Source organism: Numida meleagris, chromosome 4 (genome assembly GCF_002078875.1).
Source record: "Numida meleagris isolate 19003 breed g44 Domestic line chromosome 4, NumMel1.0, whole genome shotgun sequence".
Classification (NCBI taxonomy): domain Eukaryota; kingdom Metazoa; phylum Chordata; class Aves; order Galliformes; family Numididae; genus Numida; species Numida meleagris.
In genome coordinates, this window is record NC_034412.1 from 74,945,674 (window position 1) to 75,009,588 (window position 63,915).

A 63,915-nucleotide genomic window follows, 5' to 3' on the forward strand; every position below is an offset into this window, starting at 1 on the left:
TCGAAAATAGAAAAAATCACAAAGAACAAAGACAAAATCCACAAACAGCACACAGTACAAATACCAAGGAGTAAGGAACAAGAAACAACAAAGAACTGTGTCTGGGATCAGTGAGAAACGCAATACGCAATGGGCAATTGTCGGTCTCTGACCTCTGACAAAAGACAAAAGTTAGAACCTGAAAACTGAAAAAGTAGAAAATAGAACAAAAAAAAAAAAAAAGGTTGATTATTAAATATCAAAAAGCAAAAAGAAAAGATATGGGACCTGAGACCAGATTTCAAAACTCCAAACATCTAACAACGACGAATGACGAGGGGGGAAGTGATCATTTATTAATTAATTATACAGTTTACTGCTTCTGGCAGCGCAGAGTGCAGAAGAGATCAAAAAGAGAAAAGACAAAATCAAATGGGAAAAAGTAAAAAGCAAAGAACTTCTTACGAATAAACAATAAAACAACACAGTACGCTGTAGAAAATAAAAAAACAGTGCACGTCAACCCACAAGTCAGAGCAGCTAGCAGCGGGCAGGAAACAAGAAAAAAGAAAAGAACAACGAAAAGCGAAACAGCATACAAAGCAGGAAGCGCGCTTCACTAATAATTAAGAAGCATGAACAATTCTCAGTTAAAATACAAAAAACTCAGAGAAAAATAAAAAAAAAATCAAAAAGCAGTGCGTAGAAAATAAAAAATAACATGTAACAAGGATCCAGACCGAATACCAAAGCCAAAACGAAGAACAAAAAAAAAAAACATGAAAGGGGAAAGCGCAGAGAAAAGAGAAATGTGCCTCCTAAATCCGAAAGGAAAACCCAACACCAAGAAAGAACACAGGAAGAACACAGAACATGCAGGGCACACCTAAAAACTACACATGTGACACGCCAACACCCAACAAAAACGAAAAACAAGGAAAAAGCATCTCTGATCCCATCCCTGCCTGGCTTTGTAATGTATCTGGGGACTAAAAATAAATTCCAATTCTGTTGAGATTTCTGCAGAAACTCATCTATCTAATAAGAAAAAAGTCCTAGTTGTAAGGAATTTGTATATGAAGTGTACATCCAAGTTTAAAAAAACAAACAAACAAACCTGTTCTGCCTCTTGGTCATAAAATGTAAAAGTTTCCTCCACTGTTTACACAAAGAGAGATTTTATTTGGGACATCAGCAGAGAACCAGTGGTAGAACAGATAAACTAATCTTTTCTCATGTTTTCACCATCAGAAGAAGGATTTGGCCAATTTGTATTGAAACAGAACATTTCTTATCTCTATTTTTTCTTGTTTGTTTGCTGCAAATATCAGCAAGAGAGCGTTGCTGCTTTTTCTGGATTACTTTTCTGGGAAACTGAAAAAATCATACTTTCTGTCATGAAACTCTTCTGGAAGATGTTGCTCATGAATGTTGTTAGCTAGCTGCATTTTTTATTCCAAGAGCCCATATAATAAAATTTAATTAGATTTGTTCTGAGAAGTAGTTTTAAAATTTTAAAATACTGTAGAAATGTATGTTTTCCTCTATATTGACCTTTCTGAAACCCATAACGATCCACCAGCCCTCATTTTGAATTGCATTTTACTTGTAGTAAAATAGGGATAGATTTTGCCTTGGAAGATGAAAAGGTTTTCTAATGACACCTGACCAGATGATTTTCTAAGCAATGCCATAATGAAAGATTGATGAAATAAAGCGATCTGCTGATGAAAGTTTAATCTGAGGATATGTCTGCTAACTCACTTCAGGCAGAAACACCTGCTGGAAGGCTGTAATAATTTCATCCGTACACTACACTGTTATCTTGACCTCTAGATTTACTTTTTTCTTTTTTTGTAACAGTTGTGTGATAAGCAAAAGCTCCATTGTTTTGTTGACCTAAGCTGTGTAGTGATTTTGTGTTTTGAAAGGTAGTGTCCCTTGTTTCCAATTAATCACTTAGTAAAGTATGTTTGACCTTAAGAGAGACCGGAGTGCCTTAGTAAAATTGTGAACAAAAGCATGTTTTAGCAAGAGAAGCTGGTGCTTATGCATAATGTGTGTGTAGACTCTAAGCTCCAGTGTTTCATATGCAATGTGGGCATTAAAGGAAAACAAATATACTTTATCTGAACATCCTTTTGGTAGACTCTCTGTCTTAGGTGATGTGATATTTTTTTAAGAGTAAAAGCTATTGTACTTCATTATCTTTACAGCCTGCCTCTCCTGTTCTATTTTTAAAAAGAACCATGACATTTCATTTAATATAAGTCATGAATAAGAGAAAAATCCTAGTACTTGCTTAAATAGTTTGATTTCAAGATCAGTGATGTCATTGTCTCATGAAGAATTTGTGGCACCGCAGGTGTATCAATGAATAATTGGCAGTGCTGCATTTTCTTCTTAACAAGCAGCCCTTGGCATGGATTTTTCTGGAAAAGCATCTTGGAGAATATCAGCCTCCTAAAGCTGCTGAAGGATTGTTCTTTTCAGTTGTGAGCCGCAGGAGTGTACATTTATCATGCCTCAGGTTGGGTTTTGTGTCCCCTTCTCAACTGCTGGCGCGTGCCTTCTGCATCTGAGCCGCTCACTAACAAGGAAGGGAGAAAAGGTAATGGCTCATCAATTCTGAACAAGAATTTCTGTTAGCATATTTCCCTGAATCCTCCTTTACCTTCATTGCTTTTCCACCAATCCAAAGCCCAGCTTAACTTTTGGAACTTTAATTGCCTGGTGGGAGAGCACAGTGCCTTCTCTGGTGGTGTCTTTGTACAAAAGTGTTTCGCTCCAGCTGTAAAATGGTGCCATTTGCTGGACAGGATTGCTGTCAGTGTGTTCAGGAGACAGCCATCACAGTCCTGAATGTGTGAATGGTGAGGGCACTTGGCACGTTGGATGAAACATGTGGCACATTTCTCTGTTCACCCATCAGCATTGTCATAGCATAACCCAAATCTGCTTTTCTGATATGGTATGTGTACTTCTCTGGAGGCTGAGAAGGGAGGGCAATTGCACTTGGTTCTTAAGTGATGGCTTGTGGTCTTAGGAACTATGGCTAGGCAGTGCAAAAGTGTTGTGCTCCCAACTCTGCCCTAAAAACACTGATTTTTGGCTGGTGGTGGTATTGAGGACATCTTCAGCTGTGTGGAAGTCCATTGCCCCGCTTCTTTGAACTGCTGCTGGTTTTCTGCTCCCTAGATATAGGATCATGGAATATCCCAAGTTAGAAGGGACCCAAAGGGAGCTTTGAGTCCAGCTCCCGGCTCCACACAGGCCCACTCAGAATTCAAAACCTATGCCTGAGAGTGTTGTCCAAATGCTCCTTGAACTCTGGCAGCTCAGGGCTGTGACCACTGTGCTAGGGAGCCTGTTCCATGCCCTCTGGTAAAGAATCTTTTCCAGCTCAGTGCTGTCCCTCTGCTCCCCTAGTGAGGAGCTGTAGGCTGCCATGAATCTGAGCTAAGAAAACTGTTGGAGTTATGTACTGAGAAAACAGGACAAGCCTGTGAAAAGATGAGGAGGAAATGGCCTAAAGTGATGATTCAGATTTCTCAAAATATGGGAATTAAAAATAATATCTTGCTTTTTCAACAGCTAAACAAAAACGGCCTGATATCAGAGGTGTTCAGCAGTTACACTGTCCACTGATGTCCGTGGAATTTGTGTGTATTAAATACCTTTGAAAATCAAGTGGCTAAATATAGGTCTGTGAATCTTTCTCTAGACATGCAGATTTGAAAGTTTTTGCTTGAACAGCATTTTAATTTTAATAGTGAGTATATATCAAGCTAAGAGGGATGGAGATGGGTTTGGGCAAGAACTGGTTTGTTTTCAGGACTGAAGGGAGTTGAATGGGAAATCTGCAGGCCGCACTGCAGCAAGTAAGGGTAGCTATCTCATGGGGTTATAATCCATATTTCCTGGCTGAGGCTACACATTTACGCAAACTACCTGAGCATCACTGCACATCACATCACATAGATGTGAGATTTTAGGAAGGATACCTGGCCTTAATGAGGGAATTTAAAACTTAATATAGACAATAAAGGTAAGGTTAGTGTGCTTGGAGTATCCTCATGTATCTGTAGTTTATCATTCTCCTTTTCAGAAAATATTTTGTGTGCAAGCAACACAATATCAGGCTTCAGTGATGTATTCAGTGATGTGGCTTATAAGAGCATTGTTCAGGGAGGTGCTGAAGGTTTGCTTTCCCTTTGAGGTGATGATTGGAACCTTAAATGTGCTCTGAGGTCAAGTCTTTCTCCAGTTCTTTGAGAGAAGCTTATCAAGTTGTACGAGATAACAAGTAATAAACTTTCTCTTCCACATTAAAGGGACATGGTCAAGAAAAGCTGAAAATAAATTAAAACTGAGATGGTGTATGCACCTGCTCTTCTGAAGAGATAACACCCTTCAAAGCATGTGTAATTCCAGCTGAACTCTTCAAACTCAGAGACACCACGAATCAATACTACCTATTCCCCTTGGTCCACGTAACCTTGGAATAAGGACAAAAAAATACAGTGAGGAATCATGTAATAGGGCATAGGTGAGGGATTATACAGGAAGAAAAGGATTGTACTGGCTTTTCTGACCCATATTCTTTGCTGAGTCCTGTAAGTAATCTTTTCCTTACTCCTCTTCCCTAAGTTAGTTGTATCTAAACATCCTTTTTCATACATTTTGATAACATTTTCCTCTCACTAAACAATAGTTCAGGTGATTACCTATCCAAAGCTTCAGTTAATGCCCATAAGGCCTGACATTACTATTTGCAAGTGCAGGACTTTGTAGGAAGGGGTGATAATACAACACAGCTGTGAAGGGGATGTAGTTAAGCAGGTGCAAAAAGCTGTATGTGTGCATTCTTACTTTGATAAATGAAAGTGGTTTATTTTAATTTCAGGATTTAACCTAACAGAATAGATTGAAGGTGAGTTAAAATACCGCCATACTAACTTGAAATAAGCACCTGTAGTTTTGCACTGATGTACAGTTTTGTATTAATGGTGGCTTAAGCTGTGTGTGGGCAGCATCCCTATATCCCTTCTGCCTAATTCACTAATGGGATGAGAAATGATTTTGCGTGACAGTAAGGGACTTTTTTAAGGATGAGTTGCTTATGACTGATGAATTCACCCTTTGATAACAGCTGAGAAAAAAGGATATGCTTAAGGAGAATCTTGGCTAGCGATAGATATTTGGTAACCTTTGAAAAACTTAAATGCAGAAACAGCAGCTCAGAAGCACAGCAGCAGTGGATTAACAAAAGTACAGTGAAGTGTCACAGAGCAAGGAAACTGGGATGGGTGCCAAAGAGGAGAATTGTGAGGATTGCTGTGGGAGGGGGCAGGAATGGAGAGAAGGGAATGGGGAGCTCAGGACAGTGCTGTGGCACTGCCTTGGGAGGTAGTGAGAAAAATGGCAGGAGGCTGCTCTTCTCATTAGGAAAAACAACCACTTAAAAAGTGTTGCTTGCTGCATTAGTGGCTGAGTGTGACCAGTAGTGCTTAGTCAACTTAAACAGAACCCTGCTTAAGTATCTTACTATAGCGTGTCTTTAGTGTTCTATGTTTATTTTCTAGAAATGGTGGGGAATACTGCATGTAATTTAGGAATTGTATGTGGTGTTTCTTCTGGGAGTCCCACTTGAAATGACACTGGGAACCATTAAACTGTTAATCTTTCTCATAGTTAAGTCAAATTATATATCTAAGCCAGGACTACAGATATCTGCAGTGATGCAACCAGGTTATCTCAATTAGTAAAAATAATGGTGCGCTGACTTAGACCCTGGTTTACTGTGTTTTTACAAATTTGTGCTAGAAAATCTCCACACACTTGCTACTTCCAGCTATTAAACTCAAAGGCTTTAGGACACAACCAGGGTAATCTGTGTGGGAGCCATTTAAGTTTGCATAGCCTGTGAAGCTACTGTCTGCCATTTTGATGTGGGAATCTGATGCTTTCTTCTGTTATTCTTTTCACTGTATGTTAATCAAGCAGATGCAGTGCCCAGGCTGGATTCCTGTATTTATCTGCTTTAACTCCATGGAAAAACACTGATGCAAGTGATTCAGACAGCGCCTGTTTTCCTGCTCCATAGCTGTGAGCAGAAAACGTCCCGCTCCCAGGCACTCTGCTTGCCCTTCTTGTTTTCAGCACCCAGCTAGAAGCTTGGGTCTTAAGTGATTTAAAATTAAGTTATTTACTTTGCCTTGTCATGCGTATGGGTGCATGTGCAATAATTTGCTTCTTCTCAGCAGAGACTGTGCTAACACAAAGTAGCATCCTCTTTCAGAAGCCAGTTGGAGTCGGGTAAGGTGCCTGCCTTTCACCTGCAGTGGCACTGAATTTACACTGTTAGTTGCGCTTTTCTGAGATGATATGCGAAGACCAGGACTGTGCATAGAAGGAATCACCTATGGAATAAATTTTCCTGGTTTTGATAGTCTTATGAAAGCCTGAGAATGTTTCCAATTTGATAATAAAAGCAAGACAAAACAAAAAACAAGAAGAACCTACAGCATTCTTTCTGTTCTCAAGAGTGTGTAAAGTCTGAGGTCTTGGTAGGAGATAAAAGAAGATTAATTTAGTGCACCAGTGACTTACGCTTTGCTAGTCTATTTTATGTTGAAGCTGCTCTGTTACTAAAAAGGTGGGCATATAAAAACCTTTTGAGGGGAAGAGGCACAGAGAGCTTGAGTCACTAAGAAACAAGCAGTGTTTTAAGAAAAAATCATGTTAGGAATACTTAAAAGCCCCGTGCTGACTGAAATGTTCAGTACAACTCTGTTACCTTGATTATAGCGTGTTTGCATGAGCAGTAACTGACTTTCTGTCTGTGGCTTACTTGAAAAGGTCAGTGTTTTGTAAGACCTATTTACTTCATCTGTTTTGTATTGTAGGCAAAAACTTGACTTCCTAAAATGATTACTGTATTGGGCAAGTCATTTCTGAAAAAGTAATTCAGATGAGAAAATTTCCTGTGCAGTGGAAAGGGTTTAATTTGATTATCTCTGTGTTACTCTACTTAATGAAACGTGGGACTTTCATGACTTGCTAATACAGCAAATTAAAGAGCCAAAATGTGGACAGAAAATGATCCACATCTAGTTTTAATTTCTGTAGAAACAGTTCACATACTGTACTGCAGAGTCATAGATGGGATGTTTCTGTATGTACCTTCACTGTGTAAATATTTATATCCACCTACATAAACACAGTTTTAAAACTTGCATCAGTGTTACACTCCAGATACCAAGGGAACCTGTGAAATACCTACATATTTTTAGACATTCAGTGGTCTTCTGAAATTTGGCATATGCTACAATAAATTAAGATTAAGATCTTGTCCTTTGTCTCTCTCGGAGCGTTGCCACAAACTTACCAGAGCTGCACTAGTATATTAATTTGGAACGTGCCTCTAAAATAGGAGAGAGTGTGCTTTCTGTCAGCTCACCACTTCAATTATTTAAATGTATCTGCCTCAGGACTCCTTTCCATGCTTGCTACTAGCTGACTGCGATTCAAATATTTATATGCAGTATGTCCCTATGTAAATCATAACATATACTGTCTTTCATGTATTTAGAAAGCATTTTCACTTTAGGTTTATAATTCTGAGAACGATATGCTGGCTTGTTTCCTAATACTAACTCCAGCAGAGAAAAGCGCCTTTGTTTGGCAGTGATGTTCAGCTCATTGCCCTCTGGCAGTGGAGATAGGTAGCCTGCTAAAGTCTCTTTAATACATGTGGATTGATTAGCAGAAACTTGCATACTAATTGGAGTAAACTAAAAGATTTTTTTCAATAGATAAGTGTCTTAAATATGTAAGGCTTTTCGTTTTACTGATTGGTTCATTTTTGTGCTTTGATAGTGTTACGTGAATGTGTTTTTGAAAGAAGAAAATTGTGCTTGATAACACTGAAAAGATCTGTGTGCATTGTATCTCATAATGTTTCACATAATTTCTGTTCATCTTAATTCAATGCAATGCCACAAAAATAAATTCAATTTATAATTTGAAGGATGTATTAAATACAGAACTCAATCATCTCTAAAATTTACTGCTTGAAGTTCCCCTTTCTCTACCTTGATAAATTTCAGAGCTGACTAGAAGTACGCTCTTGTGCCCTCTGAATTTGACCAAATTCCTATCATAAATAATGGAAAGTTTTTCATTAACTTCAACATGAGTTGGGTTAGTCCATAACATACAGGTGCAAGCTTGGGAAACCTGGATGTTGCTTAGCATGATCAGTGTAATGCCTCTGGGAGCAGCAGGATAGCTTAAGCGTCATTTCTTAGCAGGGCTAGGGTCATTCTTGTAGAAGAAAATAACAGGTGGAACATCGAGGAGCATATGATGAATCTTAGAAGAATAAAAATGAGTTTGAGGTCTGTAGGTCAGGCAGGGTGGCTGGTTTCAGTACTTGATTTGGTATCCTGCTGATCTTATGTTTAACAATGATAAAATGAGTGAATTCTTCTGCTTTAGCCAAGCACCTGTGAAAATTGAGCTTGCCTTTGTTCTGCAGTGCCTACACTGACATGTGTCCGTGTTTGGTGCAACGCTGTTTTTGTCGAGAAGATGCATAAAGAGGAACAGCAGATTACTAAGAGAACAATTTTTCAGTAGCTCCAGCTGGATGGTCTGTCTGAGCCCTGTGGCTTGCCCTCACGTTCGCAGACAATCTTTTAATAGTGAAGGTGCTTCTTTTGGCAAGCTGATAGTAAGTCTAGTTCAGTTTACTAAGGATATATTGAATTTGTAGTTGTGTATCATCAGTCCTTGTTGATTGAGAAGTTTATTTTCTACACCTTCCTTTTTGTGCTGTCTGAAGAATCTAATTTGCATGTCTCAGAAAAATGTAGATACACATTTAGTATAAATATCCAAAGCCACAAGAAAACAGATGCACTAAGAGAATGTTTTTGGCATTGTCTGTATTTTATTAGAAAAGTTGCCTTTAATCTCTGCTATTGCACGGTTACCGACAGGAACATAGTGAGATGAATTAGACAAAGCAAACCGAACAATTGCTCGTGCCCTCTATTCATTTCTGAAGTGCATACATAGCTTCAAGGGTCTCAGTGTAAAAAAACAAAGCAAGCCCCAATGGGATATTGCCAATCAAGGCGTTTGTAAATGGTATTCATTTTGTCACATTTGAGCCTTCAGGATTCAAGGTAGCATTTCCAACTTCCCTCATCCATCCCTGGATGTGGGAGGTGTGTTTTATAGTGTGTATGGAGATTCTTATATCCCTGTCTGAATCCAGGATTTAAGTGTTATGAAATGTTCCCTCACCGATCCCTCATATTCTCCCCCATCTTTTTTGAAAACAAAATGAAATGTCAGATAAATTAGAAGATTTGGCAGTGCTGTTGCTGCTTGATAATTTGTAGTTATGAACAATTTGTGAATGAAATTAGATAAGAGGATGTGTGAGAATAGGACTACAGCTCTGCTGTAATTTGGATGTGCAGCCTTGTGTTACAGCAACGTTCCATAAATCCATGCTTCTGACGATCTGCCAGCGCCTCTAGGGTGGGTCCAAGGATTTCAGCTGCTGGTAATGTTTGCCTTTCCTCAGTCCAGCCATAGCTCTGCTGGCATTAAAGGGCTATGTGTGATGGGATATGTAGTGTTTTGCTCTGAGATAAATCAGCTTTTGGCTGTCCAGTAGGGAACATCTGATTAACTGGGTCTCATTCCTGTGCCTGGAGCATATGCGAAGTTCCTTTACTTGGTCACCCTGCTGTTCACTGCCAGTGTAACTGGGGACCTGGGCACATCATCTCTGCCAAGTGTGTGGAGAGCCACTCACTTTCTTCATGGTGTTAAATATCTGTTCCGTGATTGTTAGCTTGGCTGAACCTCATCTCCAGTGAGGATCACAGCAGCCTGGAGATGTATAAGCTAGCTGGGGACCCAGGAGAGCAAGCGTGTAGCAGCTGGGAGAGGCTGGAATGACTCATGTTGTGTTTCCGTACCGGGCCTGCCCCAGAACATCCCTGCTGCCTTGAATTCAGCACATTTGGCAGTGCAAGAGTTGAATTTGTTGGGTGCTCATCAGCTGAAAGTTCTCTTGGGGAGTTTCTGCCTTGCCAGGGCTGATAATGGGAGCCATTACCTGCTGCAAGCTTGCTTTACCTGTTGTGTGGAGGTACAGTGCACTATCGACAGCCCTTCTGTTTCCCCCTAAGGGATTTGGGTGCAAGCTCCCTTACTTGGCTGGCAGTGGGGAATGAGACTCGGTGCAGAGTTAGTGCTAAAGCTTTTCCTGGTTTATGGTAGCTGTTGTTGATGGGGAAAGCCTGTCAGCCGAACGCAGTGCTGCTACTTCCATGACTTGTGTCAAAACTCGCGTAACCGATGAGTATTTTTAAAAACCCAGCTTGTGAATAAAACTTTTGTTTGAGCTACACCTTTTGTTTTCAGAATACGTATATGTGACCAAATGAACTCTAAGGAATCACCTTAGAGGGCCACCCCCCAAAGACTGTTTACAAAAATGTGAATTCGTATTCAGAGTCAGTCACTTCACAATTTGGGTGAGCCTGAGGATTGCCAAAGTTAGGTTTTGCCTGAGCTATGCGCATGAGGCTCAGCTGCAGCTCCTAAGCCAGTGAGGTGTGCACAAACTGGAAGGCACGAGCCTAAGTTGCTTTTTCATATTTAGGAACTGCATGTTCACCAAGCCTTGGGAAATTTTCCTGTTGCTGGTGGCAGAGGTAAATCCATTGCCCTTTCCGTAGACAGCAACTAGAAGGAGGAAACATAGAGGAGCAGACAGTGTGAGAAGAGGGGAAGGGAAGCTGATTCCAGGACTCAGTAATGAAGCCAGCATGTTCACACCTTGCCATACCTTTACTGAAAGTTGCATTGACTGCAAGTATCATGTACCAAAACATCAACACAGGATTAGAAATTAGTCCCGGGTTCATTTACTGGATAGCCAGCTTAAAACTTCAAGCCTGGGATGTAGTGTTAATTATCCTTGTTTTTACATATTTCCAAAGTTCTACTTGATCTCTTTTCTTGTACTGAAGGAAGGTTCAGGAGGTAGTGGTTCTCCCCCAAAAACTCCTTTAGCATATTAAAATAATGAAATTTGGCTTCCCTCTTTAGAAGCTTTTAAGTTGGTGTCTAACATTGTCTCACAAGTGCTGTCATTTGGCCAGCTGGAAAACTACCATATCCTGTAGTATTCTGGTTATTGACAAGGAAAGAGAGGAACAACAATAGAGAGGGTAGTTGTCAACAGCTATCAGATTATCTTCATTTTCAAGGTTAAAAAGCTATGTGGAATGCATAATGGGACGTATAGTATATAGTACATATATCTTACAGCAGTTAACCACTTTCAAGTGCTCTTTTGCTTGTTCATGAAAATGCCACTTTCCTTCCCCACAAATGAGGCTCTGTATTTAAGTCAAGCCTTTCAAGAATTTATTTAATTCAGTGCCAAAATTACTACATGGCCTTGAATTCTTGTGAGCACTGGGCATCCAGCACATCCAGGAAAGAAGGAGTTGGATCTGTTTCTTCTTAGACAGCATCAACAGATTTGTTTATTAAATTCCAGCCTGTTAGTCCCGTGGAAATCAATGGAAAGCTTTCAGGACAGCACAGGTTGCCACTTGAGCATAATTCATCCTGCCAAATCTTGTGCATGGCACACAGGAAGGAAGGAAGGAGTCTCACTGGACTCTCAGGGTATATTTAGGCTGTGAACAAACATCCTGCTCCAAGTGCATCTGCATGGCTGGAAGCAGCGCCTGCCAGCAAACTGTCCTTGACTACTTGTCACCCTCTCCTGTCTGCTAGTAGGAATACCCATGGTTGTGTTCCCTGCCCTGCTTTTCAGTTCAGCCACTGCAAAGAGGAGGTGGTGTACTTTAACCGAATTGGCTCCTTGTCCATGAGGAGGACAGGGCGTGATTTCAGGAGCAGCTCCGTGGGCACATGCGAAGGAGTCCCTTGAATGGAGAAGAGTGCTGAGTAGGGATGTGGCCGACCCCTGTGTCCAGGAGGCAAGCTGCTCAAGAGCTGCAGTGGTGTGGCTGTGAATGCTCACTGAATGCCCCAGGATGGGACTCATGCAGCTTGTCCCCTGGCTCCTGCCATAGCCAGCCATCAGGAACCATGACGTTGGCATTGCCAGAGGATGCTGGTTGCATTTTTTCCCTAAGCTCCCAGAGGTGTACATGGGGACACCGACTTTTTTCTTTCAAATTTGACAAAAGAGAATAAAAGCTGGAGCTTGAGGACATTGCTTTTACTGTCACCGTTAGAGCAAAGCAACTCCTCTAAATTAAAATTATTGTTACTGCAAGTGTCAGTTTGGGAAATTGAATTATTTGGGTTGTTTGTTTTTTATAGATCAAGGATAAGTCTCCCTTCTAGCATAAGCAGGTGTAATTTCATTGAAGCAAACACTGTTATACTCCTGCCCGAATTCTTGGATTTGGCAGTAAATCCTGGCTGCCTTTTAAAGAAGCTTCCCTTGTTGCAGTCAGCTGGAGTCACGTTGCAAACGCATTGCTCTGCTTGGGGAAAACTGGGAGGGGAAGAGTCCTGCACGCTTTAGCTTCCTCCAAAGATTGCTCCTGTTGGAGTGGATTGCTCTGGGAAGTTTGCAGACTGGAAATACAGCGTGTAGCAGTGAAGCCCCATTGCAGGGGGAGGAGAGGGCCTGCTTGGCAGATCAGAGTGTGCAAATGGTGAATCCAGAGGGAAGGGAGGAGAAGACACACCCACCTCGATGGAGCCGTGCCCTTTGGGAAGCACCCCCCGGCTCCCAGCTGGAGCTGGAGCACAGGCGTGCACAGTCCGTCAGGAGTGGGGAGCTGGCGCGATGCGCTCCGGCTCAGTGCGGAATGAATGAGCTGCTGTTCTCCGGGTGAAGCGCGAGTGCGTGGCTGCATCGAGCACACTCTGCATCATCCGGCTCGTAGATACACGCTGACGGCACTGGGCAGCGCCTTGAGTTGGGGGTGTGTGTGCGACCCGCTTGGCTTGCGTTGCTGTTGGCTACAGGAACGAGGTAAGAAACTTAAAAAGTGACATGAAAAACCCTCAGCCCGCCCTCTCCCCACCCCCTCCACCACAAGCAACAGTCTCATGGTAGGATTAGCCTTTGTCTGTTGCTGTATTTTCAAAGCTATGGTCTGTTAGTGTAAAGCCTCTGTGTGAGTGCCTGTGAGGCAAATCACAGCTCCCGATGTGACAAAAGGCAAGTCAGATCTCTTTTCTCCAAGAGCTGCCACTTAAAACCTTCGGAGAGCGCTGTGGCTGGGCTGTGTGCTGAGCGGTGAGTGTTTGATGCTGCTCCCCCTCCTTTATCCCCTCACACGCTGCTCATTTGAGCAAGAAGCTAACTAATGGATCTTGATGCTTAAGGGTCTTGGTGGGGGGTGCTATATATTCAGCTCAAAATTACATGTTCGCAAGCTAGCTGCAGTTTACTGACTGCATATTGACCAGCCTGATTCTGTAGAGGGTGATCATCAGCTGTTTTTACTGATAATGTTGTGTTAATAACCAAATAGATGCTGTTGTTACAAATAGCAGAAACCTCGTTTATTGAAAAAGAAGAAATCTCCTGTGTTTTTCTTCAAACAGTGCCTATATAATGATTTTTGTGTAATTCTCAGCTAACTTCTAGCCAGCTAGTATAGGCTTCCTTTAAACTCATAATTGCCAGTGGAGATTGTTTGGTTTGAAATCTTTGTAGAGGTCCAAAAGTCTTCGACAATTTTAAGGTCAGGAGCGTTACACAGTGTATAGGGATGCACTCATGTGAAAATATTTTTCATTGAAGTGAAACAGTTAATGGCTCTTCTGACAGAAGAGGAAACTTCATGGTTTAAATGTAATATATTGCCTTGAGGTCTCTGCTTTGCTTAATCCGATCTGTATTCATAAAGAATTTGTAGCGGGAGAAATTTCATTGATTTGCTAATTGATATATAGCTTTGAATCCTCATTATGTTGCGTACAGAGGGAAAGGGTGAGGGACAAACACATTCATCTTTTTCTTTAAACTCAGCAGCTTCGCTCTTAAATTAGGTCTCTCTTACCTTATGGAACCTCATTGCTCTCCTGTACAGTAGTTTTTGCTTTCTTAAAGGCTACTAAACATTGCTGACTCTTGCTGTTTATCAGTGAAATATATGAAGTGTTTATTCTCTTAGTACTATGGCTTTAATTATGTTTTTGTAGGTGCTGTTGCTTCACAGTAATTATAACAATTGGTGAGTGAGGAAAAGAATATTATTTAGCTCTGGAGCATTCCTTAGTAAGAACTGGCTTATTTATTTTTGTAAGGATTTAGAGGGAAGAGAAAGATCCTGTGGTTTTATTAAGTAATACCAGTTGGCTTGTTTTTTTAAGTACAAATCAGTTTTCCTTTCTACAACAGTGGATGTGTATAAATACATTAGATAACCCTATGTATGAAGTTATTTTAAACACCGATCAGTCAAAATACAGATGAAGATCAAATGAATTGTGTGAGTTAGTATTTTAGATAATGAAAGTGTGTGCCTGTTGGATGTCTCTGGTGTTAGTTGGGTTGTTAAGAGTCTGCTGGGTGCCCTGTTCAGCAAGCTGTTCTGGTTTGCCATTGGAGTTGCCTGTGTTTCATGACATGAAGTAAAACTGTGTTACTGTGGACAACATTCTGATCTAATTGACATTAGAGTGCCTGATATTGATTCAGCCGTCCTGTGGAGCTTTGATTTGTGGCAGAGTGCAGACTCTGCTCCACTGTAGTTTAAAATAGGTTGAGATGGGTGAAGTCAGGCCAGGTCAAAAACTTAAATTTAACAGTTCTAAATCAGGAAATGTCAATTCAGTAATAAGTGTTCAGTTTAATCTCCTCCTCTTAGAAAATGACTGCTAATTTGCTGAATTTGGTTTGGTATCTGCCAAAGAAAATAACATATTCATTTTTCTTGTTGTATTGTATTGTAATATTAAAGTCTCCTCTACGTGCTTTAAGAAGTTTCCAAATTGACATGCTAAACTATCTTTGTGGCTGAATTGAATAATTCTTTAAAAATTAAAACAGAAAATCTCATACCCAGCTGATGGATCTCAAACGATGATCTGGTGATTTGGGGAGGATGTGGCTTGCCACTCAAAGTTCTGTTCCGGCTGCCAGAAACACGTTCATTTTCCCTAACAAGTCAAACATAACATTTCCCAAGGAGAGGGAGAGCGATGGCCTGCAGCGGGTTAGGAAAGCCCCCCAGGAGAGGAGATGCCTGGGGTGGCCATCTGATGTGGGAAGCTATAAAGGACACATCTCTTTCATCTCAGTTACTGTCATTTAATGTGCACGGGTGAGAGAAACGGTGAAGTGACCTGGGATTGCTCTGTGATTATTTGTGGAGAGGGCTTGAGGAGCATCAAGGAGCCAGCTTGCCTGTCAGGTATCGATGTGATGTCTAGCACCCAAACCATCAGTGTGATTTAAAAATTCAGAGCCTCCGGTCTTAAGAGTAGAATTCAATTCTTTCAAAATGTGAATTCATTTAATGTGGCAGGCTGCCTCTTGTTTTCTTCTTTAAAAATAGAACCTGACTGGGTTATTGCAGTCTTCATAATATATGAAGCAACAGAAGGCTACATGAAGCCTTCAATTTTTAAGCAGAAATCTTCTTTGCCACCAGTGGTGAATTGCTTAAAAATTGATGGCACAATCTGGCCCCCAGCGAACAAGGGATTTCTGGAGAGGGTGAGCTGTGCTTTGTTCCATCCTTGTGCTGTGGTGAGAGGCCCAGAAACACAAGTCCGCAGTCTGTTGGAATAGTCTTGATACCCTGTGGAAGGCAAAAGACCTAAGGATCATTTATAGAAAAGGTTAAGGATTTACTGAACCCTTAGAAATATTATAAACCACTACCATTTTCCTTTCAGTGAAAGCAAACGTATTTCCCTAATGGCATACAGCATACATAAGTGGAGGACAACATCATTTTCTAAGCAACAGAGAGACCTCCAAATATGCAAAAAAATGAAGGCTGCTCCCTTTATTTGTTAATGTTATGTTGTTGAGGTGCAAGTACGTTTTACATAAACATTTTGCTGCATGGAGTGCTACTGTACTTTGTAATCACAAACTAGAAAACCAGCGTAGTGCCTCTTCCGTGCCTCACTGGGTACACATGGACAAGTATTTACCAACTGTAAATAAAGAAGAAAGGCTTATGCCATACATCATTATTTTTATCCAAGTAAAATGTGTTTAGAAATAAAATCTCCAGTAACTGAAAGCAGTGAAATTTCAGTTGGTCATTATCTCAAGAGAGACAGCCAGAGCTGACTGCTGTGTGCAGTCCCACATGAGCTGTCTGAGGACTGGTGGGCTCGTGGTGTGGGCAGCACATGCCAGCTATATCTTTTTCTGATCTGCTCAAAAAAGCCAACGGGGGAACGTGCAGTCAGCCAGGCTCCAGGGGAAGCTACGGTAATGAAGATATGTAAAGTGTTAACCTCTTTATGCTGTTAGCTGAGCATGTCAGTCACAGAAGTGGTCAGGCTGTAGATTTAAATTCACTGTACCAGATCCAGGGAAGTACTCATGCTTGCACGTGCATTGTGGTGCCTCTTTGCTCCAGCCTCTCTCTCTTGTGGATTGCTGGGCCCAAACTGGTTGCAGAAATTTAGGCAGGGCCTCATGAGTGTTGAATGGAGGGTGTGGTTTGGGAAGCAAGGAGATGCCACTGAGCCTCACAGATTACTCACCTGGCAGTAGAACCTGCATTACTCTTCAGCTTGCCCAGGGATGCAACTTCCATCAGTTACTGCTGTGCAAAACCCAAGGTTTTTGGGGATAAGTGAGAAGGAAGTGTACATTTGGGGCTATCCCTGGAAGGGGTGCTCCTTTCTCGCATCTCTGCATGCTCGAAGGTCATGGGCTGTTTTCCGTAGAGATTTTGGTCTTTTCCCCTTGGAAATGAATCTCAAATACTGTGTAGCAACCCTGACACAACTTTCTAAATATCATCTTCTCATATTATTGTCAGGCTCTGGCTTGACCCTTATAACCCAATCAACTTAGAAAAGAATATAGAGCTCCATACTGAAGAACATACACAGCTGCACGTAGGGCATTTCTGACACTTTGAGCCATCAGTATAATCTGCCATGAAACTGAAAACTGAAAACATGGCTACTTCTTAGCTTTGTGGTGCATTTTTTAGTGGGGATTTTTTTTTTTTTTTTGAGCTTAAACATAAATCATTCAACTGTATTTGAATTACCAGAATGCAAAGGGAATGCAGGCAAATAGTTTTGTGTGAAATTAATTCATTAATTACAAAGCACTCTGTGAAGAGCTACTGAATTAATTTGAAAGCTGTAATTAACTGGTTAGAAGCAGGCTGCATCCCCACTTGATGTGTTTGCATCCCACGGTGTGAGAGTCCTACAACCACAGCCCAGTTGTTCCTCATTGCCTGGGGAAACCCAGCAGCCGAACTGCTCGAATTTTTCTGTCACCTTTCTGTATTTCCTCCTCTTCTCTTTTTCTGTGTCTTCTCCTGCATTTGCAATGGTGATTATTCTGTACAACTGTACATTGCATAATGGTAGAGGAATTAACAGATTTCACTTCAAGAGTTTGCACCAGCAGGTCATGTTTTGTGTTTAATTCTGCTATGTTCAAAATCTGCTGTCTTAAGACATTTCTTCGCTCTCTTATTTTTTTTTTTTTCCTCCTAGTACATTGTATCTAAATTGCTGAAAGATTTGTCCAGTGAAAAACTTTGTTCTGAGAAGTAATCACTGTTTGTCCACTTCACATAAAGCCAGTGATTAGTGCATGGAGAAACTGACTATGTTCTCCTGGAAAGTTAAAATAATTATAATTATATTATGATTATCATTATCAAATCAGCATTGAAATACAGAATCTAGGGCTGTCTGTGCTCAAAAAATCTTTCAATATTTGCAATATTGAGACCTACACTTAACCTCTTACATTATAAAGTGTTAGCAAGAGGCATGGTGAAATCAGTGTTGATTCTGCAAAGCCCAGTACAAAGCCCATGAAGCTGAAGCGAAGGTGTGAGCGGGGTTTTGGTTGAGAACATCACTGCAGGTCACCACTGGATATAGAAAAGGAGAAACTGCCAAGTTCACCACTTGGAAGGAAGCAGAGCAGAGGGATCTGTGTTATTTCTTCATAATGAGACTGTGGCTTACATTTCCACTGTAAAGTGTCTGAGAATGTCCATTACAGAAATACAGATACAGATCTTGTGTCCAACTTAGCTGCTTTCACTAGCTACCTTGTAGAGTGTTTTGGGCAATGAAGATACACCGCTACTCTGTAAATGCTGAAAACAGTAATACTAAGATGAAGGAGTCTGTAAGTAGGAAAAAAAAATCCATTACAGGATCAAAAAGTAACTATAACAATTATTTAAATGGCTGAATCAAGCCCTTATAGAGCAATTTGTCATCAGCTTCTCTCAGGAGCAGCCTCTGTTTTCTTTTGACAAGGAAAATAGGTCAGAGATGAATTGTGCTCTAAAAGCAACTGTATGCCAGCAGCTTAAGGAGTTGCTGCCTTTCTTTCTACTGGGAACTTGGCCTTCTGTGTAGAGCAAATGAGTGAGCCCAAGAGAAAAATGAAGCCTGGATTTGTTCTTAAATATAGAGATCAGAAACTAGATCCTGCAATTGAAGAAATTAAAAAAATATATTAAGGAGTGTGAAGAAGCAAGTCACAAGGTTTCATTTGAGAAAGGTACATTCATGCTTGAGGCCATTTTCTGTGTGCTGAAAACTGCATGCCCTACTCCCTGGCAGTGGAGAATGGCAGCCAAGATGCCAGGGCAGAAGGGCAAAGTGGTCTTTCCTGCTTGCCTCAAAAAAATTAATAAGTAAATAAGCTAGGGAATTCCTGAGTACACTTTATTTTTGTGCGCACATTTCACACTGTTTTTGAGAATAGTCCTAGCACACATTGGCCATTTGCATTACTAACACTTGGTGGCAGTCTCTAAAGCATCCTGGAATTTGGCATCTGTTTGCTTAGGTATGTTGGAGTTTGTGCAGAGTATCTTACAAGTTTAATCAGTGTATAATATGCACATGCTCAAGAAGTGCCAAAAGAAAAATACTACTAAAGTGTTTGAAGGAAACTCGGGAGAGAGTTCATGTACTAAATTTTGTAGATATTGTTGTGCTACCTTGGTAAAACTGGGAGATGTTTATGATCAAAGCATTAATAAAATCAGAATCATTTTGCCAAGGATGTTAAATTCTGTTGGCCACCTGTGTTTACTCTTGTGGCATAAATGCATAACTTAATGGAAGTAAAGTTAAATGAGGGAGGATAAGAATCATAACATCTAGAGCATCAACAGTTCTTAATGTCATGCACTACGAACTGCATCTGTCAAGCTTACTGATTTTGTTTTGGGGTATTTAAAGGAGATTGAATGTGTTTGTTTTTCTCCAGCAATCTAGGTACTAAAAGGGCAAATATCTTGATAAAATGTGAATTTGTTCTCTAGGAAAATATGACAAACAGGATGAACCGTGCTTGAATATTCATATTTACTGAATGTTTTATTTTTTGATCTAAAACAATTTTAAGCTATATGTGTATGTGTGTGTGCTATGTTTCTAAGGCATTAATATGAAATCTTAGCAGAACTCCATACCTCATAGTTTGATATTTTCAAAGTGTAAAAAATGTTATCTCTAGAGGTCTATATAGGTCCCCTTTGCATAGATACTGCCACTAGCTCATCTCAAATGTCATTGCTGAAGTAGATGCATGCTTCTGTTAAGCCTGAAGTTTCAAACTCCAGGCTGTGGCATGTTTTTTGTGTTGTAAAAATGTGTTTTAAAAATACAATCCAACAGTTCCTTTAAACATTATATAAGTGCCACCATTTTGCATAAGGCTCATGGAGCTGGTATCCAGTAATTAAACCCTTAGCTATGTACATATGCATCTGTGCACAGCTTCTGCTCCCACATTGAATGGGTGCATTAGCTAACCATATGCACATTTAGTTAAAATCTGGCTTAGAAAGGCTGCCTTTATTCTGGATCTACTCATTAAGTCATTTCTAAGCAACAGATCAATTCCTGTAAGCTTCACAAACTCACTGAAGTGAGATGTCTTAACAGGATTCAGATCCCTTCCCTTCACCGTGCCATCTTCAATCCTGCCCTTAAGTAGGAAGGGTGATTTTTCCACTCCACTCTTTTTTCTTGGTCAGAACTAACTTGGCTGATGTAGGGGCCCACAGGTTTGTGTGCTGCACCTGAATCGTGCTCAGGTGGTCACTGGAGGTGAGCTTTTACAAGAGCTGAGCTCTGTAGTGCATGGGGAGAAAGGGGAGTGGAGGATACTGTTTGCAAGGACCTGTTGGAGAGCTGGATACACAGATGTGCTTTGCAGCAGATGGCTTCTCAGCATGTGTCTTGCATTAAAAGTTGTGGAAAGCAACTTGAGAATGGTGGTTACCCTCATAGGGACACCATTGCCATGTGCATGAAGTGCTGTCTTGCTCTCGGGGGGGGGGGCAGGGGGGCGAGAAGCAGGCAGCAGCCCATCTAGTTTCTCAGAGCGGTTACTCCTTTGTGGAAATGTCACGCGAAACCACATACTGTCTTTACCTGACACCTCCATACATGCATGGTCCTGTGCCTTCCTTTGCCCCACCTGAAGCAATGTCAGGCTGGTGGGGAGCTGTGTCCCAGCCAAGGGGCTGCAGCCCCAAGCAGGGGAGTAGTCTATCCCTGTCCTTGAGGACAGAGAGTCAGAGTTTGCTGCAGTGCTTCAGGAATGAAAGTGTCCAAAGATTTTGTACTTCTGCTATCAGCTCAGTGCTTGCATGAGGAGGTCACCTAGGCTGTGACTCCCACAGAGCATGGAGCAGCACAAGAGAACTCAAGAGTTTGAGCTTGTGGAAAAGGCATTCAAAAAACTCATGCAGATCTGTATACTCCTTCAATTTAAACAACGTGAAGTGTTCATAGCCTGAAGAATTATTTGTTTGTTCTCTCAGTGCTTTTAGTTGTGCATTTGTGTGCTTTAAGTAGTGTCATTTTCGAAGGAGGGTTCATGCACTTTGTATGTCCATTTATGCTTACCACTTACTACTTCCCCTATCTGTGTGTGATATTTTAAGCTCGATTACCTCCCAGTGCTGATATGTCTGTCCTGCCTCGCTAAATTCAGCTGATGCTTGTTGGCTTCATTGCGTGTTTCCAAAAATACAAACTTCAGAGCAACAGGATTCAACCAAAATAAGCATTGAAGGCAAATAGTTGCAGGATACTTAGATACGCTGTGCTACAAACAAATAATAAATATTAAATGTACAGCACTTTTCAGCTACTCTGTCTCATCGTTTGCTGGAACTCTGTCTGCATGAGTGCTTTCTAACTTGCTCTTTCTCTTTCTTCATGCTTTCGTGGATTCAGAGAGAGGTAAATGATTTTCGTTTTCCCATTATTCTTTGTGTTTATCTTTCCAGCATGCACCAAACAGTGCTCAAATCAGTTTGCTTGTGAATTCTGTCATTCAGAAGCTCAACTGCAATGAGGTGCATTTATGTCTCTGTCACCTTTTCAGCTTGCTGTTAACAGTATTGTCAAGTTGAACTGTGTGGTTTTTTCCAGGTCCCAAGCCCTTAAGTACTAGAACAATTTAAATTTATGTTATGCTGTGGATTTTGATATTGGCTTCTGGTGTTTGAGTTTAAAGTTTAGACGCTGTCGTTCTTTGCATTCTGAAATGAAGGAAAGTTATATTATAATCTCTTCTTTATGAAAAAAAAGAGTTATGCTAACTGCTAGGGACTTTAAGAACTAAGTTTAGCAACAGTTGGAAATGATATTTACTTCCAATTTTTGGCATTTGATTTTTTGAATGCAGCTGGGTTGGTCACTTGTCCTTGGAGTCAGATGAAAAGTTGTCACCGGCACGTTTGATTTGTTTGGGTGCACAAAGGGACCCTTTGGGATTCCTGACACTGCTTCCCGCTGGTGGGAGCACACACAGCAAGGCATTGTAGTCCGAAGCTCTGCAGCACAAGGGCTGCAGCCACGCCAAGGCCTCCTGCTGATAGAATCATGTCTCACGGATGAGGCGTGGGTTTTGTTTGCTCTTCTATATTGTAAGGACTTGATGCTGGGACTGGGTGGAAGGAATGTGGCTAAGTGATGGAAGCAGACGCTCAGGTTTTCTTTGTGGAATATAATCAGAATGCTTTCCAGGCTTGACTGGTTTTTAATCAGTTCTTTAGGCAGCATTGGCCTAGGGAAATGTTTGAACTTTCTTCATTATGGCTTTGCAATCTAATGTAGATTTCATGCATGTAGGAAGTGATGATCCTCCCAGACTAACGCTAGCAGAGGTGTGCTGCAAGCAGATTCGTGGGTAGTGTCTGTGCATGATTGCTTGTTCTCTGTCTGCATAATAAAGAGCAAAGGAGAACTAGTGAGCGTTGCTTATAAAGGGATTCTCAGCGGAGAGATTAACTGTTCTAGTGCAGTCTGCTGTCTTCTTCACTTAAATGCGTAGTAGTGCTTTGAGCTCAACTTGGTGTATTTCTTTATTAAATCTTTAAATATTCCCTGTAAACAAAGGCCTGCATCTTCCAATTAGATCTGGAAGATAGAAGCATTGTTAGAAATATCTAACTACTAATTTGTCAAAATTACAGGATCTACTGTAGAGAGGCTGTTTAGCGGTTCGTAGGCATAATAACACATTCATCTATTTTAAGGAAATTTAGTATTCACAAAGAGTGCTAGACTGGCCATCCTGAGGAGTTAAACTGACAGTCTTGATGCTACAAAGCAGAAGCAGCAGCTCCAGTGGACTTGACAAGTTGCTTCAATTTATGTGTTTTTTCCTTGAAAATCGTGCTGTGCAGGGTAGCCCCCTGCCCATGCATATTTCATTAATGTTGTGAAGCAATTAAGCAAAAAAAAAAATTCACTGTGAAAAACTGGTGGCAGTCAAAATGTCAGTGGCCGTTGTTTCTGCTGGTTTTCATAGGATCTGTCCCTGAAGCTCTGTCTTCATTTCAGTTTATCTAAAAGCTGGGCTGAGGCCTAAGCTGCTGCTTGACTTGTCACCTTGCTGTATCTGCCCAGCAGCTGAGGAGCAGCCATGAGCCCATGGTGGTGACCCCAACAAACATGACAGGCTGACCTCCTTGTCTTGTCTGTGAAAGCAGTACTTTAGCCACGGGATTCATGAGGTGAGACTGGGAGGGAATACTAGCATGGAACAAAAATCTTAACTCTACGCTATTTGTCAGTGCACTTTGTTGACACAGTGAATAGATCAAGATCTTGACTCATGATGTGACCATGTAAATCTGTGGTTCTCTGGAAGGGTGGAACGTAGCCCTTGGTATTAAAAAGGAGCATGGTTTGTAGCATCCTCGGAGCCATGCTTAGGGAGGCATGTAGGCCTGTCCCCTGCCCTGCATAGTGAGGCAGTGGCCAGCACTGGCACATGGGGAACAGTTTCTGCAGCTGTGTCAGGTTTAGGGTGTTGGAAGGAAATTAGAGTGGAAGTTGTGCAAATGATTTCAAGCCTGGAAGTGCTGGGCTCCAGAGGGCTGAGTTTTGGACATGCTGGCTCCATGAGGGTTTGAACAAACTAACTTGGATGTGAACAGAACGGTGGCAATGATAAGACTTCAAAGAGTAACCAGGAGGCTGTGTGTTTTAGGGTTGCCAGATTAAAGCCTCTGAGTATTGCACAAAGCTAGCAAGTGACGTTGTCAAGAAATGAAGCACACTCAGCCTTTCAGCAGGGGATAATTTGCACTATGCATTTTATGCATGAATTAGAAAAACAAGCTACATTGTTCCAGTGCCCTTTGAGGAGAATTTAATAAATGCAGAACTGATGTATTGCTGCAAGGGTACACTTTTTTTTTTTTTTTTTTTAAGTTCTGTGAGGACAGAAATAAGAAAAGACTCCTAGAAGTCTCTGTCTCCTTCAGAGAGGATCTTAACTACCTAGGCCAAAAACTCACAACCTAGATGTGTAATGGTAGACATGCCTGCCGTACTGGGTTGGAATTGGACAGCAGGAACCCTGCAGGCTGAAACTGTTGGAGTGAAGAATTGCAAAGCTTTCATGCATTTTTAGAATTGCCAGAAGATCTTTTAATTTTTGTAATGTATCTTTAGTGCATGGTTTCTTGCACCTAAACTTGCTCGCCATTTGCAACACTAGAATACTTGGGTCTTGGAAAAAGCCTCATGAAAGACTGGTCTTGTTGGTGTTAATATTTATTCCCTTTTCTTCTCATGTGACCTCTCTCACTTTCCTTGCTTTTTTTCCTTCTCTGCTCATTTATTCTGCTCTCATGGACACTATGTTGTCTGTCCCACTGTGTGTGAATAGCAGCCTCCTGCCAGATGGCTTCTGACCGCACTCTGCCATTGTGGCAGCTATTCTCCCCTTTTTTCTTAGTATCCTTTTTTTCCCACAAATCTCTAGGCAGCTGTCTGCAGTAAAGCAAAGCAAAATCGGAAGGCTGTGGGCTCAGGAGCCCATTTCACTGCAGCCCAGCAGGGTGTACTCTGTGATACCACAGACACAAGGCACGCATCCAGTGCACACTGGTATATAAACAGTCATTTTCTGGAGGCACTTTTGGGTGAATTTGAATCAATTTTAAGCTGAGCCTAGAGGATATCATTTTCTTCTTCAAGGATTCTTGCTACAGTTTGTAATACATAAATCTGTAAAGCAATTTACATTTTCCTGCATATGTATCATTTTAATACAGTTGTTCTAAATAGCTGCAATTCAGTTTTCATTGATAAAAGTAGACATTTCTTTATTTCCGGGTTCAAGGTTAGGCTTTTTTTTCTTTTTAAGGGTTAATACAATTCTACAATCCTTTGGAAAAGTAGGAAAAGGCAATGGAGGATGTGATGCTTTTTCAGGCTGTACTTAATTGGGATGTCTCCTAGGATGGTAGCCTAATAGTGGCAAATGGCCATGACTGCTATTCAAACAGAACAGTATTAGCATAAATCACATTTAGTGTGATTATATTCATCCAGGGTTGAGCAGCTAAGTGATGCCTAGCCAGGTGTTAAATAGGTATGGCTATCTAAGTTCTAGTCAATTACTGTAGACATTTGCCAATTAAGGAGGGTAAAGGAGCAAATAAAAATGAAATTCCATTCCACTCAGCACCTTGCATTGTCTTTGCAGATCTCTAATTGCTTTTTAAAATGTCTCTCAGTAGTATTTTAAACTATTCAGCAGAGCCAGTCTTACCCACTTATGCAACAAAATACATTTTCCACCTATTTTCTGGTTTTCTGGCTTTTTTCCAGGCTACTAATTTACACCTAGTTTCCATGTCCCAAAAGATACTGGTGGATGAGGTACTACATGTGCAAATGATTAATAAATAATCCCAGTGCCCCTTCTCTGTAATGCCATACCAACAGAAATGATCTGCTTGTGTTGTGAACTTTAAGGAATATAGAAATGAAATACATTGTTCTCCCACTAAATGTCTTGCTGCTCTCCCTGCTGACATGAAGGGGATTTTACTGGGAGTTGTGGTTCAAATCTTGCAAATTTCACATGTGCCCACATCCTGTGGAGAAGGGCAAGACTCCAGCTGGATGAGATGGGATCTATTCATTCTGTGCTATCTTTGTATCCTGCCCTGGGTTTCTTAATGGCTTCTCAGTTTCTTCTTTCCCTTGTTTTCCCAGCAAGACGTGAAGGCAGGCGAATGGTGAGGTATTTGCCCTTTTCCATAAATTTCTATTGCAAGCACGTTACTCAGCACTTCTTCATTATCAAAGGGACTGGTTGCCCATAAATCTCACTTAAATGTTAATCAGCTTCAAGTGAGCTGCCATAGAATGAAGGTTTACAAAGTAAGCGACCCAGAAGGGATCTGAAGTGAAAGAGGCATCAGAGAGCAGTCTTAGGGTTTACTTGGTATTCAAGGCTTTGGACAAATAAATTGTTGCCTTCTGGTCCTGTGTAGGAAAACGTTGCTCCCAAGTTTTATTCTGTTAGCCATGGTTTTGGGAGCAGTTACTATGGAGTGATCAAAGCCATGTCCTGCTTCCCCCAGAGAGCTCTGAACTCCCTGTGTCTCACAATGCCAGACGCCAGGCTGCACCAGGTCCCTGCTGCCAGCCTGCCCACTGGGGTGCTCCTCAGAGCGTGGCAGGTAGGTGACTTCAGGAATTAAGGGAATCAGAGGTATTGTTTGTGCTCCGTCAAAACAGAAGAGGATGGTGTGCTTGCTAATTTTGATTGATGATTTGGAAACAGCTGGTGCTGGCAGGGTTGTGCGTGATGTACTACCACCAGTTTTGAGGAGCTTGGATTTCCTTCTCTGCCTCAGCAGGATTACAGATAATCATCTAAAGGTTTATGCATGTTCACAATTTCCATATATAATTAGCTGATTTACTTTGTTCAAGCTGTTCAGGTACTTAAAGTGAGGCACTGGTGTGTGTGTGTCTGAAACACCACTGCACGGGCTTTATTAGCTCTCAGTAGTCAAGATTGATGTGCTCGCTGGCGTTTCATTTGCTGCTGTAATTGCGCTGTAATTTCACACCACCTTGCTTATACACGTGTCCTGTTAACGCAGGAATATTTACTGTAGCAGCAGGAGCAGACACCACAGTCTGAGGCTGAGGCCTCCTGGCTGCTTGGTACACACAGCATCCCAGGGAAGGGCTGTTTCTCCTGCTCCTTCAGGCTTAGTGGGATTTCAGAGGGTGGAGAAAATACCTGGGCTAATGCCAGGGCAAGCAGTAGGAGCATGAAGACGTTTGTGGTGGAGAGTGCTAGGTGACCTGCATGTGGAGGCTTTGGCTACCAGTTCTGTCATTTTGCCACTGAGTGAAGGTCAGGCCAGCCATTCTTAGGCTGCTAGAACTTGGTTTTGGCTGGCAATGCAGTATGTCTTCCAAACCTCCATGACTTGCTTTGTCCCATCTTGTTTTTCATTAATGACAGGTTTCTAGCTGATAGCTTTCAAGCTACCAGGAGGTGCAGGTTATGCTCTGTGTCTGTGCAGCCCCTCACAGGGGATGGTCCCAACTCATCCTGATGCTGCACAGTGCTCCTGGGGCTCTGGGTTTCTATTTATTTAAACTGGGATCTGCACAGTGCAGGCAACTCAGCAAAACAATGCAGGGTAATACTCCTATTCATCTTGTGAAAGAACCTGTAAATCATTCATTTACACATCCTCAAAGGAATACTATTGATTTGAGGTTAATGCTTACAAATAGTAATAAATAGCCATGCACTCCAAAGGAACAGGCCTTGATCCAGCAGTGAAGTGTGTGTGTAGTAGGCTGCTTGCTAGCCTGCACCTAAGGTCACAGCCAGCATGTTTGTTTTGCATGCAATTCCAGCTGGGAATCTCTATTTTACTTTGAGTGTTCAGGCAGGAGGAAGCCCTTCTAAAGCACGGCTTCACATGTGTAGAAAAAATGCTTCAGCTGTTCCCAGGATACTCAGTGTCTCGGTGAACTTGCAGTGCAGCAAAATGGAAGAAGGTGCTGAAAGGTTCTTGTGGATTGTGACTGAGGTACTTGGGAGTGAGGCTGGAGCTAGGAGACCTCCAGACATAATAGACAGCCTCTTCTGGGGTTATTGCTGTGGGATTTGCCACAAGTCATGAGCCGTTGGGTTAAGACATGCCTATGTCATTCCTCCAGCACTGTCCCTCTGTAGGGTGCCTGTGTCACACGTGCAGACAGAGCAAAGCCGAGGAGGAGCTCTACCCTGGCAGGGGGCAGCCACCACCTTTGTTGTGAGGATTCACCACTGACACAACCTAGCAATGACAAACTAAATATAGGCAAGGTATTGAACTGCAGGACAATGCTCCTGTCTGCTGTGGGGCTGGAAGTCCAATTCTCAATCAGCCACTGGCATCCTGGCATGCCTTCCTGTGCTACAGAGCCAGCCTCAGGTTCCCCCTTTGTGAAGGGGTTCATAAGCCTGTATCCCAGGGGGTCATGAAGCAAATTAGCACTAGAGGGACAGAGTGATAGGCTCTTAGAGCAGAGACAACCCTGAACACGATATCCAAACAGAATGTGTCCAACCCTGGTGCTTTCTTTACATCATGTTTATGCTTTGACTTCAGAAGAACTTCAGCACTTAAACAGCCTGAGAACAAGGAAGCATCAAGCTGCCTTTAGAAAGCTGTACTCTGTTGTGGCAACTAGTCGGGACAGTGCAAAAAATCTCTTTTGTAGGGCACCCTTGTTTAACTTTTGAAGAAATAAAGTCAGATATTTAGGCTAATTAGAATGAGCAAAGCTCAGCAGGTTCACATCTCCCTTATGCAACCAGATCTCTAATTACTGTCTGCATATTTTAAACACTTTTATATAGTCCTTCAAAATGTGTTCTTTTTCTCCCTAGACCACCGTTTGCCATCTTTTCATTTTTTTTAGCATTTAAAAACTGCTTGTGGTTTTTGTCTTATTCTGTAATTCTCTCTCTCCTTTGTCTTTAATAAGTATGTATTTTTCTATGTATTTACAATTGCTTTTGGAGTTACGGGCGTTAAGTTCAATAAATTGCCAGTGTTAGGAAATTGTAATGAGCTGTTTAATTATCTAGATTAATCATCAAAGCTTATATATTTTTCAGAGGTATGCAATGTATTAAATTTGTAGATCTGCTTTGTGCTTTATTCTCGAATAGCTGAAACATACACATGTTAAAGGAGGGCTGACTGTAGGTATTACTGCTTCTAATGTGTCAATTAATTTTGTTTATGCAGAGACTTTGCATATGTGGCAAGAGACAAAGATACCAGAATTCTGAAATGTCATGTGTTTCGATGTGACACGCCAGCAAAAGCCATCGCCACAAGTTTACATGAAATCTGCTCAAAGGTAAGTGGATGTAAAGTCAGGTACACGAGTCTGTTGAGAGATCCCTCAGCATAATACACACAGTCAGTGACCTCACACTGTTAGCTTTATTATTCCGGCAGCTAGAAGTGATATAGAGAGTTTGTAAAGGACACAAAGGAATGGGAGTAATGGGAGGATGAGCATTTAGATTTGAGGATGATGAAACTTGCTTTTGATTGAGAAGTGTATATACAGACTGAGAGTCTTCTTGAGTAATAAAGAAGTTGTATGTTGAAAATGGAAAAAGAACACACTATTTCAATTAATGATAAATGGCCATGTGCAACTCTGTAAATAAATTAGACCTTGTTTGAATGGTACTCTTCAAGCAGGACAGACATGAAAATAGATGATAACGTTATACTGCCCAGTTAAAACAAATCAGGGAGAAGAGGGAGAGTTAAGCTGGCAAACGATAGAAGGATCTTAGTTCCTGCAGCAGCACTGTCTGTAATACTGGAGATGACTGTTCTCTTCAGTCATTTTACCTTTATCTGCCACCATTCCCTGCTTATTAGTTTTGATTGTCTTGCATGATCAGTTCCTGAGTGTCCTCTGTACGGTCATGTCATGTATTGCTGGGACAGCACATCTTTTACAGCTGAAAAAAACGTTTGAAAGGCTTTGTAGGGAGATACTTAAGCCAGAGTGATTGAAACTATTTTTATATCTTTTATTGAGCTATGGATTTGAGGCCACATTCACCTTTTTTAAAATATGCTGCTCGTTTTGGTTATCCTTAAAACCTGTCATTGTACCAGAGGAAGAGTAGACCACGGGGACAGAAGAACATGAGCAACCCACCCTTGTAACTTGTCCCTCCTCCTGAGTCACAGCTCTTCTAGAAAAGCTCATTATTAAACCCTCAAGTTCCACAATTTTCCTGATTTATACATGCCTGTGTGTGTTTGCTTTTTACATTTTGTCTTCACATTAGCAAATGTAGGTCAAGGATGTCAAGTTCCCTTCTGAAGCCAGTTGTGTAGTCTAAACATTTTTCATTTTTTGCAATGCTGCAGACGTGCATACTGAATTAGCGATGTTTCACGCCAGCAAAGCGAGAGGAGGCAGTCTGGCACTGCTGGAAGGCGGGTGGGCTGCCCAGGCTGGTGTTGGGGCTGGGACTGGCAGGGGCTGTGCTGGATGGCACTGGATAGTGTCACTGCAGCGGTGGTTCACTGGAGATGCCTGGGCCTGGTGTCTCATCTTCCTCCTCCAACACAGCTCGCACAGATGTTTCTAGCAAGTCTAGCAGGGAAAAATATGTCCCTACAAAAGCACAAGATCAAGTAAATGCACATGGTATCTGACTTCTGCTGTCAGAAAGGCAGGAAAGCTGTCATGTAATTGTGACATGAAACTCCTGGCAATATTGGCTCATAGAGCAACTGAGCATTTACAGCTACAGCTAATAGTAACAGAGAATAAAATAGAATAGTGCTGTTGAGCAGAGCGTTGTTCCTTCGTAATTCAGCAATAGATGCAGTCCTGATTCAGCAAAGCACCTGGTATCTGCTGTCTGCCACGCTTGACCTCTTTGCTGAGCCAGGACTTCTCCCTAAGCTGCTGGGTATCATTTTTCATTCTCAGGTGGGAATACTGCCATGTGCCCCCGTAACAGATAATACTTCCAAAATACAAAACCTAGCAAAAAAAAAAAAAAAGAGAAGGGAGAAGGGGAAAAAAAAAATAAAAAGAGAAATTTACCAGAAGTATCTTCAGACCAAATGTCGTTTACTGGAACTCTAGTTATCTCTATAGCTTAATTACTATCAGTAGTCATCAGTGTAAAGAAGCAGATAAGAATGTTTCATATTTTAGCTTTGAAAAGCCTCCCTTAACTTCCCTAGGACCCTTCTCAGTCGTGTATTTGTAGGGAATAATCATGCAAAGTGGTTGTTTTGAAGTGTTTTCATCTTTTGTTAGTATTTTGAGGGAGGAACATGTTGCATTTTGCATGGAATTTTTAATGCCAGAAGAAACATAAATATGAAAGAAAAAATGACACACAGCAGAAGATAGATCAGAGAGGTTCATGAATAATAGACATACTTCTCTCTGTGTTAAATATTTGTGTTTCTCGCTATATTACTCCTCCCATTTTTTCTATTGATAAAAATGGCTGTTTTTTTAATTCTTCCATTCTTCTTTCATCTAGTCTTGATTATCTCTGAATTTCAATGTGTAGATAAAGAATGGTGAATAAGCCATAGGCAAGCTGAAGTTATTTATGAAGAATAACTTGTTTAGTCATGTGGTTTCTGACTAATTTTGGAAATTAGAGTTCTAATAGTAGATTTATACTTGGAGTTACTACTGTATGACATTTTTGAAAAAGATGCTGCATTATCGCTGTCTTATTCAGATTATGGCTGAACGGAAGAATGCTAAAGCTGTGGCTTGCAGTTCAATGCAAGAGAGGACAAACGTCACCCTTGATGTTCCTCTGCAAGGTACTATATGTCCTTGGGATGGTGCTATTTTAGATATGTTTTATTTCTGGTGCTGTTTTTGACCAAGATGGAGCGTGTTGGTTGGAGAGTCTTTTAACCACTGCATCTGACTGTGAGGTGGTATTGTATTAAACGTTTTTATGTTTTGATACTGTTTACAGTAACACAGTCCTGCTTAGTTATGTCAGCTTGTACGTTTTGTCTTTTATTTTAAAATACAAATTTTGTAAACGCAGTCTGTCTTACTTGTGACTACTTGCGTATATTGTCTAGTTCATATCAAAGTACTTCTTGAGACTGCACGAATCAGCCAAATTTGCCCTACAAGCAGAATATGCTTTAGTTAATCGCATGGATTCATGTAGGACTGCTCCTCTCAGGTTTCACCACCAATTTTAGCAGCTTCCAAGGCAAAAGTTGCAAGTAGGTTGTCATCCACCTTGAGGGTCTTTTGCACACTCTACTACTGCATGGCAAAAGAAAGTTGCCCTTGCATGCCTTATTAGTCAAAACTTAATAGCTACTGTTTTGAAAATTCTCCAGGAAAGCAAATGTACTGTGTGTTAGCTTTACAGGAAACTAGGGGCTTTCAGATCCAGCAGTTCATCCTGATTACCTTACTCCTAATCCATACATCAACTTGTGTAATTTTCTGCTCAGGCAGCAGTATTGATTACTCATAGCTTGTGTTGAACATATTGAAATGGATGATATTAAAAAGATTCCAGATTTTACATAGCTGTGCAGTGAAAAATAGGTCTGTAGGTCTCAAAGGCACATTCATTTATAGATATATATATTCTAATATGCTAGTAGTATAATGTTACCCTATTTTTAGTGTAGATGAAGAATTAAATGATGCTGCATTCTAATTCCCTTAGAAATTATTAGGCATTAGTCTTGTCAGAGGGAGTGGAGATTTGTTTTAATTAGTACAATACCTTCAGAGTATAATTACTTGATAAACTGTTTTAGGTTATTGATGAAATGAAAGTCTTTTTCCAAGCTGTGAGTAGCAATAAATAGAAATCTGTATTTGTTCCCATGCAGTAGATTTCCCAACACCAAAGACAGAACTGGTGCAGAAATTCCACGTCCAGTACCTGGGAATGCTACCTGTAGCTAAACCTGTGGGTAAGTGTTAAATATTTGCGACTTCAGAGGGAACTTGAATAAACTCTTAAGGGCTGGATTCTGACTAGCCAAGTGTAAGTAAGCACATGATTTTGGAAGGGGGGCAGTTCCTGAACTTCAGAGTCATAAGAGCCAGACATGAAAACGTCTAGTATTCAGCACTTCAAATAAATACGTGTTGTGCAACCAGAGTACTTTGGGAGCTGATAAGAAAGCATTTTCTTTTTACTGCTTTCTCTGAATATGAGCTCTGTTACTAATGAGGAGGGCCTTAGAGAACTGAAATGGTATGGCAGCTAAACAAGATGCTATCCCTTTTTTAATATGCCAAAGGCACCTGTTTTGCTTCTGGAGATGAAGAAAACCAACTTCAAAACCCATCATCAAATTCATTTTACTGAGTTCAAAACAATTTACTACAGTGTACTACTATGTGAAAATAAAATTGTTTACTCATACACATTTTCTTCTGTTTTAGGAATGGATACTCTGAACAGTGCTATTGAAAGTCTGATGGCTTCCTCTAGCAAGGAAGACTGGATGCCAGTTACCATGAATGTTGCTGATGCTACTGTCACGGTCATCAGTGAAAGAGTAAGACAGACTGTCGTGTTCAAAACATGTTTAACACAAGTGTTGAAAACCAGGAACGCATGAGCATTAGAAGAAAGTGTTCACTTTTACTGGACTTCATTTGCTTATTTTGCATTTTATTTATTTGCAGGGTTGTGAGTATAACTGTTTTATAAAGACTGTTACTAGTGTCAGCTTGGGCTTTATTTACCATTCTAAGCATGTCCTTATAATTTATAAGTAACCTTTAGATGCTTAAAACAAACACGGTATTATCCTTTCTAGAAATCTTGAGCCTAAAATGTTGTAGGTTAAGCCCTAAGAAGCAATTGTAAGTTCTAACCTGTATTTCTTTATTCTTTCTATGAAAGCTAAGAGTAAGACTACAATTTGTGTTTCCCATCACTGTCCTTTTGTAGAGCATTCTTCATAGAGATTAATAAAATGAAACTTGAAAAGAATGTTCCACATCTGCATCTGTTGATTAAGTCCCAAAGCCGCATCTCTACATACCAGTCATAGGCGACTATCCTTAGAAGTCACAACAGCCATGCATTTCTGCACAAAACTGCCATACCCATTTTAAACATGCAGCACTGCAATGCACAGTATGCTCAGTGCTAGGGCTCAAAGCGCTTGTGTTCTGCTGGTAGCCTAGAAGGAAAGATCCAGCCCAGGCCTTTGCACACCAGGTACATACAGATTGCAAGAAGGAATTTCACAGTACTGCATCAGTGTTCTCTCTCTGTTTAATCAACCTAACATTGAAAGTAAAATTTCGTGGAGTATCTGACAGTAATGAACAATCATTTTATTCATAACTAGAATGAAGAGGAAATCATGGTGGAATGTCGTGTGCGGTTTCTGTCCTTTATGGGAGTGGGCAAGGATGTTCATACATTTGCCTTCATTATGGATACAGGAAACCAGCATTTTGAGTGCCATGTGTTTTGGTGTGAACCAAATGCAGGCAATGTATCAGAAGCTGTTCAGGCTGCTTGTATGGTAAGTGACTTTCCTGAAATGACATCTAATAGTACTTAGATTTTCCACTACCTCAATATATGTATTTCCAAATTTGCAGTTATTTCCCAAGATATAGAAAGATAAAACTAGAAGTTTGGATTCTGATGTATTTAGTAAATTAAAAATAAGCTTGAAATGTCAATTTAGTGAACTATGCCCCTTTAGCATCTGACCTGTGAACTCAACACGTGTGTAAGATCTGTTCTGTAGTTACAGAAATTATCTAATGCTGGAAGAACATTTGTATGTAACCCAGTGACAATGTAGTGAAAAGTAATCCTTGTTGAAGAAAACTTATTTTTCAATTTTCAAAGAGCTGTTGCTATGATTTAGTATCTGTCATGTGCTAAAGAACAGTTTCTGCTAAAAGGCTAACAGACCAATGTCTGATGAACTTCATCAGGGATGTTTGTCGCAGTCAGAATGGAAGTTTGACTGTATTTCATGAGAAAGTATTTTAAATGTATTTTAAATGCACTGAAAGTAATGGCTACAGTGAGGATTGCAGAATGCTTCTGCTTTGTTGCAGTTACGGTATCAGAAGTGCTTAGTGGCCAGGCCTCCTTCGCAGAAAGTTCGGCCGCCCCCACCACCTGCAGATTCGGTGACCAGGAGAGTCACAACCAACGTAAAGAGAGGAGTGCTGTCCCTCATTGACACTTTGAAACAGAAGCGCCCAGTCACTGACATGCCATAGCTGCATAAGAGAGAAGATTCTCCTAACGTTTAACTGCGGATAACAGTAGCTACACTAAGGAAGATGAACTGACGATGTTTGGCCTTCCATTCCAGACTGCTGATGCTTTGTCTTAAGAGAATTTATCCATATCAAAGCAACGCTAGACAAGCATGTTCTCTTGTTCTTGCCACCATCGTGTGATATGAAAAGAAGCATGAATAATTTTTTTTGCTGTCAGTGAGTTACATCTTGAGCAATGGAAGGTCTGCTTGATTGTAAATACATGAACGTTACCTAAACTCACACAAAGAAAGAATATGGCCACGTCCTTCCCAGTGAACTCATGCTAAGGTCCTTGGAGTGAATGATGCTTGAGTTGATAGTTTCACCATCTGGAGCTGGATTTGTCACAAGCCAATCTTAAAAGTCCTACAGCACTTTGGTTCTCAACACTGGAGTAGATTCCAAGGATCAGCTACCACTGAATTACTGTAGATTAAATACCAAGTTTTATTTTTTACAGAACTAACCTGTTAATTTTAAATTGTTTGTCAGCATTGGTCTGCCTGACATTCATGTGAATCACTGTCATTTGATCTCTGTTTGTACATTACAGTTGTAGAGAGGAATTGTTTGATACCAAACCAGTGCTGAAAAATCCAGAATTGTTTTCAGTAATTGAGTACAGGGTGATCCACTGAAGCTTTTCATCTTTAAACATACAGATGCACATGTTGGATGTTAAATATGTCGTCTCAAATTGTCATTAATTCATTGAAAATACGGTTTGTTCCACATAGGGCTCATACTAATCAGGAAAGAGTTAGTCAGTAATTTTACTGTCTTAAAACTCTCACAGAAGCAAAAATGTTACAGACGTTTTCTATATGAGCGTTTGATCAAATGTTCAATTCAGCATCGGGTTGCACAACCTCCCCCCTCAGAGTTTGCTGCTAAATACTTAATGTGCCACAAAAAGAACAATTGTGTTTCTGATTTTTAACAAATTTCATTGACAATTCTTTTAATGGTCTGTGACAAAATAATGAGAGTTGTTTTCTGACAGGATGGTGCTTCAAGCGGGGCAACTTCATTTCACTACTTTTGCTCCAAAGGTCTCCTGTAATTGCCTTGATCCACACATGACTGCACATTCTGACAAAGTCGGCACAGTAATGCCCCTTTAATATTGTGACTTGTGCTGATCTTCAAATGCAGTTGCGCATCCTTCTCCCTTTGCCATCTTCTGTTTAGACCCGCAGATCGGTACAAATGTTGGAAAAGGAACATTAAAGATATTTTTAACTAATGTTAAAAATGTTTTGCCTCCATTTATATATATGTTCCAAACTGTATCTTTCTCCCAAGTCTGCAAATTTGGTCATGCTGTAATTTTAAAAGAACGTTGTCAACATTGTTTTTACAAGAACTTTTTTTTTTACTTTACTGTGCCAGAGATTGTTATAAACAAGATTGTTATGAACAAATAATTATTTTTTTCTTATTTAAAAAAGTCAACAGCAACACCTGGGCAAAACACCTTACAAATACAAGGGGAAATAGTGATGATTCAAGAAATGCCTGTGTTGAAAATATAGAAGATCTGTTAAAACAAATTCAGTCTGTATGTATGAGCGAGTGTAAGGGAAGGCTAGCCATGCAGCTGCGGTATTCTAAATGGAGCTCTCTAGAATACCCTCTAAGGAGCTGATCCTCCACTGTGTTCAAGAAACATTTAGATGTTATACTGAGGGACATGGTTTAGTGGGAAATATTGTTGATAGGTTGATGGTTGGACTGGATGATCTTAGAGGTCTTTTCCAACTTCGGTGATTCTATGATTCTATGATCTCAAACCTCTGCATAATAGATTTTCTGCACCCAGGGCAGTGAAGCAATTCTGTCCCATCCCAAGTCTCACATTCCTGTGGCCTCCTTTGGACCAGCTCCATTGCTTGTGCAGTTGGAGAAGTCCAATCTGCGTAACGTGAGTAAACTCCGAAATAGAGACATCAGCTAGGCCTCTGAATTTAACCCAGCTGGCCACGTGGCTGTGCAGATGACAGGAAGAGCAAGAGGGGAGGGGAGGCAAACCACCTCCCCTTTCAGCAGTCGCAACCTTTAAACTGACTGTGAAGCCAGACTTCAAAGCATGGAGATGACAGCTTGTGTACTGGCTTATTCCTGTTTCTCCAGTTTCCAGTACTGATCCCAGTTAAGTCTGACAGGAACAGTGTAAAAAAAAAAAAAAATCACTTCTTCTCGTGACTGCTATAAAATGTGGTGGCTCACAATATGTCATTAAGCGAGATCATGAATTTGAAGGATGTTTCCTTATTCATCATAAGACTACTGAATCAAACTTTGTTTTACATACCAAAAATATTTTGACAGTAAAAACTCCAGTAATAATATAATCAAGTAATAGTGTAATCAAGCTCAGCAGTTTTATCCACACAGTACTGCTTTTCCCCAAGAGAGACGCAGACCATGTTTAAACCAAACCAACACTTGGGAAACAGCAGTGTAAAGGTGAGAACCTGTGTCAGGAGGCTTTACACATCTGTGTTGCCAAGGCTCTGAACACAGAGTTTTCACCGGCAAAATGTGCAACTGCAGGAAGGGCTGAGGGAAAAGAGAGAGAAAGGTATTTGAAAAACTGTATGTCCCCTGAATTTCTTGTCTGTTACCAAAATGCTGTTGATTTTGCAAATATTTAAGTAGCGTGCTTAATGGGCTGAATGTATTTGGCCTTTTTGCTGCAGTAGTATTCCTGAGTTTCTAAAATGTTAAATATACACCCAGGTGTTTGCAGAATCAACACCTAAAATTGCAAAGCTCGTTGTATTCTTTTGTCAAACGACATAATGAGATCCTCTTTTACAATGGCCAAAAATGTATGTGTGGCATACGCGTGTCCGAATAACTACCACTGTTTTATTTGATGTTATAGCAACCCTTCAGTTATCTATGCATTTTTTATAATACCTAGCGATTCTGTAAGCGGGCTGCCATGTGTTCACTACGCCTTGTATGTCTGATGCCATATTTTAAATTAACCTGTTAAATACAGCTTGAAATATTTTTATTTTATTTATTCTATTTTTACTGAAATATCCTGCGTTATTATGTCGATGTATTGTCTTTACTGGACGTGATCTTGTAACATTCTCTACTCTGTATACTATAGGTTGCCTTAAAAAGGCAACTTTGTAATTATTTGTAGTCACATTTTTATTGAAGTCTGTAGAAAAATCATGTAAAGCGAAGCTAATTTCTTATTTTTTTCAATGCAAGTAGTAAACTAGAGGTAAGTATCACGCATCAGTCACGTCATTAATGTGCTCCCTTGCAGAAGCAAGGAGATTTATATTCATGATTGAAAATGAGAGATAAAAGCCTTTCTTTGGAAATCCACAGTGCTGGCTGTAGGTTTTCTTTAAGACACTTACTGTTTGTTTCACTTGAAGGGGAGAAAAGGGGTGTGGGAGTAGAAGGCTACAGAGACAGCCTATGGGGACTTTGAATAGAAATAACAAAAATTGCATGGAAGAGGCATAGAACCCACTCACAGTGAAATGTGGTAAACATTGTGCGTGGAGACACCTGTGCCTATTGAGGTAACATGCCCTTCTGTGACAAGAAGAAAAGCTGTGGAGTGTCTGACAGCTTATGCTGGGTCTGTGTCATTTCCTAAGAGTTCTGCATCCCTTTGGGTTTTTGTTTTTTTTTTTTTTTTAATTTTATCAAGTATTTCATAGATTATTATTTTACTAGGGCTGTAAAATTGTTAGTAAAGCACCCGTGCTAAACAGTGCTTTTTTATTTCAGCAGCTTATGTGGGTTCAGCCTTTAATGCCATTATTCCTTCATTAGGCAAGTTAATTCATACATTGCTAAAAACTTGTGCTGCACAGTCAGCAAAAGTAGGTTGGATTTATTTGGACATACACCCACTGTTTATTAGCAGAGCTCAGTCTTGCATAGAGCACCCAATTGATGCTGACAAGGGCAATTTTCCCTGCTGTTGTCCACTTCTACACATTTAAATGTAATCTGTTCTGAGAATAAATTTAGCTGCATAAAATGATTGTCTCAACTGTTACTGGTCCATGGAACTGGGAAGTTATTTCTTTTCTTGTTCTAAATTGAGGGGAGGGAAAAATATATGATGGCTGTTCAAAGTCAATAGCAGTGCCATGGAGCCTTCCGCCTCTAGAAAGCTGACTCAATGGTTTCTAGTTGAAAATTACAAATACTACTTTACTTAGTTACAGAGAACTAGTTATATATGGTACAGTTTTACTTCACATTTAAAAAAAAATGTTTAATTGAGCATTCAGGCTGCTATCCACAGGTCATATGAAGTCAGTCCCAGATGTTGCCACCAGGTGATGTTTGGTGCTCAGCCAACAAGCTGGTAACCTGCAGAATTAAAATCTTCACGGCTAGCTCAGCTCTTTCATATTCTTGGTAAGATGTCAAGTTCACAACTGCTTTGGTCTCAAGGAGTCAGCTTCCTCAAAACAAGATGAAAAGGCCAAGCGTGGAACATCACATGTGTAAGCCCAGAGCTTCTGTCACTAGACAAATGCATGTTTGTTTTGAGGTCATTTTATCAGCATTTAGTAAATGAGACACAGTGAGTTACATTTTTACAAATAGTCACGTTTGCATCTCTAATTTAAGAATCTCTTAAGCTTCTTTTAGGCATTTAACAACCATATTAAAAAAAAACCAAACTACTTTCCATTCCTTTTGTCTATCATGTGGAATCCTCCCTGAAGGTGGTTTGAAGTAACATGGCATTTTTATTTTTTGTTTCAGTTCTGTACATTACAAGCACACAGGTCTAGGTAAGTTTGCTCAGAAACAAAAACAGAGTTTATCCTTTTATTGGACCAGGTAGGGAGCATAGGTTACTCACAGAGATATACCACAGGTTACTGATACCTTCAAGTACAACAGGTGACTCTGGTTAAAAGCACATTAGTGAAACACTAATATTAATCTGATGAAGAAGAGGCAGTTCCCTGTGCCGATGGTGTAATACATCCATTCTTCTAAAGCTCATCCAGCTACGTTGACTGGTGTGGATAGGAAGAAAATAAAAATGGTAAAACATTTTCTCTGGATAGGTCTAAATCCTTAAGATTCTGTATGATATTGCTGATACTAGGCGTGTTTACATTGAATAAACTCTTACCAACTATTCTAAATAGTTGCTAACAATTCCTGAATTACTTTTTGTATTTATACTGCCCATATTTAATACTAAGTCACTTATTAATGGGGTCTGTTCCTTTTTATATTGTGCTCAGATTATAAGACAAATGTAGATATTTACCATTTATTCTGCTATTCTTTTAGGGTCCCACAGCTAATTTCTGAACAATGACAAAGTCCTTGGGTTCAGTCATTGTTCAAATGAATAGTTACACTATTTATAAAAGTAACTTACTTGGACAGTAGCAGCTCTTTTCACCTAAGATAAGCTATGATATAGACTGACATTACTAAAAATACTGAATTGTCATGATAATGCATTATAGTATTTATATAGTTTCTGCTGATCATGTTTTTAAGCACCTGAGTAGAAACCAAAGTAATTAATATTGGAAAGCCTATGGGTTCAAGTGTATTTGGCCAGCTGTTTGTAGAAGAATTCATGTCCAGCTTTAGAGATAAAAGTGAACTACTTTGCTTGCTGTGCAAGGCTTAGTTTCCATGTGTCACAGTCCCAAAGGTAATTTACAAAAACAATAGCTAACACTTGTAAACAGTAACAGCCATTTATTAAATGCAGTCTCACTTAAATCACTTTGAAATGGAGGATTCACACAGGGCTATGCAGATCATGGGAGAAAAAAAACTATGCTTTAACTTGTCATTTTAAAGCCTATAGCAAGAAGCTGTAGTGTTTTTGACCTTACTCCTCCAGTGGTCTGTCGACCTTATGCAAGTGAGCTGCATTTACTTTAAAATGTAATTTTTGGTTTTAAATGGCTAACATGGCTATTTCCACACAAATATCTCAGAATAAGTCTCATAGATTATAGTGAATAAAGGTATATTGCCATCTACATGCATGAATAAATATATACAGGAATCTTTACCTTTTCTAAAAAGCTAGGGGAAAGGTTACAGATTGTTACGGCCCTGGATGAGAATTTCTAAGCACAGTTGGTTTGACCACTTCAGACACAGATGGAGGAGGTACTCTATCCCTCAAGCTTCTATTCCTCTGTCTGGACTGGAGCAAGGAGATATGAGCTGGCATCCTGGGTTGGTTTCCTTGAGGATGCACATATGGTGATATCACTGGAGGAAAAACAATTTCCACTAGCTTCACTGCAACCATTTTTTTCCGTTCTGCACGTGGCTTTCTAGTGACGGTCTGCTTTCCCTGCACCTTGCCAACGGATGTGTGCTTTGGCACTGTAGAAAGACCTGTGTCTAAAACTGGGTTGATGGTAGGTTTCTTCAGGTGAACATGACTGGTTGGTTGGTTGACATTCTTTTTTTTCAGTTTGCTTACAGCTTTAGATACCGCAACCACAGCATTCCTCTCAGATATAGCTTCAGGGTGAGCAACCTTAGCCGTCTTTGGCTCAATGCCAGCACGAGCAGTATCACTTCCACGTTGTGTTACTTTCCGTTTCTTCTTTTCTTCCTTTGATTTTCCTAGAATGCTGCCTAGTAGTCCTTTTTCCGCAGCACGAGACACAATATCTTTAGCAGACACATTTTCAGAAGATTCTGTCTGAAAATTTCAAAGGAAACAATAATAAATCTAAGAAACAGCTGTAAAGTCAATTCCTTAAGCCGAGATTACTCAAAATCTACTCCACAAGAAAGGTAAGGCAGAGTCGCTGTTTGCTCATTAAGTACAGAACCAGAGTGTTGTGTAAAGTGGTGTCTGAACACTTGCTCTTCAAGAGACTTTGCCCTCTACGGGCCGGAAGAGGGAAAATGAGTTCTGGACTTTTTAAAAAGCATCTCACTCATTGCCTTGCTCTGTAACACATCTGTAATAGCATGCGTGTGCGGCAGAAATGGTGACTTGACTAAAATACAGCAGTATTATCAGTAACATCAGAGATAACTGATTTTCATGATAATGAAAATTCCTGCTCTCAAGCAAGAGAGGAGCACTGAAACAAGGTTAACCAGGAAAGTAGGTCAGAGGCCAAATGCCAAAAGAGAAGCAATGTGGTAGAAATGGTTTACAACTAGCAAAGAAGAAGGGTGACTATCTGAGAAAGTGAAACCATTGTTAAACTTCTTAGGACAAGATTTATTAGTAAATCCTAAGATTTCCAGAGTCACCTAGAATGTGGCAACTGATAAACTAGGAGCAATTGGTTCTGTGCAACAGAATTTCACTGAAAAATGATTCAAATCAGCTTCCGAAGCCAGAAGCGTTTCTGTCTATGATTAGAAAGAATATGGTAGACAAATGCACACACAGTGTGATTATTAAAACCTTGTGGGCTTGGAAAGCCCCTTCCCCCTCTTCTGGTACAAAAGTCCTACTTTTCTCAGTCACAGATGAAAAGCTTGATGCTCAGAAATGCAAACCATCCCTTTAAAGCCTTTCCTCAGGAAATCGTGCCAAGGCTTTTCTGTTTACTCAGCAAAGTCTCCCTGCCTTTCAGCCCAGATTTGCATATAACTTAGTTTTGAAAGGCAACATTCCTATCTATTTTATACAAATTATAATGAAGTCTTAATCCCTACTGGTGATGCTGCCTGCTTGCATACTGACACATCCTGGTGATTGATACATACAGACCTAACCAATAACTTCACTAGACACCGCTTACAATGATTCTAATCACAAGCTGCGTGTCTTATTCCAAGGTTCAACACCAGTATTTCCTCCAAAATGTTCGTCGCACAGACCTAGATGAAGAGACTGTTCTGACCACAGCTGCTCCAAAATACAAGCGCATGTTGAAAACCTGTGCTCAACATAACATAAAATATTCTGCATGTTTCAATTAACGTTACTTCTAGAAAAGCTGTAGCTTTGCCCACCAATTCCTTGGTCTTTTCAAGAAATCTAAAAATCATCCAGATTTATTTATTTTCACAGGTTCCATTTATATATTCTTGTTGTGGAAAATGACAATATTCCTCTACTGTGAAGTGCTTTTAAATTTTTGTTTTCTTACCTCTCTTGCTATAATAGCCAGAAAACAGCCACTGGAAATTTCCGATGGTTCTATTTTGAAAAAAGAATCAGCACGGGACTCTGGATTGGAGCATGTAGGAAAGACGGGAGGAATAAGTCTGCCAAAAATAAAGAAGTGACCAAGAAATAAGAATATACAAGGAAATAAACACCGGGATTTGTAAAGTGTGTCTTGCAAATAAAAGTTTTATAAAGCCTTTTTTTTTTTTTTTTAAAGGCAATTCAAGACAGATGAGACTTAATCTTTTTGGAGTTATTTTTAATATTAAATTGCATTAACCACCAGGTAATAAATGTATATCAACATAATTGAGAACTATGTTCTTTCCTGAGTCTGCAATAGCTGGATAATAGAGTTGTCCAGGAACTCGGGAATGCTCTGAAGACTCAGCAGTACACAGCAGCTTCATGGTACCGTGACAAAAATCCAAGATCTGTGCATGACAATGAAGGAGGAACTAATTCTAGAATCATCATTTATGAATTTCGACCCATCCTCAGTCACTAATTTGCTCAGTTCTGCAAAAATTCCAACGTAGTTTTACCTTTCCTTTCATTTCATCTGTGATTACCCAGAAAGCAAAAGTATTATGTGATGGTGTGACAAGTTTAATGAATTTTCTGCAAAACACAGAAGAGGTTTTAGGCTTTCTGAGAAATTTTTAATGGGAGGTTTTTGTCTTAGACAAGGGAGAACTTGTTTTTCCTGAAGAAAAAAAAAAAGCTTCTGAAAAAAATTCTTCCGATTTTTTTAAGTATTAATTCTGTTAGATAAATAATAAATGTTATTTATTTAGATTCAAATAACTCAGAGATCTTTGTGTTCTAAGGTCCTACTTCCTCCCCCATACAGTAAATGCTTCATAGACACGACAGTCTCAAGAGAATTTCAAATCCTAAAGGAAAACATACTTAACAGTAGGAGGCCACACTTTAAGACTAGCACAGCATCACTGTCAAGACATGCCCTGATTTCATACTGCTTAGAGTAAATTTCTAGCTGGCTGCTCTTCTCTATCACTGGCTTGCAAGACAGATGCATGTTATGGTACTGCATCTTACCAGTATATGTAATATCTCTCTTTTATCTCTTTTAAAATCATTTGAATTGGCCATAGTTAACATGTACATCATACAAAATGTAAATATATTGAGTGATATCTTGAACCACAGTACCTTTCCCCACGACGGCCAACTCATTAACTTCATCTAGGATAGTAAAGAAATCTAGAACTACAATATTATTCTCCTGTGCTTTTGTCAATGTTACGGCCTTTAACCTGCATCCTGTAATGAACTATTGAACCTATGTGCAAGCAAATGCCAACTGTTTGTGTTTAGATATTGTGACTGAAAGGAAAATTAAACTGTCCATAAGACTTCTAACATCTTCAGCTGATGTGTTTTAAATGAATATGAGGCAGGTACCAACACCTAATTTTTTCATATGTATTTGTATCTGTTACAATTATACAGGATGCTTTGGTAATGCAGCCTGACACCCATACCCTCCCAAAGTCACTCTGAATACAGGCACAAGCGATGGAGTGGCAGACGTTCACATTCTTCTGTTGTTCTCACATTTTAAGACTTGGCTTCTTTTTCCTTTGGAACTGATCATGCTGGGTCAGAAGCTGGGTGCAAACTAGCAAATTCCCTGACTTGTAGTCTCTGTCTTATCTTCAGCTAGTTTCATTCTCTTTTAAGCTCCTTACAGGGGAAAGCAATAGATGAAAACATTAAGAGTACTACTTAGTAGTCTCTTAACATCAAAAAGAATGGAATCAGAGGCAGCTGAAGATATTAAACGTTAATCTAATACAAGACACAGATTGGTCTAGGATAAGAATTATGCTACTTCAAGTTTTCCGTAAACAAAACTATTCATTCCATACCTAAACGGTTTTAGTTTTTTTCCTTTCACACCAGAGTCCAGTGCTTTTTGAACTACTAGTTCGTTCTCTTCTGGGTAAACTGAAGAAGTGCAGTAAACAATAGATTGTACTTGAACTACAAAATAAAATAAAATTTTAAAAGATTTCAATGTTAACATCCTTCATACACAGTGGTTTAATGAGGACTAAAAACAGCATAAAAATTACGTGTGTACATCATTTTCACCAGTAAAGCATACTCTCCTGCACACAAGTTTTTTAATAATCAAAATCTTTTCAAATATTGGCAGATTTCAGCATGAATTCAGGGCTGTCCTTTCGCACATCTGCTAAAGGAAGGGTGGAAAAAAGTGACAGTTTGAAGATGGACTGCATTTACAACTCAGCCAAAACTGAGCCTGACTCAGGCAGTTCTGTGTGCAAACCTGTTGTATTAATGGCTTTGAGGGGATCATTATTTGGAGGTTTTGGTTAAAAGCTTACTGTTAACTCACAGACTAATTGCTGTATTTTTAACGATACAGAAACTGGCTGTTGAACAATCAGATTGACAGTGTAAAAAGTCTCTTCAGAAACCTGACCACCAGCACACTTACATTTCATTGCATGCATCAACTCATTCAGCTGCTTCTCAGCAAGAGTGCAGAGTTTATCCTTAGACACAGATCCTTGGTAAAGGTCTTTCAGCAATCCTGCATCTAAATGGAAAGAGTTGTCACTTACTAACATGGCTGCTTATTGGTGTCTTAGCATTCAGTCTGCAGAAAAATCTTTGGTAATAGACCTAATGGTCACTGGTACAGTGAGAAGGCAGGCCTTATGGATTACAATACCATGAGTGCCTAAGCAATTCTTTCCTTGTTAAGTTTACCTCTAATTACTACTGCCTCTTCTTTGTTTCTGTTTAATGAAAGTTGAACAATGAGTGGGCTGTTACAAACAGTCCTTAAAGGAGTGTGATTAATAGAAAGTTATATACTTGTATATTGACATAGATTTTCTGCCTTTATACTTTAAAAAAAGGCAGTTTATACCTTTCTCCCCAGAATAACTCTCCAACTTCATACCATTGACTTGAAATTGTCTTTTCAAAATGCTCCTAACCCTTTAGTGCCACAGAGAAAGATTTTGTTTTCTTACTGAGTATTCTAAGGTAGGACAAATACATTCCTGCTCACTTTATGTGAAAAATCTATGTAATTGATTATATATTATTCTCTTCTGTATTTCCATTGTAGTCGGCATGTATGTCACACACACAGAATTATGCAAGTCATTAATATATGTTTTATAGTAGTTTAAAAGGAAGTTTTGTGTGCTTTGTTTATCTTTTAAAAAGGTTACATTTTTATCAAAGCAGCTATAATGTCCAGATCAGAATACCTGAAATACTATCTTTACCAGAAAGCATGCATTAGCTATGGTATCAGAAATTACCTCCACGTTCAGTCAAAATAAAATCTATTGGATTACTAAAACCCAGTCCAGAGCACTGCGGTATCAACAAAATAACTTTTGCGTTTTTAAGTCTGGGATCTTTCGGTTCAATCTCAGTAAAGTCTTCATGTAACAACTGAATATCTGAAATAAAAAGGGGGAAAATCTCAGCAGTTCTACAGAAAAGAAGGCCTGCCTAATTTTAAAGTGATGGGGTTGAAGAGACAGCAACGTTATGCAAAATTCCACAGAGCTACAGCCTGCTGGACCAGACTCCCCAACGCACCACCAATTTCAGGTAGGCTGAGGGATTACTCATAGAAGCACAGAATGGATTGGGTTCGAAGGGACCACAAGGATCATCAGGTTACAACGTCCCTGCCACAGGCAGGGCCACCAACCTCCAGATTAAGCCTTAGCATCTTCCACTGAAGAGACTGCTAATTGGTTGCCACTCTTGTTACAGTTTGTACTGATCACATCCTGTGGGTAAACTGGACAAATGTATGAATTTTGGATTAGCAATCTCAGAAACAGGTAAGAGTCAACCTGAAAAGCAATGGTCAAGACAGCAGATACATGGATGCCAAAGTTTCCAAACTGCAGCCACTACACAGGAACTACTTATGTGGTGAACTTCACCGTAACATTTCAGGAATCTGTTTAATCTGCAACCTTGCTGAGCTTGATTGTAGCTAAAGAGTTGTCAGTTCACTCTGACAAAAATAATTAATTACTCCCCTACCAAATCCTCAAAGAAGGGATCTCTAAATTCTGATAGATTTATGGCCTATTTATAGCTATCACAAACTCTATCAAAATCTATATTACAATACCTTATGCATACCAACTGTTTCAACACATACTTTGACATCCCATGTGACTGAACAAGTCTCTCAGTTCATCTGCTTTTGCAGAAGTTTTTACACCACAAACAAAAACTGTGGACGTGCTGTGATCTCTCAGTGCTGACATATGGGCCACAGTGAGGTGGGAACCCAGGTGAGCCATGATAACATCGTCATCTGTACTCAACAGCGCCTGTGCAGAGTGTACAGCAAGGCTGCGAGACTTATCCTATAAAACAGTGACATACAAAAATTAAATGTTAGCAACTATTTGGGTTTCTCTGAGCACCAATCTTCTTTTCCAAACTAGGAAATTATTTCACTATTTTCATGATAAACCGAAAAGAGAGGAGGGAAGAACTAATCACATACAGCTGCTAATATAGGATTTTTTAGTAGACAAAATCAAGCATCTTAAGTCAAAGTCACTAAATTTAAATAATTTAAATAATTTAAAGAGGGCTTTGGGCAACATGATCCTGTGGAAGGTGTCCCCACCCATGGCAGGTTGGGTGGAACTGGATTTTTTAAGGTCCCTTCCAACGTCAACATTTCTACGATTCCTGTGATTCTACAATCCTTCCAACTTGAGTTATTCTGTTCTGTTTATCATTATTCCATCAGAAATATTTATAGTATTCCTTTTAAGCTATATAATGTGAATATTTGCATACCATCATCTACTAAGTGGGGATAATGTACACTGAGTTACACAGAAACTTTCCTCATTTTCAGAGGTTTTTTCAACCACTTTTCATGTTTGACAGATTTAAAATTAATTTTACAACATTTTACTACCATAACTGTAGTTATGAATTATAAGTACTAGTACTTCCATGCTGATCTTAACAAGTGAATCTGTTTCTGAACTTCCAATTTTTAAAAACGTCCAGAACCTTCTGAGAGTATGTTTCTGTCTGACTGATGTAACAGGGCAGCCACACTACACATGTCCTCATTTCAATGCAAAGCATTATTTTATTTTGCAGATTCATATTACTCGCTCAAGGGTGGCACCAACTCACCTGCAGTAGGAGTCTGCAGTCTGCAAAAAGATCTAAATTAAGCAGCTCATCTTTAAGAGAGGAAGGGAAAAACACAACATCGTGGCAATGCTGGTCCAAACAGTAAGCGTAACCCTTCAAGTCTGACACAGAATCAACTTCAGTGAATCCCTTACTCTTCAAATCTCTGAAGACTTCTTGAAGGCTGTTAACATACAGTTCTGACCATTAAATATACACCACCTCCATAAACAACACAACTCACACTGATTTTGATCTAGATCATTGCCTTTTATTTCTTTAATGTGTATACGTACCAATAACGTATACATCCCTATACCTGTGGCTGTGTAAAACACATATTGCATTTGTGTATAAAACATACATATAGATCACACACACACACACACACACACACGAAATAGTCTAAAACAGTACTAACACAGGAGGGGAAATCACACAATTTAAGGCTTCAAAGTTCTGGTTCAAAAAACTTAAGTTAGCAAGTCCGATAACACAGATGAAGAAAGAGGTATGTCTCCAGAGAATGAGTTTAAGCACCAATATATAAATGTCCTTGTGCTCCGGAGACTCTGTAGCAGATTTACTTCCAGAATAGCTTGGTTCTTTCAATTGCTTTCAATGTAGTCCAGCTTGCCAATGAATTTGACAACTGCTATCTGGAGTAATCCTTGTGTGAACGTAATGAAGGCATAAATGCTGAGGTTTGCAATTCAAAAGCATTAAGATTTAAAGGTATATATACCAAAACTTGCTTGTTGAAATGCAGTTTTAGACAGTGCTATAAGCTTACATGGTATTTTAAAGGCAGGGTAAACACCGCAGCTTTCAGCTCAATCTGAGCTAAGGGGTGAAATATTGCAGTCCAACACTTTATCTTAAAAAAGACCACGAACACCTATAAGCACAGAACACTGGTCCAAGACAAGAGTATTAAAAACTCCTGAATACATGATAAAATGCATTATCTGTATAGCAAAATGGATAACAAGGTAATCTGGTATGGTAAACACATCAGTACAAGACTGGAAACACCAGTGTTATACACTTGATGATAGAGTGAATAATGATTAAAAGAATCATTAGTAGTTCACACCATCTTTACGTAATAAACACTGGTTTTAAGTATTCTATCTGTCTTAGCACCCTTTGTCAGTGTTGTTGCTTATACCAATAAGCACAAAATGGCTTAGGTTGGAAGAGACCTTAAATATCACCTGCTTTTTAAGGAATTTTCTCTATTTTTCACCACAGAATTTACTCACCCACATAGGGAGATCAAGTCAGGAATAAACAATTCGTCTGGTGAATATCCACACAAGCAACAGAATATAACAAACCCTTGTGTATCTTTCACTTACAGTTTATGAATACTGTTACTGTAATATATGAAAATTTTAAAACAAACAAAAAAAACCATGGGCCAACATTGCTCTACTAAGCAGGACTTTTGTAAGAAACTTAAATTACCAGTAATCAAATAGCCTGGAAATTTTACAAGAGTCTAGCAAACTATCCAATAATATACGTAAAAACTAAACTATTAGATGACACTTTTAAGATGTTACCTGGTCTTAAATGTATTTATCCAAGCACATAAAGGTAAGGCAGAAGCTCTTTGTTCATGCTTCCGTATAGTTTCTGGTAGAAAGTATTCAATTGAAAGAGCATCATACTTGATGCGACATCTTGCTAGTGCAGCTGCCAATTTGATTTTAAACCTAAAGAATATAGTCATAAGCTTACTAAGTTTTATAAATGTTGGCACCAACTACTCACAAGAAACATTGCTATTAAAACAGTACTTTGCTTAGTAACCAGCAGTGAGACCTCACCTTGCAAGTTCTTAGAGAAAATAAATACATAGGTATAGGTATTTTACTGTAGAGTAGCATGGCTGAGACTACTGTCTTTGAATATACACAGGACTGGAATTATGACAAATGAATACAAAACAAGTCTCAGAAAGTTGTAAAAAATAAATATTGAAAAGTGGAAGGGGCGAGAAAATATGGATTTGGAACTGCAATCTATGGAATATAATCACATTTTTGCTGGATATTCAACGATATAAATATAAGCATGTGCAGAACGACCATCTAAAGAAAACTGACCTCTAACCAGGTAGAGAAGCAACACAATTGTGATAGCAGCCGGAGATGGTTTTGTTATAACATGAAAGTGTCAGACTAAATATTTCTGGTCTTTTCTTCCCAAAAGCTTTATGCCTAATCTTGGGGTGATACTTCAAAACAAATAAAATTCATTGGTGTTAAGGTATATCACTGACTGCCCTTCAGGAACTCCTTGCACCTACGATGTTCATTAAATTTTAGGGCTTTTCTACATCCAGCAGCAATACAGTTTTGTCCAAGAAATGCCAGCAGACTTAGGAAATGTATATTTGAACACTACTTAAAATGTTTGTTTTACTTATTGTCTTTTTTTCCCCTCTAATTACTTAATATGTATTTAACAAAGTTTCATAATAGCAGTATTGCTAAATGAATGAACATTATTCCATTCCATAACACTTTGGAACTTTATTACATTCACATTTCTGAGTGTAACATGTTTATGATACACACTGATGCCTTCTGTTCGATGTATTTATGAACGTTTAGTGAAAGCATAGTAAACTATACAATTTATGAATGAGTGTAGACATTTATGAATGTTTACCAAATATGTCATTTCTTCTTTCCTATAACTATATGAAAGAATTTTCAAGAACTCTGGAATAAGCTACCTATTTCTAGTAAAATAATTTGCAATATAGGTTGTTAGCAATGTTTTTCTTATTACAGGAATATGGAAGTTTCCCTTCAAATTACTTTCTCATCAAAAATTAAAATGAATTTTGCAAGATTTCAAGATAAAAGATACCCGTAATATTCAAAATTGGGGGGAAAAAAGCAGCTGATATAAAAATCCGTATTTCTATTAATAGTTATCAACAACAAGATTCTTAGCATGTGTACCTGCATAGAAAATGCTCTATTTTCTGAACTTCTGCTATGGGTTCCTCCTCATCAGAAATCGCTCGTGCTTCAAACTTTCTGTCTTGCATGTCATAAAGCATCACAAGAAGCAGGCTGGTTAATTCATCTGGCTGCAACAGAACAACAACTGAATAGAGAACATAGCACAGCTTGCCTTACTTCTGCAATAAAAGGTCCATATCAAGCAGTAGTCTCCCATGTAAGAGGGGGAAACAACTCCAATGAAACACCTTTTTCTATCAGTTTCTCTCTCATAGGATTCTTTGGATATAGTAACTGATGAGCTCAAGCCATTACATTACAAGCGTTTAAAACAATGGTAAAATCTCTTTCCCATGTCTAAATGTTTAACTTAGGCAGCAACTCCTTTTTAAAGACAGGAATTACCAGCACTTCCATTACTCTTGGCTACATCTTACCTTCTCACAAGCATGACTGATACAAGACAGAGAAGTTACTAGGGGTGCACTATCAAACACAAAATGTGATTGCCTAAGCCTCATCTTCTTACAAAAACAAGCTGAAAATCAAACGTTACTGCTGGACCATTTGCCTGCTCATATCAATCTCTGCAATTAACATCAGTTCAAATTCATCTTGTAGTTTTCAAAAAGCATCAAAGGCACCACTGGCTGGAGTAGCAGATTATTCTGCCATCTCTAGATTTTCTTTTCACAACACAGTTTGCCCAGGAAATGAAACCTGGGTTCAGTGCTTTCTTTTGTCTGACATGGTTCACTCAACACTTCCCACTCACAAGGGGTCTCAAGTGGGGTGGAAAGCACAGAGTACTGTTCTTTATTTTATCCAAAGCACCATTCAGTGTAAAAACAAGGGGACTCAGGATAGAATCCAAAACCTTCTCTTTGCTTCTTCAAAAGCCCCAATCTCTATACTTGGGCAATCCTTTCTCTTTGTGCTCACTAAAACTGGACAAGCCATACACTGCGTTCAACAGAGAGTTTCACACAAAAAGGAAGAGGAAAAAAAGATTGTTGCCTGCAGGATTGGTCAGGATGCTCCTGGGAGCTTGCAAACGAGAGTTTGAACTACCTTGTCTTGTTCAACAAGTAGACAGAACCCAGGAGCCAAACTCCCTAGACAAGTGCCATAATCGCTGGTATCCTATTATGTGACTTCTCCTGGCTCATGGACAACACCACACAGCTTGTAATACAGTGCAGTAAGCATTATGGTTCACTCTCCTAGTTTCTTTCTTTGAAGCTTCTAATTCCCAGCATCAGGGTGCAACACCAAAGAATCTCACCAGCAGCTCATCTAGTAACTTGGAGATTCATGGTTTGGACAAGTAATGAAAAAGAATAGAAATATTTTGTTCTCAGGTTACCACATAGTGAGAACAGTCTGAAAAGATTCTAACTACAACAACTCAGAAAATACAAATTGTATTTTCTTAATAGAACGTTCACTTACTATTGAATGACATGGGTACACATGACTATCTAGCAGTATTTCTTCAAGGAGATCTTGATCTAAAAAAAAAAAAAGAAGGAGAAGATGGAAGAAAACATTGACAAGTTATAATATAAATACTAAATTATATGTAAGAAAGCAAATATTTATAAAATACTAGAGAAAAATCTGAAAGCTTGAATGTCGTAAAAATTATGATGAAAGTTTACTCCCATACAGTAACAACTCTAATTACCTTACAAGAAAAAGTAATGCTTGACTTCATAAAACATAACCAACACTTAGATATATTTAAATATTTGAGAGATACTTCTAGTCTAGTAGTAAATTACTACTTAATTTACAAAAAATTATTTAAATCTGTGCCATCAGGCAGAAACTAAATTGTTTTTTTAATATTCTCTCAGCTACATCATTTCTACTGGCAATTCTTGGAAAAGTTTTGTACTTACATTTCAGGGTACTGAAAGCTAGTTCATAAGATAAACGCTGGGAATACTCATCTTTAAGAGTCAGCATGGGAGATAGTGAGTCATCACCATATCGCACTAACATTCTATCCTTTGGCTTTCTATTATGAATGCCTTGAAATATCTTAGCTGCGTTTATGTATACAGAGTCATGACAGACATTCTTCTTAATCAGAGTCATTTTTCTTTTCTCAACAGCTCCTTTTTCATCTGAAATTTTCACTTCACTCAAGTCTGAAGTATAATTTCTAATATCCTCATGAAAAGACACCAAGTTACTTTTAGAACCTAGAACACTTTTCCTGTTGTTGATCATGCAAGTGCAAGTCACAGTCCTGCTGCCGCTGCAAAAAAAAAAAAAAAAAGTTTGTATTGAATTGTGAAATTTTCTTTTGCTAGAATACACTTCTACCTTCATTTTCAGGTTCTCAGTAGAATTTATTTATTCATAGGCACTAACACCGCAAATGCATATATACTTGTGTAAACCTACTAACTTGCATATCAATTTGCATACCACAGAGAAGTATTTATAGTAGTTTACTTACCTTATTTATTTTCACTAATGCAGATACAAAGAAGACTGGTTACTTGTTTCCAAGAATCCAGTGCTTTATAATAAATGATCCTAAAGAGATTATAGAAATCTGATTTATCCTATGGGCCTTGCTTGTTCTAACTTGCATTTATGACAATGCTCATAGGCTTAGAAGTCAGGTTAAGTGTTCAGAATAGGGCTAACTATGCCAAGGTAAATCTAGCAATGGAGCAAAGATATACATACACATTAGTTTTCCTGTCTAGAGAAAAATGCAAGAGAACAGGAACATAAGAGAACCACGTGTAATTCAGCCACTGTAAAATAGAAAAAATAGCTGTACATATTTTAGATCCCCTAACATTCTTTGGGACAAATTACATGCCTCTTCTCCTGTCATAAGAAATACTTGCTTAGCATCCATTTTCCTTCCACCCTTTCCTCTTCCCAGTCACACAAAATGTACCAGAGAATGAGGACGGTAGCACACTGGCTGGGGAGGAGAAAAGCAGAACATAAACTGTTACTTTTCCAGCAGGCAGCCATGATATAATACCCCACGGCAAGCCAGAAGTCCCTAGCTCAAGCTCTTTTCCCAGCATGGGCGACCCTCAGGCCATCTCTCCCCAACCTCTCCAAGTCTGGCACAAGTGAGTGTCTGTCCAGGCCAGTTCATAATTGCCTTACAAACAGCTTACCATTTTGCATTCTGGTAGCTCATCTGGAGGAGACCACTTCTCATTCTGCTTTCCCAGGGTACATTATTTGTACCCCAAAACTGAGAGCTGCTAATACTGCAGAGGTAACAGTCACTGTAAACAGAGGTCCTGTGCCTCAGACCAACAGGTTCCAGTGAGAATCCAGCACCACCTTGCCCAGTGTGAGGTGCAGTCTGGAGGGACCCCTGGAGCAAACGTAAATTTATTCCATGAAGTCATACTGAAACAGAACAAGCAGTGCTACTGGAAGAAAACTGACTCAGAGTTCCAGATTACCTAAACTAAACCAAAACTTTTGCTTTTAGAAAGTAGAAAATTCTTAAATGTTGTCAGGATACTTTGCCCTAATGTTATCTGAGGATCAGTTCACGTGATTTCACAGAAACGAGGATAGCACCTAACGGGCTGGGAGCTCAAGCTCCTCCACCAGCCTAACAAAAAATTCCTTTGGAGAAAAAGCAGCAAGTGAACCAACATCTGTGGCATCAGGACTTTAAAGACTTGCAGAGGTCCTGGTTATTATTTGTAAATTCTTTGCCAAAACAGTCTTTGCTAAGGCTGTTCTCAAGATTATTTGATGTATACACTTTCCCAAAAGACAAATATCATCTTAATGAAAATGACAGCACTCTGCCCCGTGCAGACACACCTCTAAGCTGTGGTGCTTTTAGTCACAGCTTGCGTGCCAAGCAGAGACATCAAGCAAGAGTACTCTGAAGTACAGCTAGGAATGAGTAGAGGAGAGAGAAAAGAGCAGTTCCATTTGTCTGTGGAAAAAAAAATGAGCTGAACATCAAGCAGATTACTCAGTCAAGAAAGTAAAAATAAAGGCAAACCTCAGGCTTCCAAAGATGCAGCTCAGGACAGCGTTGGTTGTGAAAAGACAGGAAAGCGTCACCTTCTGCTTCCAAGTCATAACCCACAGATCCGGTAACAACGATCAGGAGATTCCGTTAGCATAGCAGTTCCATGAGTGTTACCAGCAGCATCACAGAGCAAAAGGGGCACTGGTTGTGGCTGTTATCTGTGCAAAGGGATGTGAACACCTCTTCTGAAGTCATTGGTACGACAGAAGCAGGCAGGCTCCCCTAGCAGCAGTTACTATTACCCAAGGACAAACTGCAGCAGGAAGGTAGGAAGGCTGCAGGCTTCCAGCAGCAGAGGAGAAAGGTGGCAAGCACAGAGCTGTAAGCCACATGGGAAGAAGCAATCCGCTGAACACGTGCCCACTGCCCCCACAGGACACCCACCATGTACACCTGCTTTGAGACCAGCAGGTTCAAACCTTTAAGAGCCTCTTCAACCATTGCTTCCCTGTATCAGAGACACACTGCTCTGTCAGGCACTACACTTACCAATGGAGAAAAATATATGCAGGCTCCTCCAGCAGCCATGGGAGCAAGCGCCTAGCTGGCCCTGCTGGGTCCCTACAGCCCGCACCTACAGGTGCCCACCCACCCTCATGCTGCCAGGCCAGGACTGCGCCACTCCCCGGGACAGGGCCGGGAGGGGAGAGCTGGGCTTTCTCCCAGCGCCTTCTGCCTCCCGGATTCCCCGCTGCAGGTGTGCCGTGGCGGGGGCGAGGCTGCGACGTGAGGGGCAGCAGAGGCCGGGCTGAGCTTCTCCCACTGGGGCTCTCCCATAATGCACCAGAAAGCCACAAAGCGGTGCCAAGATCCGCCCTGGCAACGGCGTGTGCGTCCATGGGAGCTGTGTTTCCCAGGGGTTACCATGGCAGGAGTTCTGCAGAAGTCCCCGTCTCTCAGTGGTGAGAGCTCCTCTCAGGCTCCCTTTCTCATTGTGGTGTCAGTGGTTGGCTGTTTTTTTTTTAACATTGAAATCCCCAAACAGCATGAATTCTTGTAAACTCAATGACTGCTTAAAAATACACATCTTATCTACACTCCAGTATCTAATTGCGTTAAAACACCAAAGTTACAGGGTTGGAAATCCCAAATGCACAGGAGTAATCCCAGTTATCAGCCCTATCGCTATCCATCTGCACTTGAAATTAGCAGCTTGCTCTCACACCTTGTTAATTGCACAGGTGCTCTTAACTATCTCAACCTCCACTTCGATTCGGGCTTGAAGCACATAAACAGATCAGGCCTTCATTTGCACCTAGACTTTCCAATTGTTTACACCAAAAATCATTTATTGAAATTATTCCTAATAATAAGTGAGCCATAACCTTGTCAAAAATACACTTCACCCCTATAAACCTTGTTCACTTTGCATCAGTGCTCTTACGGGCAACATTTGGATTCTACTGAATTAAGGAAAACAGCAAAAAAAAAAACAAACAACCCTGTGATTTGGTTAAAATCCACAAAGCTTAGCACATGTCCTTTCTGCAGTGTGATTCTGCCCTGCACCTTGCCCAACCACCTGCCACAGGCATACATGCTCAACAGTGAGAGTGTGAAACTTCTGCAGTGGGACAACGCAGTCACCAGGATTAGGTCTAGGTCATGGTATGGTTAGTAAGGCTCTGCACACACCTACCACATGCACATTTTTACAAACTGAGGTCCCAAACCAAAAAAAAAAAACAGGCAGTGAAAAACAAAAGTAATTCTTAGTTCACTGATAGTGCAATTGATTTTCTGTTTTGGATCTACTGTGTGCTCCAGAGACAGTGACACTGTTGCAACAGCAGCAATTGCAAAGGTGGCCTGGGTAAACTTTCCATACAGCAGTTCAAACAAGTACTGAATCCCTCCTGATGAAGGGGAGGAGTACGTGATTGCTAGATTGTTTGGATCGGTGAGGAACATGTCAGTAACAGCATAGATGGAAATGAGGTTTTTCTGCTGATTCCTTCTGTCCAAAGAGAGCTTTTTTAAAAGGCTGACAGGAAATCACTGCCTGATTTCACAGCCATTTCTGGACTACTCTTTCACAGGCAAGGTGCCCTTTACAAAGCATGCAGGTGATCCACTGCTTTTCTGTTCACCAGGGCAGGTGCTGCTGGCCTTTGGTTAGAGCTGGCTGCTCTCCGGCTTCTGCAGTACTCTGCACACTCACTTTCTGGTCATACTGCAGTTTGCCAGTTGCTGCCATGCGTCTGCCACTTTTTGTTCACCATTCTATTCAGCACCAAGGATCTCCCGTGTCTCCACTGGCTTAAGCAGAGAAAGGTGTTCGAAAGCAAACTGCTTCCAGAAAAGATGGCAAATAGACCCAAAGTTCCTAGACAGAGGCTATCAAAGAAAAAAGGAGCAGAGAAGAATAACGCTGCTTCCTATCACAAACAAACAAGGTAAATGGCTATCATTAATAGTGATTATATGTTTTGGCACTAGTGACCTTAGCTTCCCAAGTCATCAAATGGTACAGTTAAGATTTTTGGTAAAAACACAGCCATCAGTGTATTTATAAAATGCTATATGAGTTACATGAGTATATTTATTTTGTTCATTTACCAAGAAAAATGCAAGGCAGAGTTCCTTGTTTCTGATGGTTATGAACTTTAACTAATATGGCAATCTTTACTGCTGTCTTTAGGATTCAACGGTGATTTTCTATTCACAGATACTTTTCATAAATGTTTCCATCATGGGCAAGAACTCCTTTTGGCATTAATGGATAATTCTTAAAATAATATTGTTCAGCAAATCTAAAATTTGACTTATCCATACAAAATCTTTTAAGATGTTATTAACATAAATGTAGCAGTGTTTACAACAATATTCCTTGAATTTTAAAACAGGAGAACAGTAACCAGTGCAAATATTTCCTTCTTTAATCTAATTACAGCTCAAATAATAAAGATCTGATATGTCACATTGATTGCCAAAGTTTATAGTATATTAAGAAATATAAAACCTTGTATACATGCAATAGAAACCCTTTGTGCAAGACAATATTGAGTTGTGTATGTAGTAATAAAGTTGCAAAGATGTTAGCCAGGAACATCAAGAAGATTCAGTAAAAAAAGTAAAACACATAATTTGACACCAAAAACCAGTCATCATACAGTTTGGCAATATGTAAGAGAGAAGAACATTTTTTCACTTGTCAGGGACAACGTGTTCAGGTTTTAGTGACATAAACAACTCATTTAATCTTCATCTTGTACAAAGGTGAATATATCTGTACAGAATGGAAAGCCCTGAAGCTATACATAAAGAACTGAAGCTCAAAAGATTTATGTCACTACAACTGAAAATAAAATTATAGCCTGCCTTGTTAGTAAGATTTTTGTGCAATGTGTTTAAAGTGGCAAACAACACTGCCTATTTTCCTCCTTTTTCCTGTAATATAGGTTCAGCAACAATCCTTAAATGTCTGCGACAACTGAAGCAGGAGTGGACCCCTTTGTTCATCTCCAATACCTCTGTGCAGGTAGCAATGGGAGTCAGAATAGATTTTGGCTGATTTTGGCAGCCTTCCCTCTAGAAATCTGCATCCATCAAACTAAATTTCGGCACTCCTGAGTTCATACAAGATACAAGATAAAGACTGTTACCTTGTGCCTCTGCCCAGTTAACATCCACCAATGATGTGAGCTTGAGATCCTTACTGCATTATGCAAGTTGCCATTTCCATTCCTTTCACAAGGAAACTTAAAGTATCCAGTTGCATGGGAGAACTGCCAGCGTGAGGTTTATTTCCCCACTCCAGCCTTCCACTCTTGCTGATATCCCTCTCATAGTGATGGCAGAATTTCAGATTTGGTACATACAGAGACCGTAGATGCTAGTTCTGCCTGAAATTCAAATTCACTGCTGTCCATGTTTCTCCTCTGATCTTGCTTCTTTTACAATAGTCACATCAAGATGAAAGTGAGCTATAAATAAGACATTAAGATATCTTCAAGTCTAAACCAAGTGAACACACATCTACTGCCCACAAGTAGCTATTTTTCTAGGTTTAGTTTTATTGTTAGCATAATCAATAAGCCCAAGAATCCTCCTGAGAATGTTTTCTTCCTGTTTCTTTTGGGGAATTCCAGTTTTCAAATTCCTTCCATCTCCAACTGAGGCTCCAGCCCTTTACTTACAAAACCAGGAGGTCCTGTCTGTCAGATCAAACAACTCTGCCTGTTTATACAAGGGCACCCGTGCCTGGTGTTAGGGTGATTCAGCAGATGAGCCTTGCATTCCAGTGATCTATCCTGTGTCTCACTATCATCTAGCAACACACTTTTCAGCCAAGACTGTTTTCACACACCTCTTAAGAGTTTGTCATAGAGTAGACTGTTAAAAAAAAAAAAAAGTGAAAATTGAAGAGATGGGGATTCATACTTCCTGGGATCAAACTCTCAACAACTTGGGCACATTATTGCAGTCCTATTGCAATCCTATTGCAATCTTGTAGAGTTTTCTGGATCAGACTGTTAACTGAAAACTAAGAAAATTACCATCTTTGTCATTATTTGCCTGCTTTCTTAACATACTGGAAATTATTCGTTGAAGAGCTAATGCTCAATTGAATGTTAACATACTGACTTTGCCATTGAAGATCCAGGGCATCTTTGCTACAGGACATCTTTCTGATTAAAAGCATTCATCACAGTGCCTGTACATGTTTTTCTCTGGTGATGAAGATGAGCCCTGTTTCAGAAATCTCAGGCACTATTCTGCAGATAAGAACATCTTAGAAAAAGCCATGATTCTAACTCTTGTTGGAATAATGTCAACCATTTTAAATCTCAAAATTAACTCAGCCCTATTCACAAGGTCGTTCCATTATGCAGGTTTGTGAAAACTGTTTTTTGAGCAATACAGTTTAAATGCTGATATTATGGCAGTGCATGTACATCACTGGATCTTTGGCTGGAAATGAGGTTGCTTGATCCATTATGTAGCTATTGGAGTAAGAAACATACTGTGCTGCTCTTTGTTGCTTTTCACTATTTGCAGCTGGCTTGTTAAGTGCCTTTGCATGAGATTTTTCCATTCTAAATACTTTCTCACAGTCTTCCAACAGTAATGACAGATCAGTCAGTTAATAACATATATTGGCAAGTTTTGGTTTTTTTTTTTTTAATATGACTATTCCATTCTGTAAAGTACTTTCACCATTTCCTAGCAGAGATAAGGAAAATGCCTTGACAAGTCACAGTTGCATTTTCATATTCTTGAGCAAACAAAAATGATACAGTTCTCCCAACCGGAGATGAAAAGAAATTAATTCATTTAACAAGCAGAGGCACCATAGGAGTATTCGTCAAAGTTAGGAAGGTTAAAAAAAAAAAAGAAATATAGGCTTTCTGTATCATAGTTTGTGCTCTGGTCTTTTGCTGGAGTTAAGTGTTGTTCAGGACATAACCTGAAATTAAATGAAACTTGTCACTGGATGCCTTCTGTCTTGTCTCAGATTAGTAGCTCTTTTTAGGCCTATTGTCTTTGAAACACATAATCTGCATACCTCGGTGACTTTCAGAATTGGCTTTTTATTATCTAATTGCACAGATACTGCTGAGGCTTGAAGCCTGTCCTCACAGTGCCTATTCTTTCCTCTCTTTATGTTCCTCACTGTACACCTAGTTGATTTCAGGGAGCAAAGAACAACAGCAGTCTGATACAAAGTCTGGCACTTCCCCAGCCTGTATTCCGCACCATTTAAGTACTCTGCAAAGCAGGACATGTATTAGAAAACATCCCCTTTCCACTGTTTTCATACATCTAATAACAGCCTTGTAGGCAAGGAATAGTACACGTGCCTCATGTACGCGATCACATTGTTGAAGCAGATAGAGATATACAAGCTATAAGCTCAGAAAACTAGTTTTACAGGCTGCTGGTAGGTTTCACTTTGTTCTATGGAGACTGAAGGCATCAGTTTGGTATTGAGCTAGTCAACACAGAGTGAAAAAGACAGCTTTATTACCTACAACTTTACATGATCTGCACAGCTGCTCTCTTACTGTTCTTATTGTCAGATGGATCGGCGATGGAATCTTGCACTTCATGATTTGCTTCTTTGTATAACTTTGCTGATGTTAGTGTACTACCTATTCATTAGTTTTAATAACTAGGGCTGCTGAATCCCGTTGTGTGTCACTGTGATCATATTGGCTCTCTGAAAAAACTTTCCAGAATAGAAATACCAAAGTGCTCATCTTTCCTAAATCAAAACAAACATATTGTAGAGATTCCATGCAAAATTTCATTGATTCTGCATCAGTATGATGATCTGGTTCAAGTCAAGGAACATTGTGTGCATTAGCATTTCAAAAATGAGTAATCACTCCCAAACATGAGTTCCTGTAGAAGCTGTTGGAATTAGATGTGGTATTTTTGATGGGAAAGAAAAATGGTTCTATTCAAAATACAACAAAACTAAAAGGAAAATACTAAACAACAAACGAAAAGACAAAAGATTGAATTTACTGTCACATTTACCATCCATCTCATTTTTCCAAAGCTTTACCTGTGCCAGATTCTTTGTGAAGTATTCATTTTATTTCTCTAGAGAAGGATATAACATGAACTTGTAAAAAGACATAGAAAACTGTCTTTGCTCAATTCTTCTGGTTGTTATAAAGCTCAATGGTAGTATTAATGACAACAGAAGGACTGTGGGGCTCTGAGTTTTGACCTTGTTGATGAGATGAATCTCTATTGGTTTGACATTAACATCATAATTTGGAGGTTTTGTTCTTAATAGCAGTTTTATATGTGCTTCTGAATTCCCTTGCATCTCTAGAAGCATCAGTGAAAGGAAAATAGATGGATGCAATGGTAAGCATATTTTTTTTCCCAAAACAAAACTGTAAATAATTAGATACTAAAATTATAGGACAAGATCTCTATTTTGTAATCTCTCTTCTAATTTTTTGAATCCCTATCTTGTTCCTTCAGATCAACTCCCCTTGGCTTCAGCAGTGTATCACTGATCACAGAAAGCCCTGGGCTCACCCAGTTCAGGCTAAAACTGTACTAGCTAAAAGTTTGAATTAAACATGTCCATAGAGCTGAACTATTTCTTCATTTATTCATTCAGACAACTGGCATTTATGAAAACTGACAAGTATTCCTAAAGCAAATGAAAAGCATTTTACTTTTGCCTGAGGATATTAACCCAGCAGTTTCATGACGCATAATTAGTGTATTTCATAACTTGGGGTCTGCCAGTGAAAATAAGAAGTAATTATAGTGAGGTTAAATTCAGCGATATTCCAGAGATTGACTTGAACCTTCTATACAGGCATCAAGTTACTCTTGAGAAACTTCCCGGGTTTGGTCTCTCAAGATTACCTTTCAAGTTAACAGCACAAACATCCAGGTGACAGATTCAAAACTTTGGGCAAAATTTCTCATATTCCTTAAACAAATTGTGGCTCTGATGTTTGGCAATAAACCCCACTGATGTGAAAGTTCCCACCATTTGTCAAGAGGACAGTTGTGGGGTAGACCTCCTGGTCTGCAAGATTTATAGAAGCAGGTTGTGTTGTAATTTCAGTACCACCAAGAGGACAATTCAAGGTTATTAACATCAGATTCTGTATGGTGCTGAGTTCCCAGAGTTTCTAGTACTTGCCAGCAGTATTCAGACTCTTCAAGATTACTTTGGAGAACTAGTCACAGTTACATTCCAATACCTGAATTGAGGCATCTGTAAATGACAATATTCTGCCTGCTATTCCCTAGCATAAAAGGAAATTCCAGAGGAAAAACATTATTCCAGAGGTTAGTTTTTCCAAATGAATACAGGTTTTTTTTTAAAACTTTACAATGAAATTCTCTAACACTGCACTAGATTTACTACTCAAAACATGAATATAAATTCAATGGAAGACATGGTCGATCTGATAATGTTTGATCAGACAGCTCAGTTATCAGATTGCATTAATGCTATGTATCCAAATTCTCCTTGTTCTGTCTTTATCTCTCTCCCTGTTGGAATCCAATCCCTGGAGTCAAATAATAAAATTTTCCCTACTCTTTGAAAGTCTTGGATCAAAGAAATGATCACATGTCACACAGTGACAGCTGTGATCTGAGGGTAGAAAAGCACACGTTGTGGTAAGAGTGGAGATACAGCACATGGTAACAGCAGAGCTAGGGCCAAATTATGAGATCCAGAGCTTCTCCCAATACTGAACTAACAGTGTGATTCCTGGTGTTAGTATTCAGCTCCACAATTAAAATTGCAGATCTAATTTGTTTAGGTTTAAAACATAATTTTAAAGTATCATTAAAAGCCTTAAGCTTCTTTCTAACTGAAATTAATTTAATCAAAGCATCTCCAAACCCACATTCCAATCTGTTGTTTGTCATTTTCCCCCCTAGATTTCTGATCCACTGTTATCACTTCCATTGCTAAGAAATAACAGCACCTGCAATCAGATGGAACAGCATCATTAGCGGATTCAGAAAACTCACAGGTATTGATGAGATTACTTGAGCGAGTGCTCAGTGTTAGCTCAGAGAGAACTGAGCTCTGTCCCACTGTTGTGAAGCTGGGAAAAGAAACAGTGGCTTAACTTTAGCTGTTCTGGGAAGTGGTTCAAGCTAAGCTGCAGGGTTTTTCATGGATTCATAGGAAATGCTCATATACTCTCTTTCATCAGTAGAGCACGTTCAGAGAGGGCAGCACACAG

The 63,915-nt window shown here is 39.6% G+C and overlaps 2 protein-coding genes across 10 annotated transcripts; one reads left to right on the forward strand and one right to left on the reverse strand.

Annotated features, from left to right (window-relative positions):
• On the forward strand, nucleotides 28,754–38,884 carry LOC110399165 (amyloid beta A4 precursor protein-binding family B member 2-like). The gene is made up of 6 exons (XM_021397424.1): nucleotides 28,754–28,911; nucleotides 31,298–31,385; nucleotides 32,436–32,519; nucleotides 32,998–33,113; nucleotides 33,918–34,097; nucleotides 34,648–38,884. The coding sequence occupies exons 2-6, from the start codon at nucleotides 31,301–31,303 to the stop codon at nucleotides 34,813–34,815; spliced, it is 633 nt and encodes a 210-aa protein (XP_021253099.1). The 5' UTR covers nucleotides 28,754–28,911; nucleotides 31,298–31,300; the 3' UTR covers nucleotides 34,816–38,884.
• On the reverse strand, nucleotides 39,080–56,005 carry NSUN7 (NOP2/Sun RNA methyltransferase family member 7). Of its 9 annotated transcripts, none has more exons than XM_021397399.1 (14): nucleotides 55,199–55,336; nucleotides 54,342–54,547; nucleotides 53,654–53,733; nucleotides 53,088–53,449; nucleotides 52,636–52,694; nucleotides 51,181–51,311; nucleotides 49,768–49,920; nucleotides 48,200–48,383; nucleotides 47,193–47,403; nucleotides 46,327–46,470; nucleotides 45,486–45,587; nucleotides 44,890–45,004; nucleotides 42,975–43,092; nucleotides 39,080–41,560 (listed from the first exon to the last, which is right to left on the reverse strand). In XM_021397399.1, exons 4-14 carry the CDS (start codon nucleotides 53,419–53,421, stop codon nucleotides 40,949–40,951), a joined length of 2,163 nt encoding a protein of 720 aa, XP_021253074.1. In that variant the 5' UTR covers nucleotides 53,422–53,449; nucleotides 53,654–53,733; nucleotides 54,342–54,547; nucleotides 55,199–55,336; the 3' UTR covers nucleotides 39,080–40,948. The 9 variants fall into 9 exon arrangements, with proteins under 9 accessions (XP_021253074.1, XP_021253076.1, XP_021253071.1 ...); XM_021397395.1 differs by lacking the exons at nucleotides 53,654–53,733; nucleotides 54,342–54,547 and adding an exon at nucleotides 55,718–56,004 and having other exon boundaries at nucleotides 39,083–39,884; nucleotides 40,914–41,560; nucleotides 55,199–55,386; XM_021397401.1 differs by lacking the exon at nucleotides 54,342–54,547.

Coding starts and splice junctions, on each gene's coding strand:
- LOC110399165 (XM_021397424.1), top strand. CDS start 31,301: ATGGCTGAACGGAAGAATGCTAAAGCTGTGGCTTGCAGTTCAATGCAA. Junction 31,386..32,435: donor CCTTGATGTTCCTCTGCAAG/GTACTATATGTC, acceptor GTTCCCATGCAG/TAGATTTCCCAACACCAAAG. Junction 34,098..34,647: donor CTGTTCAGGCTGCTTGTATG/GTAAGTGACTTT, acceptor GCTTTGTTGCAG/TTACGGTATCAGAAGTGCTT.
- NSUN7 (XM_021397395.1), bottom strand. CDS start 55,278: ATGACTTGGAAGCAGAAGGTGACGCTTTCCTGTCTTTTCACAACCAAC. Junction 53,450..55,198: donor TGCATCTTTGGAAGCCTGAG/GTTTGCCTTTAT, acceptor TTTTTTTTGCAG/CGGCAGCAGGACTGTGACTT. Junction 47,404..48,199: donor ACTGCAGACTCCTACTGCAG/GTGAGTTGGTGC, acceptor ACTGTTTTATAG/GATAAGTCTCGCAGCCTTGC.